The 72089-nt window shown below is 39.5% G+C and overlaps 1 protein-coding gene across 2 annotated transcripts; it reads right to left on the minus strand.

Moving 5' to 3' along the window:
- Positions 1 to 8671: 8671 nt before the first annotated feature.
- LOC139463400 (neuropeptide S receptor-like) lies at positions 8672 to 44213 on the minus strand. 2 transcript variants are annotated; one of them, XM_071244658.1, is made up of 2 exons: positions 44148 to 44213; positions 8672 to 10614 (listed from the first exon to the last, which is right to left on the minus strand). In XM_071244658.1, exon 2 carries the CDS (start codon positions 10339 to 10341, stop codon positions 8899 to 8901), a length of 1443 nt encoding a protein of 480 aa, XP_071100759.1. In that variant the 5' UTR covers positions 10342 to 10614; positions 44148 to 44213; the 3' UTR covers positions 8672 to 8898. The 2 variants fall into 2 exon arrangements, with proteins under 2 accessions (XP_071100759.1, XP_071100758.1); XM_071244657.1 differs by lacking the exon at positions 44148 to 44213 and adding an exon at positions 26497 to 27076.
- Positions 44214 to 72089: the final 27876 nt, after the last annotated feature.

Here is a 72089-nt window from a genome sequence, read left to right on the forward strand (position 1 = left end):
TCAGTCACGATATTGATGTCATATTCTTCTTGAATCTTGGTAGTTAAGAGCGATCCCAGTTGTGTTATCATAGCTATCAGGTGTCTGATCTATACATGTGCATGCGATACCAACTAGCTATTGATTATTGTAAGGTAAAAGCAAAAAGAATATGATGACATTTTTATAAAACTTTCAAATGGATCGAAATTAGATGGTCACAGTATGACAATTGTCATTTTTTAAAGGTCATTCTCATGATATTCAGTAATGCTTAAAGGGGATGATTCTTCAAAAGTACAGATGCTACCTGTTACCATTGGTTTGGTTTGATCGAGTACAAGTAAATCGGCAATGATCCCAAGGGTGAGGGTAACGATTGGGTTTGTTGCTCCTAATGAGTTACTATTAGCAATGAAGCAGGTTTGCAGATGCAGCTGCATTTGGAGCAGAATTCATTTGTATGACAGATAACCAATAGAAAGCTTTAAGAACTGCTGAGCTATATTTGAACTGTTTGTACATTTACAACTCATGATATATAGCAGGAGACTTCTGAGATGTTTTCAACAGGTCTAAATATGTGTAAAGTCTTTTCTAGAAACTCAATGTAAACCCGTATGTCGAGATCAATTATTCCAATTTTATCAGAAAAGACAGTGCTAATCCCGAGGAAGTCAGAATATTGTCCTTGTGACTCTCTGTACCGCCAACGATGTGGCTTAAAGCACCTGGAGCATGACAGGACCAATTAGACGATGGAACCAAATACAAATGCACATTAATAACCCCGTACATGTTCCTCACTTCAAGCGCAGACTGCTGCTGTCATCGTGTGTTATTTGTACCTCACTTTTCACCAGTGCCTCCTTACCGTTTGGGCAATCTCACGCGGTACTCCCTGTCTATAAGGCAGCTGTCGATTTGAATGGTCATAACTGACGCCAACTGGAGGTATTTGCAATATCCCTTGTGAGTTTGTAGTGTTTGCTTGTACCAATAACGGTTAATTAGGTTCGCTAAGCTTTGTCATTTCCGACACCACCGAAAAAGGCTTCTAGCAATAAAGTGGGTTATCACCTATACCCAACAATATTAAACTTTTCCTCTAAATTGACAGTAACATAGTGAGATGTTTGATAAATTACGAGTACCAAATTACAAACTCTCTGGCGTTCATGTAATGCCTTATCTGAGCCATTGTACATTCGATTCATGTTTTCTGTCTAAACTACATTGCCACAGTACCTACAGTAAATTATCGAAGTATTTGAAACTTCTTACCTACATTCCACAGAGTCATTTAGAACTAAAAACAAGAACCAACCTAAACGTTTCACTTAAAAGTCCAAAGTCTGTTTTCAGGTAAATGCATAAACCAGTTCGAGTTGACAAATTCAGTATTTCGAAAACATTCATGCAGATCTGGATGCTAACTTTGTGTGTGTGTATGTGATAATGCCTAATTCCCAACTGAGTTTGAAGTAGAAGAAGTCAGAGATACAGCCTCGTCGTCTTCATATTTAGATCCATGCAAAAAGATTCGTAGTGAGAAATAATTATCCTCAAGACTTTATAAAAAGAGGTGTGACTTCAACATTTCAATAGTCAACTTTTCCTTTATGTTGAGCAATATTTCAGCAGTTCCAACTCTGGTGACTACATTTCGTATCTTTTGAGTACAATCGAGCATGCTCTTTATGTTCAAGTAAACAGTTGACTTGACGCTGCGTTGTGGGCGACAATGTGTATCAGCGTGTGGTGATGTGTGGTGATGTATGGTGATGAAGGGCTATGCCAATTCATTTCCCTGTACATGTATGCAATTACACTGTGCATCATTAACATGCACATCACAGTCAGCGTTAAAGAGGTTTGTTAAACATAGATGCAGAAGGATCCACATGTCTTATAACGAATGTAACATGGTGGCATGTTAGAGTTTTTAGAGGCATTTATTCGAAAGTTTTAGAAGAGAGATTTACGCAACAACAAACTGCTGAAAGAGTATCTTAGGTCATCATTGTGTCTGCCGTGGAGAATGTGTCAGGTATAAGCGCTGTGTCACCTGTTGTGCCCTAATGTAGCCACTGTAGCGAACCCCTGGTGTCACAACTATTTTATAGTGATTCATAAACGCATGTATGCACACTGGTAGCAACGAAGGAAGCCTCCCAATACAGGTGTTAATGCTGTTAGTATATATCACTGGTTATAATGTCGTTGTTCTGACACCATTGGTTATAATCATGGCATTATCCTTACACCATTGGTGGTAATGTTGACCTATCAACGCTGGTAATGTTGTTGTTTGCCGAACAGCAATTGTAATAAAGCTATTGTATGATTGGGGCTGCATTTTGATTTTGCTGGGTTGTGGTTCCTGCTGATGGGGCAGGGTATGCGTGCACCTGGTGTCATCGGTGGTGATCCGTTTGTGTCTTTTTCGCCAAAGTTACGCATTTTGCACCAGTCTGTTTCGTCGGATGATTGAAGATGGTTGTTCTCTGGCGTTGACATTTTTGGAATCCACTGTAATAACCAAAGCATTTTTAAAACAGCAGGATGAAAAAAACGTTAATGAACCGTGTTTCGAACGTGCTACAAGGTGACGCTTTTCAAGCTGATTTATGTACACAGAGAGTGAGCAACACACACAGCACACGGGAAACAGAGCCTTCAGTTCATACCCGTTACATGTGGCTTCTCGTCAGCTATGTTCCTGCATGTAGCGGCGGGCGTTCAATTGTTCCTGCAGTGTTTCAAGGCAGCATTAAACGTTAAAAACATGGCTACAATCAGAGTCTGGCGGGTTCTTTCTACTTGCAGATTTCCTTCGTAAACTGCTTATGACTGTTTTATTCAATCCATAATTGAATCCCGTTTCAATTTTTTCAGTGTAGACTTTGTAAATGTGGCAAACACCAAAGCTCATGTCCACCACCACACGAAAAGCCTACTTTCCATATTGGACAAAAGCACAACCGAAACCCGTTATGTAGAAATTTTCTACAACTTTTACAACCATCAGATTTTTGTATTGTTTGTAGATGTAGACGCTGTAATTGATGAACCATGTTAGACATGCCTATTTGTTGGAAATACCCGCCAGATTGATATACATCATAAAGTTTGGATTAGTAGAGAAATAAAGTGTTTTTTGAACGATTTGATCAGAAATGCTAGGACTGCCAAATTTCCAGAATCTAGCGTCCCTTAAAAGGCTCAAAGGCAATTGAGCCATGACACAATGTAGAATTCAGAAGTCAATACTTATTATAAATACGGAAAGCATGAGAGGTGGCTGAAAGGTCTGAGCTTAACTACGCAGTATGTATAGTACATCCTCAACAGTCCGCATGTATTGCATTGTTTTCCATGATAACTCGCCTCCAGCTCATAAAACCGGGACTCATAAAACCCCATGTACCCCCATGGTGGGTCCCGTCACACAAGCAAAAAGTTAAGTCAAGTGTTCACAATACACAGGAACACTTGATTCAAGGTGAGCATATCCTGCGCCATCGGTGATTATTGACATATGGATTTACAAGCTGTTGCATTACCATAGTAACGGGCCAAACATTGAAGCCTTGCCTCATGTCTTTCAAATAAAAGAGACAAAAACAGTTCAATAATCATAAGAAATCTCCGCCCAAAGCAAAATCTATTGTACGATTTCGACTACATCATGTAAATAGCATCCAAATCACTGCCATAAAACGTTTCGAAAGCTTGACAAGGTCTTGAATGACATTATCCTGATCAAAAACGTTTTGTGCAAGAGTCCATTGATGCTCTTGAAAGTCTTCGCAGATAGAGCATGCTCGATTAAACCTAAAAAGTTGTGCTATTTGGACACCAAAGGCTGGAACTACTTAAATAATACAATTGTATAGGCAACAACAACTGTGTAACCGTTATGCGTAAGTAATTGTAGCGGTGATATAAAAAAACGTTGTTGTCAATATATTTGTAGTTATCGTCCGTGGCAGCAAATAATTGAAACGATCGTAAAAGTAGCAGGTGCTATCCGCAGCAACATTTAACAGCAGCTTTCTAGAAAGTTTTTACTCCAGAATTAGAGTTATCTGCGTCTGGAGTTCAAATTGGAAATGACCTCGTAACAATAACACCATAATACATATTGCCGAAGAAAGGCTGACATACATTGTTTTAGTATTTTAACTGATTAAAATCATTTCGATAATTAATTTCATGATACTGGATAAACATTAATGTTTTTTCTGGAGATCGGATAATTTCTGTAAAACAACATGCAAAATAATGTTCCTATACATAATGTGGGTTTATTTGAACATTCTTAAGTACGTGTACATGTATACTAGATATGATAGCATATGCGTGACATGACACCCGTTCATTTGACGTTATTAAGCAATGGAAATCTGACATTGAAAGATTAAAATTTGAAACTGAACTTCTATACACATCATGTGCTTAATACACACACTATCCAGCTCTGCACGATCGTAAAATCAAGTGACTGCCTCCGTGGTCCAGTAGTAGAGCGTCTGCTCGGAGAGTGGAAGGTCGCTATATAAGTGAAGTATCTTGAACGCGACGTTATATCCAATTTCACCTCACCTCACCCTTAAATGAAGTAAGCGCCATTTTTTCTTCTTCGCCAGAGCTACTTTGAACATATATATGACAACTGTGTCACACTGATCTGTATCACACTAGCCGATAACATGATTGATATAAACATACCACTGAAGACAAACGATTTCAGGGATGAAATTCATTTCTCATAACGCTTTCACAAGACTAAAACAGAACATAATCCAAGAGAAACGCGCCAAATACAGTACCCATTATAAAGATACACAGTAATTGTGATGGAGGTGTTCGAGAAGCGGATGAGCACGCCCCTATCTATCGGTAATTCCTGTCGTAAGTGAAAGTCTATAAGTCAAAGAGATAGTTTTTTTATTTGGATCATTGTGGTAGTATATAGGCAATAATCTTTCATTTTGGCTTTCGTGCTGAAGCTGATAACGTTTTCATTTATGCTCAGTGCCAAAGAAGATTACGTTTCGTTTGATGTTGGATGACATTACAGGTGATAATGTTTCATTTACTGTTGGATGATTGAGGTGATAATGTTAAATTAACCGTTTCAATATTTTACTGTTGTTTGATAAACGCGATGCTTCATTATCTGTTGGTTAATTTTACATGTGATATTTCATTTACTGTTGGATGATATGGATGATAATGTTTTATTTGCTGTTGGATGAATGAGGTGATAAAGTTCCATTTGCTGTTGGGTGATATAGGTGATAATGTGTCATATATTGTTGGATAATGTAGGTGATACTCTTCAATTTACTGTTTCTTTATTTTACTGTTTAGGTTTCATTTACTGTTGGGTGACATAGGGTATAATGTACCATTTACAGTTAGATGACATCATATGTAATTATGTTTCATTTACTTTTAGACAATGTAGGTGATAATGATAAATTTACTGTTTCATTATTTTACTGTTGTCTTTTGAACCGGTTATTGTTTCATTTACTGTTGGATAATATAGAAATGCATGTGCTGTTACATTTACTGTTGGATTATATAGATGAAAACGTTTCATTTATTGTTGGGTGATATAGATGTGCATGCATCAATGAGCGATGGAAGGGTCATTTGCATTTGAGACATGTTTGGTATGTTTCCTAATATATTCATACTTGGGACGTTCGTGAATGAGAAAAGATATTATCACATTCGAGCAACGTTACCATAAAGTCATAACATTTAATTTCTGTAATGTGTTTTGGAAATTTGGAAATATATGACTTTATTCATTGTTTAAATAGATTACATCACTGATTTTGCAGAGTGATTAATCCGATACCAACATACTAGACCAGTACATACATTGTACATACATACATCTCCACATAGACAAAACTGATTTAACTTGCAGATTAGCCAGCCTCAACGCGAAATAGATTTTACGTATGTATATCTGTCATCCCTAATGTCCTTTTATACAAACCTATTGTGAAATATCTCTGCACATAAAAAGTTACTACCTGGTTTGTCTGCTTTTCATGTTTGAAATTTGTCTTTGATTTAATTAAGCCTACATATACAGTATTCTTAATGGCATTTTAACTACAATATTCACACTACGTACATAATGTCCGCAAAACAAAGCTTACATTCGTTCGTAAAAGGTGAAAACAAATATGTATGATGTTGACAGTGAACCATTTTAGATAATACCTTCAAATTTCGTTATACACATCCAATTAACAATTTCTAGCAGTGCGAAGAGGCAACAGGCGTTGGTTCTGATGAGGACGAACATTGTTACAGACAAGTACAGTCTGGGAGTGTAGCTGGGCGATGGCGGTTCAGGACACCAGGGTAATTGATTAAAGGAGATGCCGTGTTGGGTCTGATGGCAGTGTGAGTGCCTCCTTCACCCCCTCCACATCCTCCCCTGAGCTCGAGTGACCAACCCCAGACCCTTCCCTCGGCTTCTATTAGTGTTTCTAAAGATGGTCAGCGTACACAAGACTCTTCTTATAACAGATTTACATTGACTGCTTGTCCAACACGTGTGCCAAAATCGTCAACCTATCTAGTAATTCCAACCTCAACAGCCCTTCAAAAAATTAAATCTTACCGAAAGGATCAAATCTCTAACTATTTCTGGCATTAATTTAGATTTAACTGAAGTCAAAGTTAATTAAAACCTGTGACTTGGAGCTATGCATTGCGGCCTTTCCAGAAGCAAACGAAATCTCAGTGTTGTACGATAACGACAATATCATATTCATGTGTTTATAAATCACTATCAAATAGTGATGATGCCAGGTCTTCGCAAAAAGGTGAACATATCCTGACCCACCAACGCGTGCAAAGAAAAGTCAATTGTTTACCTGAACAATAAACGACAACATATAGGGAATGGAATAGGACATCAGTTTGGTCGCTGATCGTGATAGGTCAAATCTGTGGATATATGTGGGAAATGGCAGGTAAAAGGATGCTTCTATTAACCTACTGGCCTACTTTGAAGACATTATTGAATCTGTTAACTCTGTAGACGGGCCGAAAAACACATTATGCCACATCTGTCACTATAGCAGCGGTGCAATAAGCAAGAGTTGAATACCTGTGTCATATAATTAACTCCAATTATAGTAACAGTTTGAATACTACATTGTAAATCTTATGATTCGGCGCTCTGTCATATTTGTATGCCATCATACTCTGCACGTGTATAATGGGCCGGTGGCCTCATTACCTGAATAAAAGCATTAAATAAGCAATAGGGACTCTACGGAAGTAAGTCGATTAATGCATGTATCGCTATCTGCAGTCAAATACGTTATCAGTGTGTAACATTGTCTATAGCCGAATACATCACCACTAGGTTCTATAGTCCACAGTAAAATACGTCAGCAATGTCTACCGTTGTCTTTAATCGAACTTGTCACCAGTGCCTACTGCCGTCTTCAGTCGAATAAACCACCAGCGTCTACAGCTGTCTACAGTCGAAGACGTCACCACAGTGTTCCTCAGTCCGCAGTCGAATATTTCCAGCAGAGTGTGTAATGCTCAGATATTCACAGGGATGTGTGCTTACATGATTTTAAAGTTTATTAAATATTGTATTCCTTGGAATAAAGTTCATTCATAGAGTTTTGAAAAACAGGGTCAGGGGAGATTCACGATAATTGATATGGATGAACATGGCGAATTACGACAAGAAGCGAGTGAGACTGAAGTAAAGAAGAAATGTTTTGGGTTAATGTAACAAGATACAATATTATGTTTACGTTTGATATAAGTTCAAGACCTAACCTGCTGGGGAATGGAAAGTTCCATACGGGCACCATTATTGTGTTTATTTGGACCTTAGGTTTGTAGTGTTTCGGCGACTGTTTTCAGCCTAGTATCGTTTGGATATTAACATTTGCAATATTTTGGTCAAATCCAGTTTTCGTACGTTTGAGTACGTTCATTTGCCGAGCAGTTTATATCCGTATCCCGGCGATAAGAATTAAAGCCATGAAAAGGTTTGAAGTAACAGTGAAGCCTTGCACACGACGCCAGGCCAGATGTTGTTTTGGCAGTCATGAAGTAGCATATTATTGTTATATCATTACAGACATATTATGGCCTCATTCAGATAATATTCATCGATGTTTTGCATTTTACGGCCTGTGAAATCTGTTTCGGCAGATATTGGATATTGATCATTCTCCGGTGTTGACGTTTATACCAACAGCTGTGCAAATACGAGACATCACCGACGACTGAGGTGACTTTCGAAGACAATCATTGCCTTTCAAATGATCAGCTGTGACATATAATTTGTATTAAGAAAATCACGAACGTGGTTTCTTTAAAAATTAATGTCTGCACATCACAATTAATTATATAAAAACACAAACAGTGTCAAATAACGAATTTCTGTACCCGTACTATTATGTAAAATATGCGAGGTGGGTGTTGGAAAATCTAGGTTGGCTGTTACTGACTGTTTAGGGTCTCACAACCATCTTGGATTTAAATTGACGGCCAGTAGTTCGGCTCTTTGTTTTGTCAGTCACACATTGAGGCATAATATACACTAATATCACCATAAATAAACAAATCCGTATCACGATATTGTAATGAGTAATTTAATCCTTGTAGTTTCACAGAACCGATTAAAATTTTATAACAATAGAAGAGAGGCTAAATGTTAAATATGGAATGAAGAACATACACTTAATAACGCTGAACTCATTCCTGATATTTGCATATGGTCTGTTGAAAGTCCAGATGATGTAGTATGTATGTGTATGTCCGACATAATGGCACGACACAACTAGTGGTGCAGTATGAAATCTTTCCCAAGAGGGATGCCATTAGCAGCAAGTCAGCCTCTTGTAATTATACTGCACTAAGGCATTCATCATTGTTAATCTTGCGACTCGCCATCCACTGTTCCTGAGGACCATACTTCCGGTAACTTTCACTGCACAGAGCTCTTTTGGCGTCAATGGATCTCTCATATCCGTCACTCACGCTCGTTGTCGTATTTCCTTTATCCAGCAACATGAGCGCATGCGTATTTTCAGCGACTAAGTCGTTGGTTACATCCGGAGAAGGAAGGGGAATTCGCTTCGCTTTGGTCTTGAAGGTAACTTCAGATGCTTGACACTTTCGATGCGTACCTCCATTTATAAGTCTATTTTTTTCGCTCGATTTCCGTGTGTTTCTACTGCTACAGCACAGACATCGGCCTATTCTCTTCAAATGTTTGGGTCGTAATGTAAAGAGGCCATAGAGAACTGGATTCAGAGCACTGTGGGTCATGAAAATGTTCTCAGATACGACTAAGGCATCTTTTAGTTTTAGCTTATAATTGGAATATATCCTCATCAACGTGACGATAAAATATGGCGTGAGGCACACGAGAAAACCGATGATCACGGTCAAGGTCATCACAATTGCTCTTCGTTTGGATGCTGTGACTAAGCCCCGACGAACGGATATCCTTGGGTAATCCTGACCTGTGGTAGCAGGTGTCGGAGTAGGTCGTTTTTTACCGTAAAGAGAGTGTGATTTACTACTCGGATGCTCGTTTGTGGAAGCGCGAGCCCACACAACTGTAATGATATTAGTATAACAGAATAACATGACACATGCTGGAACCAGTAAAATGTATGTTGTCATGAATGTAAAATAGAATTTGCGCTGCCATTCCTCTGTGTAGCCTCGACTGAGGCAGAGGCGTTTTGGCGTCCCGTCATACTTAACACCTTTGTTCACCTGTACGAATATAGCTAACTGAGGCAGCGCGAACACAAAGGCCATCGTCCAGGCAACTGTCACCTTCAACCATATCCTAGGTCGATTGGCTAAAGTCTGCATAGGTTTCACGATCACTTGGTATCTATCAATACTCATGGCTGTTAGCAGAAAGGTCGCACTAGCTAGTGTCACTATTTGTAAATAAACAGAGAGCTTGCATAAAACAGGCCCCAAAGCCCAATCTCCAAAGGCAAGAAAGAGAATCTCAGTTGTGTTGGTAATGAGAGCTACAGCTATATCTCCAATGGCTAAGTTGACAAGAAACACATTCACCCTTTTAATCCTTCTCGACTGCTTACACAACAGCAGCAACATCAACACAGAATTGCCAACAATCGTACATACCATTATTATAGCAACGACAGTGATACGTTCCTTAACCTCCGGGGTCCACACATATTCCTTAGAGGTTCTGGGAGTGGTCATTGACCATTCACCGGTGATGTGGTCATCCAAAGGAAGGTAATCCGTAAAGTTGGGGTTCCTGGTTTCAATGAGTAGTACTTCCTCTTCCCCCATCTCGGCTCCTCACAACAGGTGTTTGGTACAGAGGCAGGTGTGAATACATTCCTCCGCTCATCAAGGGAGGTCCAATGCGAATGTGGGTCTCAGGTTTCTTTAAGAGCCCCTTTACCAGAGAACATCTAGCCTGGGATGTCAGCACTAACGAACCGTGATTAGTTTCCCTGAGTTCCTCAAAAGATCTTTATCATAATCCCTTGCTGTAGGGCATCTACGTCAGAAGTTTTCCCATCAGGTAGGTAAATGTTGACCAAAGGATCTGCAGCATTGCTGAAACAGAAACAATAAGTCCACATAATTAAAACGTTTTAAATTTGTATATGATAACAGCACATGATCCAGGCAGTTAACAATATAATGTTAATGGTATTTATTATACTGTGCACGAAGAATAGCTGAAATGTAATGAATGTTTTGGAACTTATTCAAGTTGCGGGTGACAATTTGGAATTGACGGAATTTGGAATTGGGTATGTTTACTTCCATTTCAATCAATATTATCACGATAAGATGCATGAGTTGTCATAAAGTAATGATACGAGTAATCTGGTATATATTGTCTTTGGTCTCATGACAAATGAGAGATGGATATATCGGTACTTCTGTGTACTTTTGACTCACATCTGCATGGCTTACCCTAGCTTTGATCTGGGAAAGAGTTATAATTTTCTGGTTTAACGAAGCGTTTCTCTTTGCAGTCAGTGCCAGTGACTTAACTTGGAATTCTTCTCTCGAGATGTATGCATATAGCTTGTGATTTGTGCCCCAGGCTGCATTGATCCTCACTTGAACTGTCTCGCGGGTTGTTGTGCTCGGATTGTGTTTTATATTTGACTTTATAATGTGGGAGATACTTACTATGTTTTTTTTCAGTTTAGAGCTAGATTATCTGCAGATATAACCGCGCACAATTATTTCCATTCTACCATGACAAAATTAAATTATACGCGAACTCTTTGGGGCAAGGAACGGCAAGGATTTTGTTCATTATTTTGAATGAGCTGTCGAGTTCCATTCAGGAAATACCGACAATACACTTAAAACAAACGTTTGCACTTTATATGCCTGAAGATTTCTTTTGTAGTATGCCTACTCGCATATATGGCAAGCATCGAAAATGTGTAGCTCAGCTTCTTCGTTAGTAGCGTGAAGTCGGTACCCTTAAAGAATGTAAGCGAGCCTTTCAAGGCTCTGTTCTACACTGTACGTCACTATTATGATGTCACACAGGTCATTGTGACACAAATGATGGCGTCACAGTCGGCTACAGCAAAGTGCCAAATATCAAGCTTTTTGATGTCCCACAAACATTAAATATACTCTCTCGGCCGATTGCTATTGCATTTCAACACAAATGTATTGCCACACGTAGTTTGGATATTGTAATTACCGCAAATATGCATTTAACCTATAATTGTACACATAATTATTTTAGAATGCCTACCCACAATGACTTAGATAGAAGACTTGTTAATTCATATTGTCGTCCGCGGTCATACGGTCGTCAAATGAGCTGTTCAATCAAAGGTTTTCAATGTGTTTTTAACCTCTGACTGACCAAGCAGAATCAAGTATTTTCCAAATTCAAGGTAGAATTGTAGGTAGTGCGTACCCATAACACTTCTGATTTAACTCCCGAGAAAGTGGGTTTCACCAAAGTGGTAAACTTCTGAGACCTGCATCACTCCTTCCTCCCACGATAAGCTGACACGCCGTTGATATAACAGGAATAATGTTCAAAGCGACGTAAAACAAATAAATCACTCTTATATATTTCAAAACGATACAGAAATTGCAGTTCCAATATAACATATTCTTGTTATTTACGAATATTCACTTCTGTCCACTGTTTCTGTTGTATATTATACAGGTGAGGCTAGATTACCACGTGCATGATGATAAGCAGGTTGATTGATTGGCTTTGTAATTGAGATACGTTCTTAACATGGCTGACTTTTGGTGACATTCTTATTATTGCAATACAGCATTATGTTGCAATACTCTGATGAATATTCTACGCTTTGAGGTTATCAAGACCATCACATTTAGCCCGACCGTGTACAAAAATGATATAGTCTTGCCAATATTTGTTTGATGAAAAATGTTCCTTATTTTGCCTTGTTCTTTCAATTTATATCTAGCAGAGTCGGAGGTAAACAATTTAGGACTCACAATCCACCACTTGCAGAACAAAAAAAACATGTCGAGAGAACGAATGTTTTTGTAATCCCTGAGGACAATTGCTTTACCGGAAACATATTACTGTTTTCACAACCCCCTAAACCGCCACCACGCCACCACTAAATATTAAAAAGATCGGTCCTTGTACATGTATGTTTCAGAAAGCTGATAAAAATATAATGTATAAGTACTATTTAGATCCCACTTGATCCTTTATAGGACTATTAATGGGTGTAACATAACTTACTCTTTATAGTGAGTGAGTATGGTTTTACGCCGCTTTTAGCAATATTCCAGCAATATCACGGCGGGGGACACCAGAAATGGGCTTCACACATTGTACCCATATCGGGAATCGAACCCGGGTCTTCAGCGTGACGAGCGAACGCTTAAACCACTAGGCTACCCGACCGCCCCCTTACTCTTTATAACAAACTCTCTTTCGCTGAGTAAATTAAGAGTCAAAATATAGTATCGTATTTTATCGGAAAGGAGTTTTAGCATTTTAATTATCTCATTCAATTAGCGTTCAGCAACAATTTTCATTATGGCATCATTTGGCTTCAAAAGACGTAGTAGGTTGAATAAGTGCATATGTGTTTGGTTTGGTGAGAGTCAGTTGAGCTTCATGTTGGATTACACAAACAGCAATAAGCTCTCTGTGTTATGTTCAGCCAAATAAGCTTATTTGGTCTTGATAGCGACGCAAGCGAGCATCAGAACAGCCGTAAACGCTAATGTGGTTTTTGTTAAGAACTGGTGCGTGTAGACACATTGATTTTCAATTAAGATCGCGTGAGGGTATGATGCATGAACTCCGTGTATGGACAATACCCTGCCTTTGATGAGTGAACTCATTTGAGTTTCACATCAAAACAACCACTGTATCCTTATCATTACTACTCTGCGCATTTAAACTGATATAGCGTAAAAAGCTTGCCCTATTATACAGAGTCATCCACGTCAGTGACACAAAACCTTACACACTCGTAAATAGCACTGATGTCTTCTAGTTAGCACGTTAGAATTGCACGGCGGTGCGTTTCAGGCGTTGCGAGATAATTTACTGTAGGGTTGTAAGGGAACTTATGTCAGGGTGGAAACATCATTCTTCATAGGGGACCATATGGTGTTGTCCTAGAACAGTGCAATATTATTGGAGATCAACTTGGCAATGTTGGAGAACAGTGCTTGAATACTGGAGAGACACTAAGTCTTGTCAAATTTATAGAACAGCGCATTATTATAAATATTTGAGACACACTTGCCAAATGTATAGAACAGTGCATGACTATTGGGTATAAACTTGGCAATGTTTGAGAATAATGCTTGAATATTTGAGACACACTTGTCAAATGTATAGAACAGTGTATGAATATTGGAAACACACTTGTCAAATGTATAGAACAGTGTATGAATATTGGAGACATTTGTCAAATGTATAGAACAGTGCATGAATATTGGAGACAAACGTGGCAGGTTTTTTTGGAACAGTGTGTGAATATTGGGGACACACTAAGTCTTGTCAAATTTATAGAACAGCGCGTTATTATAAATATTTGAGACACGCTTGCCAAATGTGTAGAACAGTGCGTGAATATTGGGGATAACCTTGGCAATGTTTGAGAACAGTGCATGGATGTTGAATGCGAACACGTGTAAAGAAGTGCGTAATAGAACATTGCAAAAAGAACAGACTTATAGAGGGATGCATTTGCATCATGCAGGTATAGATGGCAAATTGATAAAACAGTGCTTTGTGAATGTTTGATACACATGACAAGGAATAGTCGCTGAATGCTGGCGACAAACAGGGCAGTGGCACCGTACGAACATATGATCTAGGCTATGGAAATAATCCATGAAAACTAGGGACGCGCTATTATCGTAATAGTTCACAGATTGTTTGTACCACACAACGCAATGAAATAAACAATAGTTATTATACTTCAAAGCCTTAAGTATATGGGACTTAGTTATGGTACGGTCATCGTCCATACAATATTATCAATCACACATAGGCAGTATCACGGCAGCTGCGACTTTATTATATTCCTTTATTGATTGTCAGGGAACAGGTTGCAGATATAGGTATTCCACGTACCTGATTACGCATGAGGGCATAGTGCTTTTGCAGTTTTGAATTTCGTTTAATATTACATTGGGCGATATACTATTTTGAATTTAACCTACATAGTACAGCGTGAATATAATTTTAAGGGAGCACACATGTGTAACCATACTGAGCCGTAAAGATAATAACCTTTATAATACTTAACCATTGCTCCTTGTTCATTAACATGTCAATACATGTATGTACGGATGCAACTCCTGTGCTTTTCTGAAATACAGAACAATGTCCCTTGTTCGGATACATATAGCTTCAATTTAGTTCTCGTTGAGGTTACTATTTGTCATTTCTGGGTGTGTGAGCATTGCTAACGCCAGATCAGCCATCTTTGTCTTTTGTTCTGGAACTAAACTGCCGGGGCAAATAAAGTAAACACTTGAAAATTGGATTTGATAAAAAAAAATACGAACGTTATCAGAACGATACCAGGCTGAAAACACCAAAACAGAGCAAACTTAAGGTCCAAAACACTATGAGACCTGTATCAAATAATTCACCATCGAATACCCATTTCCTGTTTTGTTTCATTTCAGTCATGAGTGTATACTTTCTTTCACTATGTACAAACTTGTACAAACCATGCCCCAAACCATGGTCGCTAACACATACAATATGTCCCTTGCGAGTAATTATGTAAACCAGGCACCTTGTTAATTAACCCATACAATACATCCCTTGTGAGCACTTATATAAACCATGACCCTTGTTCGTGACGTATGCCAATTGCCACTTGTGCGTTGACATACAAAATAAGCTCGCATGAAAGTAGTTCACATATGAATACACTTATTGCTTTTTTAAGTCGTATTTTTGTATAGATGATGACGTCCCCTAGAGGAAAAGTCGATGTGCAATGGATTTCCTAGGTATGAGAACACACGAAGAAGCACTGAAGAGAACATTAACGACCGTATACTAAAGTACGTTTATCAGTAGGGTTGGCTAGCTTCGTGTTGTCTCTCTGTGTCTGGTGTGGACCATACAGGATGGACTATCAGTTGAGATAATTGGCAGAGGCCATAGCATGGCAAATTTTAACTTGCCCTCCTTACTGCCGCTTCCACTAACGTATTCTGACAACTAATTACATGCATGGACGTCCTGGTTTACACTGAGGATAAATCTCTGCGCTTAGACATTATTTCACGAAAGCCTCAAAGTGTTCAGGTATTTCTGACAAAACAACCAGGCTATATACGTACTTTATCGTGATTGTTCTCGTACATCATGATCAGACTACATAATACAACCATACAAACAAAATGATACAGAGTACATGACATTGTACATGCATTGACCGAAGATACATAATTTCAAGAGGAAACAGGTTGCGTTCCTATCAGGTATTCGACCACTTATCAAATAGTAAAAATCTGCTAAGGTTCCCTAAACTGTTACCAGTTTCTGTATATCGATATGTAGCTATTGTAAAAGTGAGTCACTCCAGCAAGGGTCAGATGAACTCAACATCTCATGCTGCTATCCGCCCGTGGGCGTACGATTATGTTACAGTATACTTAATTGGAACATTGAATTAAGTTAATATATCATTTGTATTTCAAACCTTAAAAGGGCTAGCATTTATAAAACAAGGACAAGTTGTGCATGCGATATTTGCATAAACATGTAATTGTAGGGAAGGTTGCTAGACAATGGAGATCTATACCAATAGTGATTATTGCCTTTATTATGACGTACAGTTTATCAATACATTCGCATTTAACCTGGACATCTTGTGGAGGTCAAAAGCTACAACGGAATTGCCTTTCGCAGCAGCATATTGGAAATATATATTTCTGATCCACAGCATGGCCTCGCAATGTGATTTGGCTCGCTGTGGATTTATTCACCGGCATGGCTTCAGGTTGCATGATAATTCAATAGGTTGAGACTAGTAAGATGTTGTAAATCACAACAGGTGCCAGCAATGCTGTCATTACAACAAGTAGTAATGCGGTTTGGAGGATAATAATATATTTTCATAATTGGCTTATGTGACAATTTTATGACGATACAATTTGGTACTGGGATCACTAGAACAACGTCGGTCTGTCATAAAAGTCTTATTTTTCAGTAATTAAAGCAATAAAAGAATGTAAATCACAATAGGTAGCAGCACTACTGACAAGAAGTAGATATTGCAACAAGAAACGCAGCGGTATAGAGGTAGACACTATCAATGCGGCGGCTAGCGGTCCAACATAACAGAGTGAGTGAGTGTGGTTTCGCGCCGCTTAGCACAATGTAACCTTGGGTGGAATCGAACCCGGTTCTTTGGCTTGACGAGTAAACGCTTCAAGCAGTCGGGAGGAAGAGAATGTCAATACGGTGACTAGCGGCCCTACGATCTGTACACAAACACGTCATTACATAAGGCTGTGACACTCTGGAATTGAACGTCCATTACAGCAGGTTGCGCTACGGTCGAGATGTAGACAAGGTCATTAAAGCAGTTAGTAGCCTTACAAACTGGATGGACAAGATGGATGTAACTGCGTCACAAGGTGGACACAGTCATAACGAGCAGGCTGTGACACTACGTACTAGACGAAGACACGGACATTGCACCAGGTTGTGACATTCCGGACTAGAGGTAGACAAAGGCATTGCAGCAGGTTGTGTCACTACGGACTAGAGGTAGACATGGTCATTGCAGCAGGTTGTGACGTTCCGGACTAGAGGTAGACAAAGGCATTGCAGCAGGTTGTGACACTACGGACTAGAGGTAGACACGGGCATTGCAGCAGGTTGTGACACTACGAACTGGAGGTAGACACGGGCATTGCAGCAGGTTGTGTCACTACGGACTAGAGGTAGACACGGGCATTGCAGCAGGTTGTGACACTACGGACTAGAGGTAGACAAAGGCATTGCAGCAGGTTGTGACACTACGGACTAGAGGTAGACACGGGCATTGCAGCAGGTTGTGACACTACGGACTAGAGGTAGACACGGGCATTGCAGCAGGTTGTGTCACTACGGACTAGAGGTAGACATGGTCATTGCAGCAGGTTGTGACACTACGAACTGGAGGTAGACACGGGCATTGCAGCAGGTTTTGACACTACGGACTAGAGGTAGACACGGGCATTGCAGCAGGTTGTGACACTACGGACTAGAGGTAGACACGGGCATTGCAGCAGGTTGTGTCACTACGGACAAGAGGTAGACACGGGTATTGCAGCAGGTTGTGACACAACGGACTAGAGGTAGACACGGGCATTGCAGCAGGTTGTGTCACTACGGACTAGAGGTAGACACGGACATTGCAGCAGGTTGTGACACTACGGACTAGAGGTAGACACGGGCATTGCAGCAGGTTGTGACATTCCGGACTAGAGGTAGACACGGGCATTGCAGCAGGTTGTGACACTACGGACTAGAGGTAGACATGGGCATTGCAGCAGGTTGTGACACTGCGGACAAGAGGTAGACAAAGGCATTGCAGCAGGTTGTGACACTACGAACTGGAGGTAGACACGGGCATTGTAGCAGGTTGTGACACTATGGACTAGAGGTAGACACGGGCATTGCAGCAGGTTGTGTCACTACGGACTAGAGGTAGACAAAGGCATTGCAGCAGGTTGTGACACTACGGACTAGAGGTAGACATGGGCATTGTAGCAGGTTGTGACACTGCGGACAAGAGGTAGACACGGGCATTGCAGCAGGTTGTGACACTACGAACTGGAGGTAGACATGGGCATTGTAGCAGGTTGTGACACTATGGACTAGAGGTAGACACGGGCATTGCAGCAGGTTGTGTCACTACGGACTAGAGGTAGACACGGGCATTGCAGCAGGTTGTGACACTACGGACTAGAGGTAGACATGGGAAATGCAGCAGGTTGTGACACTACGGACTAGAGGTAGACACGGGCATTGCAGCATGTTGTGACACTACGAACTGGAGGTAGACACGGGCATTGTAGCAGGTTGTGACACTATGGACTAGAGGTAGACACGGGCATTGCAGCAGGTTGTGTCACTACGGACTAGAGGTAGACACGGGCATTGCAGCAGGTTGTGACACTACGGACTAGAGGTAGACATGGGCATTGCAGCAGGTTGTGACACTATGGACAAGAGGTAGACACGGGCATTGCAGCAGGTTGTGACACTACGAACTGGAGGTAGACACGGGCATTGCAGCAGGTTGTGACACTATGGACTAGAGGTAGACACGGGCATTGCAGCAGGTTGTGTCACTACGGACTAGAGGTAGACACGGGCATTGCAGCAGGTTGTGACACTACGGACTAGAGGTAGACACGGGCATTGTAGCAGGTTGTGACACTACGGACTAGAGGTAGACACGGGCATTGCAGCAGGTTGTGACACTACGGACAAGAGGTACACAAAGGCATTGCAGCAGGTTGTGACACTACGGACAAGAGGTAGACACGGGCATTGCAGCAGGTTGTGACACTACGGACAAGAGGTAGACACGGGCATTGCACCAGGTTGTGACATTCCGGACTGGAGGTAGACAAATGCATTGCCGCAGTTATCTGGTTTATAATTGGCTGAGATACAAATCTTATAATACACAAATACATGTTGATATTTGGATGACTAAAACAATATCTGTCAGTCAGACAAGTCTTATCTTTCTGTAATTAAAAACGTAGTAGCAATACAACTGAAGGCAATGTGATTCAACGCTCTAATGAAAGAAACACTGCCCCGTAAAATCAGATATAAATAGGTTAAATGTCACTGCGTCCGGCTGTTTATCGATGAAGTCGTTATGTTCTCATTGACAACAACAAGTACCTTTTGTGTGAAGAACTGAGTTTTGTCACTGCGTCCAGCTGTTTATCAGTGAAGTCGTTATGTTCTATTTGACAACAAGTACCTCTTGTGTGAAGACCTGATTGTTGTCACTGTGTCCAGCTGTTTATCGATGAAGTCGTTATGTTATCATTGACAACAGCAAGTACCTCATGAGTGAAGACCTGAGTGTTGTCACTGCGTCCAGCTGTTTATCAGTGAAGTCCTTATGTTCTCACTGACAACAACAAGTACCTCTTGTGTGAAGACCTGAGACTTGTCACTGCGTCCAGCTGTTTATCGATGAAGTCCTTATGTTCTCATTGACAACAGCAAGTACCTCATGTGTGAAGACCTGAGACTTGTCACTGCGTCCAGCTGTTTATCGATGAAGTCGTTATGTTCTCATTGACAACAGCAAGTACCTCTTGTGTGAAGACCTGATTGTTGTCACTGTGTCCAGCTGTTTATCGATGAAGTCCTTATGTTCTCATTGACAACAGCAAGTACCTCTTGTGTGAAGACTTGAGACTTGTCACTGCGTCCAGCTATTTATCAGTGAAGTCCTTATGTTCTCATTGACAACAGCAAGTACCTCTTGTGTGAAGACCTGATTGTTGTCACTGTGTCCAGCTGTTTATCGATGAAGTCCTTATGTTCTCATTGACAACAGCAAGTACCTCTTGTGTGAAGACTTGAGACTTGTCACTGCGTCTAGCTGTTTATCAGTGAAGTCCTTATGTTCTCATTGACAACAGCAAGTACCTCTTGTGTGAAGACCTGATTGTTGTCACTGTGTCCAGCTGTTTATCGATGAAGTCCTTATGTTCTCATTGACAACAGCAAGTACCTCTTGTGTGAAGACCTGAGACTTGTCACTGTGTCCAGCTGTTTATCAGTGAAGTCCTTATGTTCTCATTGACAACAACAAGTACCTCTTGTGTGAAGACCTGAGACTTGTCACTGCGTCCAGCTGTTTATCAGTGAAGTCCTTATGTTCTCATTGACAACAACAAGTACCTCTTGTGTGAAGACCTGAGACTTGTCACTGCGTCCAGCTGTTTATCAGTGAAGTCCTTATGTTCTCAATGACAACAACAAGTACCTCTTGTGTGAAGACCTGAGACTTGTCACTGCGTCCAGCTGTTTATCAGTGAAGTAATTATGTTCTCATTGACAACTGCAAGTACCTCATGAGTGGAGACCTGAGTGTTGTCACTGTGTCCAGTTGTGTATCAGCGAAGTCATTATGTTCCAATTGACAACAGGAAGTACCTCTAATGTTGTCAGTCTTCGCAGCTCACAGTTGGTTGTCTTCTTGTCAATGAGAAATCGCCCTTAATGTTAAGTCATTAGAAAATCAGTTTGATCCGATTCATTTTATTTCGTAGACACATCTCGTTACCTCCCTGTAGGTTCTTTAAGGAACTGGCAATGTGTAATCAATACGGAATAGCATACTCAAAACAAGGAATGACAAATCACCAGTGTCATGTGAATAAATCATGCAACAGTCCCACGCTCAGGACATATAAACAGTATCCTCCCAGCCCTCCAGTTGCTCTCTAAATCACAACTATTGAGGCAAGAAAATAAAAAAAAGGTTCTCATCAAGGAACTGCATGTTATATTGGTATGGTTTTATTGCACGGAATTACCCCGCTGTGCCCCTTCTGGTTTCAGTGGTGAATATGTATGGCTCTGTCAATCTACGCTGCCCCTTTAAACCACCATGTGTTCCAGCTTCTGTCCCATTTGATGTTTATGCTTATAATTAAGTCTGGTTCGCTGACCTTGGTCGGAGAAGATGGATGGTACCCTGTCAAAATTGTCGAAAATCTGTTGCCATTATCTGAAGGCATATGAGATTCGAGAAAGAGGGGCTTAACTGGGAGGTTTCTTGTGATGCTATTGTAGCTACTTTATAATGATTGCGTATTTTTTTAATTTAAGTATCTCTTTTGGTTTTGACTGATGTCACATAATAAGCATAAATATTCACATTGTCATGTGTAAAACAGGGCATTGACATTTATGGTTTGGTCCAATTAATGCAACGATTAGTTGGATGTAGCCTTTTGACCCCATGCGTTACATCATCTCTGTAATTGTGTACAACTGCATAAATCGATATGTTATGATTTTAGGACACCGGGATTTTCTGTGTGTGGCTTAGATAACCCACTACAAAGACACAGAAATACTTAGTGCGTCTGAGTGATCATGAGTTCATAGGCACTGGCGGCCTTGACACGCTACATCTGTGGTTGAAGTATACTCACCGCCAAAAGAAACATATAGAGAAACGTTTACGTTAGGAAGAGATGTTTCCATTGTGTACCGATTAACAACAAAACTAACAATCAGCCACGTGTTACCACTGAGTGAGTTCATTCTTATCACAATATGCTATACGTGATTTCTAAACTTTACATGCTTATCCTGCACGGGACAGATGGTGCATCTCGAGTAATGGATCTGTGGGGTCACATGCGATGTACTAGTATGTCCGTTTGAAAATCGAACCAATCTAATATCTCTTGAATATGAGTAAGTCTTCATGTATTAACCAAAATGTACAGTATTCGCGTTTCTTCTGGTGGTGAGTATACATGAAACAGGATCCGTTTCACAATGTTCTTTGACTAAAGTGTCATCTCAAGTTTGCCTTCTGGAACCATTCTCTGGAGTCATGTCATCCCATCACAACTGCGTAGATCGATTTTCAATATGCCAATCATTGGATTGTCTGGTTCAGACTTAATTATTAACAGACCGCCGTCATACAGATGGAGTTTTGTGAGAGCGGCGTTAAACGATACACAAACACAACAAAACCTATTTGACATGAAATAAACTTTAGTTTATGCTACTGGCAGATAAACAAACATAAACAACAGTTCTGTGTGTCGAGTGGGCTGCTATTTTATGATGCAGGATAAATAACAGTTATTGAAAAGGTAATCCGACACTGTATACACTATCAAGATCGTGAAAAAAACAGTACTTGGCAACTGACGCCATATAGCGTTAACAATGACGTCGTAACGTTACCAAGGTTAACCATAAGTACTGTCAAAGTGACCTGGGCATGATAACTTTTGTCTGAATGAACACCTAATTACAAAGGTCATTTACCATTTAGTCATGCCACTTATGTGTTCAACAAAATCACTCAGCTGCCATGCTAACCCCATTTGTTAATCGTCACTGTACATGCTCTTTCACCCACCCTGACGGAACAGTGCTACTATGTTTTTTACAATTATTGTTTATGACTTAACCCGTGTCAGATGACCTTGGCAATATACGCCATCAGATTGAGTCAGTAAACAAAGAGAGACAAAAAGGTAGTCTCACCTTTGGCCTAGCCAGGATCGGTGTGTATGGATTTACTTCGCTTTTAGCAATATTCTAGCAATATCAAGGCGGGGAACCGGAGTGAGTGAGTGAGTTGGGTTTTAACGCCGCTATTAACAGTATTCCAGTCATATCACGGCGTGTTAGCTTAATGTGGGAGGAAAGCCCGAGGTGATGCAGGTATCAGACGTTTACCACTTTGGTGAAACCCACCAGCACGGGTATGGTGCTGACAAACCTAGAAACATAATCGGGGGGAACCGGGATTCGAACCCACAATCATAGATTTCTGGCGTGCCCAAGGAACGCAACTCCGCGGGGAACCAGAAATGGGCGGGACACATTGTACCCCAGTGGGGATCGAACCCGAGTCTTCGGCGTGACGGGTGAACGCTTTAACCACTCGACTACCTCACCGTCCCTAGCTAGGACTAGGCTAGGTGTTCAGGGGAACCAACACCACCACTACTAGCAGAATGTGCTGTCCTGGCACATGGTGCTTCTTACATGTATTTACTTGTATACAGTCAGTACTTGTATCTACGGAAAGCTATCGACTTGAAGTTGTCACTTCCCACTGAGAACGTACATCGCTCCCACCCCCAACCCCCTACCCATCCCCAATCATTTTCGCAATCGTCTCATGCACCAACTCGTTGTAAGAACGTTGTGACGAGACGAAATGTATTTCAGGATATCTAAACAAATAGAAAGCTTCAACACGTGCAGTAATCAATCAAATGCAAGTAGAAACGGTACAAACCACGATACATCCATCCCAACTAAAAACAGCTGTTTTCTACCTGGATTCTCCTTGGTGATGATACAGCAGAATGTAAGATTCAACACAGCGCTAAACATCTCACTCACTCACTCACGACTGAAACCTGTAACGTCTGATGTGATTATATCGACAGCACTATTTCCGTAGAGCAGGGCACGCGGACATCTGGCGTCATCACTGATGTCAGTGATCTATTCTTATAATTTTCCCCCCATTTTTGCCTTTTACGCCCCATGGTGGTGAGGTGAGGTGAAATGGGGTTTAACGTCGCGTCCAAGATTATTGCACTTATATAGCGACGTGCATGTACGTGTATGTGTTTGTGTGGCTGCTTGTACTAGTCCGGACTGATGCCGATTTATAGTGCTAGCTCACTGAGATACATGCCGCAGTTTAACATGAATATCCCAGTCAGACACAGTATACTGACTCCGAGCCGACCAGCCCTTGGTTTGGTCCCTTAATGCCGAGCGCCAGACAGGGTAACAACAAGTACCATCTTTTAACGTCTTTTGGTATGACGCGGCTGGGGATCGAACCCCGGACCTTCCGCTCTCCGGGCGGACGCTCTACCACTAGACCACGGAGGCGGTCTACGCCCCATGGAGTCTGTTTCTGAGGATAATCTTGAGCGATTATTCTCTGGTGTTTACGCTTTATATTAAGAACTTCAAAAGGTTGTAATTTAGTCAGAACTTCAGTTAGCAATGAAGTATGGCTTATACTAAGCATCATGACAACCCGACGAACGTTAGAACTTCAAACAGCCGGACGTATGTCCGAACTTCATACAGCATGGCGTGCGACATATGTTCTTTGCCAAGAATGTTAATTTCTTTTATTTATTGTTTTCAGAGAACCATATTTTTCTTCTCCCATTATTCAGATAATAATAACGTACTGGTATTACATTTATGCATAAAAACACGATTTCCACGAACGCCTGAATAAATCCTAATCTGAACGAGCAAAACAACAATACATAATGTAAAAACAGTGCGTGTATAAATCGATTTATGAATATAAAGTTATATATTTTCATTTCCATTTTAACAAACATAACGATAATGCATATGCAGACATGTGTGTATATCTATCAATCATGGACCATGATTCGCTCAAAATGTATTGTTCTAACATCTGCTGATACAGAATTTGAAACCTTGTTGTAATAATCGGAACAAGCATTCACCTGTGTTAATACATAAGTTAAAAAATGAAAACAAAAATGACACATACATTTTAAAACCATGTGGTCTGAGCTGACTCCGCTGCGACGCATGGTTGTAAACACGTATAATCACTGATCCTATTGATAGTACTAAATGAACTAGTCTTGTAATGAGTTGTCGGTAAACCATGCGTGACATACCACAACGCTAACATGAGAATCAATAGAGTGGGGTCAATGTAAATCTCTACCTGTCTTTATTCAGTTGACAAATTTCAGATAATTGGGTTTCGGCGAATATAGTAATTAGGGACAGCTCAATTTACTGTAGACACATTATCTGCTGGTCAAAATAATGTACACACCCATGTTTGATGGTGGCTAAAAATGAACAAACAAGAAATTGTTATTCGATGGTGATGTATTTAATACGGGTATCACAGCTGTTTTCGACCTTTCGTTTCGGCGACTGTTTTCAGCCTTGTAAAGTTTTGATGACGTTCGTAATGTTAGGTCAAATCAAATTTTCAAGTGTGTACTTTCCTTTGCCCGGCAGTGTACATGCAAACGGAGACATGCATGTCAACCAAGGTGGGTATAGCTGCATTTTCGTAGAGAAGTTATGCTGCTTTGCACCCCAGTGAGTGAGTGTTGTGTAACGCCGCAGTCAGTACTATCGCGATGAGCCGTACATGATAAGTGTTGTGTACTGGGAGCCTTTTCTGAACCGGAATGCTCAGCGATGTGAAACAGCCATAAACTTTTTCAAACATTTCTGGGGCGGTCGGGTAGCCTAGTGGTTAAAGCGTTCGCTCATCACGCCGAAGGCCCGGGTTCGATAACCGACATGGGTTCAATGTGAGAAGTCCATTTCCGGTGTACCCCGCCGTGATATTGCTGGAATATTGCTAAAAGCGGCGTAAAATCAAACTCACTCACTCACTCACTCAAATATTTCTCTTCATTAACTTTGTATACAAAAATATAATCATTGAAAGGATGGTTTGTAATTTTATTGTGGTGAATATGTAGTGCCATCTGACTGGTGTAAAATAAGTTATGACAGGAATTGGTTCCCGGATATCTTGTAGACGTTTCACTGCATATAAATATTTTTCCTGTGAATCTATTGTTTCTCAATCCAAAAACTTGAGAAACATGCTTTTCGATATGTAAAATCGCATTGATTAATAGTTTTCCGAACTTCAACTTAGTTTTTGCCTCCATATTCTGCCAACAAGAGGTGATCATACATGTGACGTAATACATTGTATCATGACGTCATAACATCCAGAGTGACGTCATGGCTGTCAGTGAGGTATAGAGAGGGTCTGGAAACTTACTGATGATATTTGTATTTCACAATTATTATGTGTTTTCAGGTTTGTGGTAATCATTGATTGAACATTCGATTACCGGAATTTTTAACGTTTTCCGTGTATTGAATACTCAGTTACGCAAACCTATAAAAAACCATAATGTTTTATATCCTTCGTGTTTATACCAACGGTTATATAAGACTGACATAGGGCATCATTTATGACATACTATGATTACAACATCGGTACATCATCCTCGCATTTACATTTGTCTGAAATATATTTCACATTGAAACAAATAACGAAGGTCACTTTTTGCAAAATCAAAATAATGAAAATATAGTTTCGCATGGATATAAAACGGCAGGGGAATCATCAGTCACAATTGGAACTAGGACAACAACTGCTGTAGTCACCGCAACGACTTACTCACCGTATTGCTGGAGTGGCAGGCTGTAATGAGAGTATTACAAGCGCTAAATCCCTCTTCGACAGGTGTCCAGATTTTCTTGACCGGACGTCCTTCTTTATCTGTCAGTTGTCCTCGCCGACGCACACTGACCACCAAAAGGTATTGTCAACATGGCTAGAATAACATCCATGCAGCGTCCGAAACAATACTAAAGCTTCCAAAAACAATCATAGAAGTCGCACCAACTCCCACTCACTGCGTATCGTATTCGGGTACCTCCTCCAGATTGAGTGTTGAGATTACGGGGCATCAACAGACACGTCTCGCGTCTTAATGAACAGCAATTATTTCCTCTTAGAATCTCATTACATACACAAGCCAAACCGTCAGCTGTGTGTTCTTTCAATAAATGTTCCAGTGTAAATGTTATCCGTTCTGGTGTTCCTTGTTAAAAGACTTATAAAGACTTTGCGGTTGCCCTACACCTTCAGGAGCCTGGTCTTATACATTCTCCTGATTACGGTGTTCGTGAAACTCTGCAAAGTAGAGGCCGAACACTTCGCCAGCAGTTACAATGAGGGATGTATGTGCCGTGCGCGTAATGTGCCGCCACTGACGTCGTCACGAGATCAATGCTAGTGGTTACTATAAGCGACGTTGTGGTAGAGTGGAGGCAGCAGCCAGTCAGTCAACAGCACGACAAGCTCCAGTACAGGGACTGGCTGATAGCTGGTGGAGAGCGGGGCATATAGTCGCTCCTACACACTACAGGGCTGCTAGATATAGCACTGTTGGTGGGCTGTGCAGGTAGAAGTTGTATCCATCAACACTTCAGCCTCTCTGGTGAAATCGTTGCATGTCCAACTGTATGGAAATATGGAGTTTGGTTTTGTTGTGTTTGTAATAATCACGTCATTGATTGGAAATCGGTTACATCTTCGTGCACCGAAGTGCATGTAATTACTACCAGAGTAGAACCGATAGGCCATGTTGGAAACCTGTAACGCTCGGAGGTGGAAATAAAGGTGAAAATAGGTGCCTATAGGAACGTGATGGTTTTGGATTCGTGCAAATCAGTTGTCTGGCGTATTAATTAGCGAAACTCGTGCAAGTCGCTGGGCCCTGTAGGTTGTTTGGTTGGGAGGTTTGATTCCCCAGTTGTCAGACCTGAAGCAGGTGATATGTGTTAGTTATGTCTGCAGGCCAACGTGCAATCTTCAAAAGTGTGCACATTCAAACATACTTAAAGGCAACCTTGTAATCTATCATGAGGTGGACACACATAACAATATCCTTATTTTTTTCTTTAACGTGTGAACTTGTGTTTGATTTACACAAGGAGTCATTGGTGTCTAATGTTAAAAGAATTAAACAAATTCTTTAACAGATAATTACTTGTTATTTTCACGCCAATATATATACAGCAGTTTGAAAGGGAAATGAACATATTGATGTGGCTTTCTGCATGCAACCCTACAGTGTCTTGACGGAGGGTTTATTGTATAAAACGTTAAATGACTGACCAGTTTTTATAATTATTATTGTACTACAGTAAACTACGGTTATAACGAACACGCTTATAACGAACTGACGGATATAACGAACTTACTTTTTTGGTCCCGATAATTAGCTGTATTAAGCTGTATATATGCTTATAACGAACTACGGTTATAACGAACTAAAATTAATAGTCCCTTTGAGTTCGTTATAGCCGTACTTTACTGTAATTCAGTTATCAATAAATTAGGATTGTTTTTCATAGTTAAATACCATAGTGTATCGTTCCTGTTGCCTTTGAGTATGTCAATGTGTATACTTATTTTCACAGAGTTTCCGTTTTCAAACAAGTTTTGAATGCGTTTATTAATACCTCTTCGCATTAACAAATATCGCCTTACACATTTTCCTCCAAAAAAAACCCCCAGCGTACGTAAACAACTTGAAGCTTTATTCTGAGAGGGCGGCCAGAAAAGGAACGGTTCTTGTGTGTTCTGTTGTTTGTGTGATTTAGAGAAGAGTGGGCCCGTAGTGTTTGAGTGTGTGGATGATGGTGTGGGGGCTAGTTGGGGATGGGGAGGCAGGGAGATATATAAGAGTGAGTGAGTGAGTATGGTTTTACGCCGCTTTTAGCAATATTCCAGCAATATCACGGCGGGGGACACCACAAATGGGCTTCACACGTTTTACCCATGTCGGGAATCGAACCATGGTCTTCAGCGTGACGAGCGAACGCTTTAACCACTAGGCTACCCGACCGCCCAGATATATAAGAGAAAGGGAAGTGCTGTGTATGTGTGTGTGCGTGCGCGTGTGTGCGTGTTGTTTGTAAGAATTCGGGAAGGAGTGGGGATGTAATGTGCGTGCGTACGTACGTACGTGCGTGCGTGCGTGCGTGCGTGCGCGTGCGTGCGTGCGTGCGTGCGTGCGTGCGTGCGTGCGTGCGTGCGTGTGTGTGTGTGTGTGTGTGTGTGAAAGTCCGGACTATTGATGATTTCGTAGTGCTACCCATTGAGATACCATGCCGCAGTTTGACACTGAGGCACAGTGCACTGACTCAGAACCAACTAGTCTTTGTTTATACCCTTAATCATCTTCTTTTAACGTCTTTTGCTACCTTCGGCTGTTCCGACAGACGTTCTACCATTGGAGTTCTCGGCTCCCTTTCATGTACAATAATATATTTGTATGATGAATCATAGTGTTTTTTCACGAACCGACTTGAATATATGTCACACTTGTGCTCGAGAATATATGAACTGTACAGAGAAAAACAAACATTAGCAGAGAATAACCAGTCTCGTTATCCAACGATAGAGATTCCATTGGCCGTAATAGGAAAAATTGAGTTGAAAATTATGTAAATGTGAACAATGAGTGATGACACCAGGTGTTCGCGAAAAGGCACCGCCTCTAACACAATTTGCACAAAAATGTATGTGACACCGCACAAAAGTTCTCCTGTCATGGGACACAAATTTCAAGCTACATATGTCGCCGTGTTTACCGCTGGGCGCAGGGGTCAGTCAACGGCCATCGAATACAGTGTTACTGATTTCGTCGATTGCATCTATCGAGTTTGCGTCTCACTGCAGACGGAACCACGACAACGGCATCCATTGATGTGCGTAGGTCTCACGCCAAGGATTGTCACTAATAAGATGGCGCACACATTTAAATGCAATTATTAGAATGTAAGGTAATTTTTGAAAGCCAATCCAAGTGTCTCCAGAGGTGAGGTGAAATGGGGTTTGACATCGGGTTCAAGGTTATTTCACCTACATAGCTACGCGCATACACGTATGTAGTGTGTATTAACAACAGTTAATTTGGAAAGATATTGCCATAAATACTTGTTCAGAAGCTCATTTACCTGTCTGGAAATACAAAATATCAGAATTGGTCTCTGTTGTAGTGAACATAACGATGCAAATTGTTCATTCGGTCATGTCATTGAAGACGAAAAACATAATATGTTTCATTGTCCATTATATGAACAACGAACTCCTGACATATTTACATATTTGCAGTCATTAACAAAAACCTCTGATAGATTATTCATCTTAGGGAAATATTTATATAATATTGTATACCTTTGTGGTGATATCAGATGTAAATGCGTATTTTCTACAAAAAAAAGAACCATAATGATTGTTCGGATAATTGGGCAACAAGTTGAATCTTCAATCTGAGAGAGCGGCCAGAAAGGTAACGGTCCACGTGTGTGTGTGTGTGTGTGTTGTTTGTGTGTGTGTTGTTTGTGTGTGTGTGTTGTTTGTGTGTGTGTTGTTTGTGTGTGTGTGTGTGTGTTTTTTGTGTGTGTGTTTGTGTTTGTGTGTTGTTTGTGTTTGTGTGTTGTTTGTTTGTGTGTTTGTGTGTGTGTTGTTTGTGTGTGTGTTGTTTGTGTGTGTGTGTGTGTGTGTTGTTTGTGTGTTGTTTGTGTGTGTGTTGTTTGTGTGTGTGTGTTGTTTGTGTGTGTGTTGTTTGTGTGTGTGTGTGTGTGTTGTTTGTGTGTGTGTGTTGTTTGTGTGTGTGTTGTTTGTGTGTGTGTGTGTGTGTGTTGTTTGTGTGTGTGTGTGTGTGTGTGTGTTGTTTGTGTGTGTGTGTTGTTTGTGTTGTTTGTGTGTGTGTTGTTTGTGTGTGTGTTGTTTGTGTGTGTGTTGTTTGTGTGTGTGTGTGTGTGTGTGTTGTTTGTGTGTGTGTGGTGTGTGGTGTATGGTGTGTGTGTTGTTTGTGTGTGTGTTGTTTGTGTGTGTGTGTGTGTGTGTGTGTGTGTGTGTGTGTGTGTGTGTGTGTGTGTGTGTGTGTGTGTGTGTGTGTGTGTGTGTGTGTTGGGGAAAGTTAGGGATGTGGGGATGTAATGTCTGTGTGTTTGTATGTGGTTGTTGGGGAAAGTTAGGGATGGGGAGGCAAAGAGATATATAAGAGAAAGGGAAGGGCTACATGTACATGTAGGTGAGGTGAAATGGGGTTTATTGTACTTATATACCGACGTACATGCCTTTTGTGTGGAGTTAATCATTGATACCACAGACAGAAACATTATACTGACTCCGAGCCTACCTGTCCATCTTTCATCCCCTTAATGTAGAGCGACAGGCAGAATAACAACCTCCACCTTTTAATATCTTTTGATAGACGTGGCCAGGGGTTCGAACCCCAAACTTCCGCTCTTCGGGCTGATGCTCTATCCAGTACACCATGTAGAAGGTCGAAGTGTCAACAGAACTCGTTAGGTGATAGATTTTGTTATTTATCACATTTACTTCATACATAAAATGCCTTATCAAAGGTTCTTTTCCTTAATCATGTAATAATAAATTATTTTTATCACAAGATTATACGTGTTCTAAGATTAGAAAATAATAACGGAATTAAACCGGGATTTATGTAATTAGACAAAGGACATTGTATCTACTTAAAGTGTGCGTTAATCTGTGAAGGAGGAGAGCCAGACGCCATGCCTTTCATGAGCACATCCTTGTCAAATCTCTTGTAATGAATCTTTTTATCTGCGAGGAGTACACGCCAGAACTAGGGATGCGCTTATTCACATTTCATTAGTTCTTTGCACCCATCAATGTTGTCCACGTACATTATAGAATACAGACACGAACCTGGCTCGTCTGTCTTGAGTGACGACAGTGGAAATGCATGACGACCGATGGATGCTTCAAAACAGCGGTGGTACTTTAGCCTTGCAAATGTATAAAAAATGTTACTCTGAAAGGGATGCATATAATTGCAGATCAGCGATTAGTGTTTGCATTAAAGCAGTTAGCGATCTATATATTTTTTCGTATTCGAAAATCGTAAAAGGATTGTCGTATATTATTGCAATGTGCATTATCTATCTGGAGAGTGAATGCAATTTGCATGTTCTATCTGCACAATGATTGCAATTTTCATTATGTATCTGCACAATTAAACATTACTTAAAACTGAATGGGGATTATCGTTCGTTGAATGCATTCATCGTTTATTCGTTCAGGCTTGAATAGTATGGAAAATGTGGCCACAATCCCCACAAAGGTGATGTTTTCAGCAACAGCTTTGACCATCATTCGTACCATGTTGAAATTCTGTCGTTTCTTTCTGTTTGTAGCATGGCATTCATGCGACCTCCCACTGAAATCTATGGATACAATTATCTCATGAAGTCCAAAGTGTAGCCACAATGTATGCTAGAATTGTCGTGGATCGCAGGGTTATATGAGTTACAGTACTCGCTCGCATCAAGGTGTAATCAAATGACGTTCAATGTTCGTATCATCTTCTCTCAGTTTGTCTTGTATAGATTTGATATGGGACACGGTAGAACTTCAGCTTAATGAATCGCTGTGCTGCGTGTCTTCCTTTAGCCGAAACAAGATCCCTTGTTCTTGGATTAGAACCACAGATTTAGTCAAGTATGTCCCTTGGTCTGTCAACAACATTCTGCATTTTGGTTTAATTATACTATACATCTACGGTGTCCCTTTCTATGGGCTTTCTTCCCATATTGAGCTGACACACCGTGAAATTACTGAATTACTGCTGCTCAGAGCGGCGTTTAAACCAACTTACACGTATTTCATGCTCACTGCACACACATCGGTGTGATAGTGAAAGATGATCTATTTATTAAAAAAAACCCTACAATCCATGCAATGAGATTACTGGGCATAATTACAAAAGAAAGCAATCATTCTTATGCAAGTTTTATACTTTTTCAGAATAAAGATGACTTAAGTCATGCTTTAAAGTATCGCCGGGACGACAAAATGTTTTTAGAATATGGTCGGTCATCCTGATGTAAAAATAACTTGGAATGGTCATGAATATCTTCCCTCAAATAAAATTAAAACGATAACCAGCTGGCAATGTTTTCAGCAGCGATATGACAGTAACGCGACCCTCTCATCTGTCGCTTCTGTGGAAGGTTTAATGAAGTGCATGCTTCAGATATAAACATTAGTGGTCGCTTTGGACAGACTCGTATCTATAACCTATCTCATACATTAGAATCATAAGCTTCATTTATTCCATTACCATCAGCTATTTTATCGTGTGTGTGTGTGTGTGTGTGTGTGTGTGTGTGTGTGTGTGTGTGTGTGTGTGTGTGTGTGTGTGTTAACGAAATGGTCACTCTTGTGTGGACACTGACTATGTATGGTCATATAGTTGACCTAGTAGCGCAGTTAATTACATTCCAAAATACAAGATATTTTAGTTTCTATATATATTAAAAAAAGACGGAAACCGTGAAGATCCTGTTTAGTATTGGTCTTCAGCAACCCATGCTTTCCATGAGAGGCGACTATGCTTGTCGCAAGAGGCGTCTAACGGGTTCGTGTAGTCAGATTCGCTAATGCAGTCATCGTATCCCAATTGCGGTAATCGATGCTCATTATGTCAATCACAGGGTTGTCTGGTAAAGACTCGATTATTTACAGACCTCAGTTATGCAGATGGAATATTGTTGAGTACGGCGTTATGCAACAAACAAACAAACAAACAAAACAGAAATTGAAGTTTAAGCTAAACGGATAAAACCATAAAGATACAACAGCGTTACAGTTGACTAAAGTGAATGTAGGTCAACGCTGTGGTTAGCAATGTCCATAATGGTCACATATGGAGCAAGCAAGATTCGGCCAATGTTTTCCGAGTAATTTAACCCCGTGACAGCCACACCATCTTCTCATGGGGTCACCATCACAGTTGTTTGATCAGAGCACTCGGAATGCAGAGGTGGCATTGTTATTCTTCTAAACCTTTCGCTAATACGTTTCTATCCCAGGTAGTGCCCTTAAGTGCCCCTCTACGCTGAGCGGCCATTAGTACTGTTTTTATGATCAACAATATGAGTGTTCTTTCAGTTACTCTCCTCTCAAAAGCCAGGATGACGAATGGCCAACACGGCGTCAACGTTTTTCTTGTAAACAATGATTGAAAACCGCGTCACAGAGCTTCATTATATGATATAGCAAAAAGTCAGAGCTTCTGTCCAGAATAAGGCCATCACCATCTCTCTCAAGGTAATTTCATTGTTTGGATGCAAATATTTATGCAATGGTACGTATTTACTGTGGTCGTCACGCAGTTGAAGGACATTGCTTGGAACCTTGGACTTTGATTAATAGAATTCTATAATAAAGCTTTACTGGTGGCTCAAAGAGAAACATGCAACGCCTGAGGGAAGTATTGTAGGATTCGTGAGTACGATAAATGTCATGCTAGCATTCAGATGCGCCAATAATTAACAGATTGCATTCACTGAGATCTCAAGAAATCCGGGCCATATAGCAATTATAAAATATGCATTTGTCAATAGTTTCTGTTTTCAATGCATATAGTTTGAGAAAAGGAGTCGTTTCATTTGTTAAATGTGAACGATGACTTTAGGCAAGACGCACCCATAAACTTAAAAAACCCAATTAATACACGTATCACCTATCCTAAAATGGTTTTAAGGCACAATGAAAGTTTTTTTTATTTGATTTGTGTGTCGTACCAATTTGTGAGTCCTCATTATTTTTCCATTTGAAACATAGCTCACATGAATATTGGTATTTTATATGACAATTTGGTTAATCAATATGTTCATATTGGTATGTCATACGACAATTTGGATATACAATAGAAAAGAAATTTATAAACAATATATATATATATATATATATATATATATATATATATATATATATATATATATATATATATATATATATTGCGCTGGACTCCATACATTTGGTGCATGCGCAAACGGCTAACATTATCACACTGGTCAGTGAATCAGTGAGCTCTCGATTTTCATTCCCAACTCCCCGGAAATGACAATTGTGGTATAACATTATTGGTATGTTATATGACAATATCATGTTAGGATCCACATTGATGAACGAAGTTCATCTAAGTGAGAATACGCTGAAGTTTTTCATATTACATTTCTAAATGTATCCTTTGAAAATAATAGAAGAACTGATTGAATGCATATAAACACAAAAATATGGTAAACCAAATCCAGGCAACCTATTACAATTTTGATATTCTTAATAAGACAACAGTAGTATGCTATATGACAACATTATTTTGGGAACGATACTGATGAACAAATTCACCTGAGTGAGAATACCGCGAAGTACTTAGTTTTTCATGCCTTTCTGAATCGATCCTTTGAAAAGAATAGAGGAACTGACTGAATGCATACAAAAGTGTGGTAAAACTACCTCAGGCAAATATTCTATATTGGCTGCTTAATTTGAATATCTCTTTGACTGTTTTTTCCAATGTGGTCGGTGGTTGTTTTTTGTTTGAAACTCTGACGATAGAGTTTTAAACAGTAGTATTAATATTAAATGATATCCAAAAACCTGCTTCAGTCGAGTGTATATTGTGTCACACATCTGTTACAATGAGAATAGAACATAAGATTTAAATCTGCACGGGACCTTATCAAAGGCAACTAATTAAATCTAACCTTAAACTGCTTACTAATCAATTACTTGTTGTTTAAAACCCCGGCATAACCCTTCAGTAGTTCTATACAACTGCACATAAACAATACATTCACGCTGCATCCAGTAAGGGTAATTCAGGGTTTACCATCCTGCTTATGTTTCTATTGACCAGAGGAAGCAGTCTTTGTAGTCCATGACGTAACACACGTCCCTTCTTGTGAGACATCCGACCCTTGCTTCCTTCTTGGGGGCGGTACAATTGAAGCGTATTGGTAATCAATGATGCTTATTACCAGAGGTCAATACCATGGGTACATATCGTGCCAGGTGTCATCAGCAGCAGGAATGGTGTCGTATATTGATTGAGGAAGTGTCCAGATGTCGTTACTGTCGTCCCCATTGCATACCTCACCAGGCTAACTGTGGTGCGATGTTGTGGCAACTTCACTTCGCAACTGTTTGTTTTGGTGTATGCATATGCTCTTAGCTCGGTGTTGTTCTTTCATCTTATAAGACGCATACCAACCTGTCAACTTAAGTCTGTTGGCAAATGCACTTGATATGTTTATGGATTGATCTTTACTCTTAAAGGGGATATTATCAGCTAAGCTATATACACATCTCTATGTTGAAAGTACACATTTTCTTTGCGGGCAATATCCTGGCATTTCTATTGTCAATTTACTAATTAGCTGAGTACTCCATGAACGAAAGTACAGGGATGGTCGAAAAACTTTTGTATCACAAACAGTACTTCTATTTTGTGTTGTTGTGATACAGTCTACGGCGTGTGTACATTGTTTTAAATGTAACACGTACGACATTAGTATGCTGTGTTCTGAGTCTTGCCATGAAAGGTTATATACATAAAACCATGAAAAAGGTTATATACATGAAACCATGATCACTCACGACAACTCTTTTCATAAATTGCATTAATTATATTTCAAAACTGTACAGTAACCTACAGCAAATTATGACTTCTTTCTCGGGAAAGGATTTGACAGTTCCAAGAATATTGATATTCGAATACACTTGAACTTGTGTTTATAGTTCCATATAACGATCCTAGTACTATGTACAACCATCGAAAGTCTTAAAGTGTGGGAATAATATCAAGTTCACCGCTTTCAAGTATAGTACTATAAAGTCTCATATCAAAAACAAAACAGAAATGCTGTACAAAGTATATGTTCACGACTTGCGCGTTAGTACATATGCACCAATATTTGACGTCACCCTGACTGACACGTTGAGCGTAAGCGTGTAGTCACTACGACTGAGCCCCTACCTGACATCCTTTATCAACACAGGGGCTTAGAACAATTTAGTTGTAGTAACAGTTAATACACGAGGTCAAGGTACCCTGTCTTGGCGACGCAGCCAGGCTCAAGGATAAGCCTGGGATAAAAGCTCACAGCTGAAGCTACAGCCAGGCTTGTCTCAAGATTGGACAATGTCTGCGACATAAACGACCCCAAGCTTTCTTAATGGCTGACTAAAAGTCAAGTTATTCTCTCTCTCTCTCTCTCTCTCTCTCTCTCTCTCTCTCTCTCTCTCTCTCTCTCTCTCTCTCTCTCTCTCTCTCTCTCTCTCTCCTCTTTCTTTCTCAGCGTTAATATTTAGCTCTTGAAGTTGCTTTTTAAAAACAGTCTATGTTAAACACGTTCTTAATACCATAGCTTCCTGATGCTTTTTAAAGAGTTTGGTTCACCTTGTACTTCATTCAAGACAATCGTGTTGTACACAGACCTTCAACTTCCGTCATCTCGTCTGTCGCCCTGTTACCAACACACTATTTTCGTTATCACTAGGACGACATAATCCCCACTGTAATTCCCAGTGGCGTAAGGCTATATCGGGACAGCGTACTCATCAACGTACCGACACTTCAACTCAGCGATCGATGTCATGATACAACCAGTCGGTGTCAGGTTTGATACACATGTACCCCTTAATATATCTGTGAAAAAGATCTAATCAAAGTATAAGAAAAAATATGATAATTGTTTAAACCCTTCTTATCTAAAATTATATGTTTTTTTATTGTATATGATGAACAAATACTCCTCATAGTTTCATAAAGATGTACAGTTCACATAAATATAGCGACAAAACCCTTTACTTTCCATATCCAATATAAATCTCTGCATAAAGCAGAGTCGATTGTAGGATTCTATGTCCGTTCGTGGGCGGTGTCTCATACGTGTGTGTATCAGTATACCCAAGGATACCTAATAGATCTCATATCTTGTAATGGCTTGTGCGATGAAATGATTAGATTCGTATTCCTTTTCCAACGAAACCATCAACTACATATGTCTGCACAATACATGCACAGACCAATATATGGTAAATGCATTCACACATAAATGTCTGGTAAAGTATCAGCCATGCATGCGCAAACAAATGTCTCCCCCATTGCTGCTACAATGTTCATATTTTTTAAAGTAACTGTTCAAGATGAACAAGCCTTTTGTCCAAAGTAAAGTGATACTCGTATATTCAACTTTGATCACGAAGTTGCTTAAAGTTATAAATTCTCCAAAAGATCTCAAAGTCGTTCATTCTTTTCAGTAAATCAAACGTCAACGCATCAGAGTAGGGCACAATAGTGATGGAACTACAATGAACTGATCACTGAAAGCAGTAATGGCACCAGGCGTTCGCGTAAAGAATAAGCATGACTGTCCTGTTCAAACGGTAACACCGGACTCTCCCACAATTCTAGCAGATTTCATAATAAATTCACATTCCATTGTAGTCAAAAGCGTTTAATTGATTGTAATACTTAGGACTAGTTGCATGTCATGTCTAATGTCTTGTTCTCTTTAATAAGTTGCATCATTTGTATGGTATATCTACTTGCCAAACTTGCCATATGACAGCCAAATTATTAATACAGCGGTTACCTCGCATAATTAGGGCTCCAAGCCGAAAGGCTGTAGAGCCCTATTGTAATCGTTCGATTTATTATTATTATTATTATTATTATTATTTATTATTATTATTATTTATTATTCCGCCGATTTTTGTACCTGCCCTAGCAAAATAACCACTAGCTCGATTTTGTTCAAATTTTGTGTGTGTTTGTAGACCATTGGGTACTAGTGCCCGCCAAAAAGCCAAGGCCGTAGGCCCAAAGGCCAAGGGCAGATAACTGAAAAACAAGTATTTTTTGACGATATATTTTACCCTGTTGCTCCACAACCGTTTGTCCGTTTACTTTCAAACCTTGCATGTATCTACTGCTTCAGTTGCTTGACAATTTTTGTTCTTTGACTTTGGTCATTGATCACGTGGTTTGGCAGCCATATTGGATTCAAGGTTTTGCCAGGGTTTTTTGGGCACCTGTCTTCAAATACTATCTCCTCTGAATCCACTGCATGAAATGATTTCAAACTTTCTGAGAATTGTCTCCATACAGAACACAACAAATTAGCATAGCCATTTTTCGATATCTTTTGTAGTTGCGGCCATATTGGATTTTGATTTTGATCATTTTTCTCACCGAAATTTTACTTTTAAGATCATAGCTTGTACGGTTCTTGACAGAAACTATTGAAAGTTTGCATGAAACTTTGAGACTATATGCAGCTCATTTTGTCCTTGGTTGCATACTGAAAGCACCACTGCTTGGTGTGGTATTATTCGATTTAAGTAAAAAAATCAGACTTGAGTACAAATACTGAAGGAAGCGCCTCATAAATCTACTATAAATCCCCATTCACTGGCTTTGCAGATACCCTCGCGTTCTCCACAGCCTTGTTCAATATTATGTGTACTACCCTTGACGACCAGAGTTAGAATTGGCCTTTTTCAACCTATGCTTGTCTCAAGAGGCAACTATGCTTGTCACAGGAGGCGACTAATCGGATCAGGTGGTCATACTCGCTTGATTGTTCATTTCTCAATTGCCAATTGCTAGGGTACCTTATTTTTGACGGCGTTGTTTAAAGCAAACCATTTGCGGATTAGCATATGGTCGAGGTCGGAAATTGGTTTAGTACACTCTTGGAAACTGTGGCACACGTAAATTTGGTAGCGGTAATGTCCTGCAAACCGTGACAATCTTTTGACGGAGTTGGTACAAGCAAACTATATGTGGATTCGAACATGGTCGAAGTCAAACATGGGTTAAGAACACACTGGGACACATGTGGTGATGTCTCACAAGTGGTTCATTACATTTGACGGCGTTGGTACAACCAAACCATTTTGGGATTCGAACATGGTCGAAGTCAAACATGGGTTAAGAACACACTGGGACACGTGTGGTGATGTTTCACAAGCGGTTTATTACATTTGATGGCGTTGGTACAAGCAAACCATTTTGGGATTCGAACATGGTCGAAGTCAAACATGGGTTAAGATCACACTGGGACACGTGTGGTGATGTCTCACAAACGGTTCATTACATTTGATGGCGTTGGTACAAGCAAACCATATGCGGATTCGAACATGGTCGAAGTCAAACATGGGTTAAGAACACACTGGGACACATGTGGCGATGTCATGCAAGTGGTTCCTTACATTTGATGGCATTGGTACAAACAAACCATTTGAGGATTCGAACATGGTCGAAGTTGGAAATTGGTTAAAACATCCTGGGACACCCAGGTCAATTTAGTAGTGGTGATGTCTCACAAGAGGTTCTTTACATTTGACGTCGCTGGTACAGGTAAACCCTTTGAGGATTCGAATATATGAACGAGGTGGGGAACAGGTTTAGCACTTTATCTCAGCAATGCGACAGGAACCCGGGGCCCGGACGAACGCAGAACGCTAATCCGTTTGACTGGAGCCCAACTGACAAAGAAGTTACGGCCTGTTAAAGTGTCACCAAGCCGAAAGGCTGAAGAGTCCCAGTGTTAGCGTTTGATTTAATATTATTATTATTCCGCTGATTTTTGTACCAGAGCTAGAAAAATAACCTCTTGCTCGATTTTGTTCACATTTTGTGTGTGTATGTGGACCTTTGGGTACTAGTGCCCGCCAAAAACCCAAGGCCGTAGGCCCAAAAGCCAAGGGCAGATAACTAAAAGAACAGAATATTTTGAAGATATGTTTCGCCCTATTGCTCAGCAACCGCTTATCCGATTACTTTGAAACCTTGCATGTATCTGCTGCTTGAGCTGCTTGACATTTTTTGTTCTTTGACTTTGGTCATTGGTCACGTGGTTTGGCAGCCATTATGGATTCAAGGTTTCCGCAGTGTTTTTTTGGGTACCTGTCTTTAAACGCAAAGAACTCCGAGTCCACTGCATGAAATGCTTTCAAACTTTTTGATAATTATCTCCATACATAACACATCAAACTTTAGTAGCCGATTTTGGAATTCTTTTTAGTTACGGCCGTATTGAATTTTGATTTTGATAATTCTTTTTCAACGAAATTTTGCTTTAAAGATCATATCTTGTAAGGTTCTCCATAGAAACTATTGCAAGTTTACATGAAGTTAGTGTGCCATATGCATCTCATTTATTGTTATTGGTTGTATGCTAAAAGTAACACCGCTTGGTGGTAATATTTGATTTATATTTGGGACACCCCTGGAACACGCCAATTTCTTAGCGGCCATTTCTGGTGACTATCTTTTGACAGAGTTGGCACAAGCCAACCTTTTATGGATTCGAACATGTTCGAGGTCGGAAATGGTTTTAGAACAGACCTGGACACCCTGGAACACGCCATTTTCCTTGCGACGATACCCTGCAAGTGGTGCCTACATTTGATGGATTTGGTTCAAGGAAACCCTTTGAGGATTCGAACATGGACGTTTGGGCACAGTGTTTCTTGGAGCCCGCCATTGCTGCTTGCAGCTTTAATTTCACATTGGTTTTGACAATATCACGAACTACATAGTCTGAAATATCTTAACATAGAATTGCTATATGAATTAAGAAACAATTATAACAGACTAGATCCGTGAGGGTCCGGGGTAGAATAGGCCTTCAGCAATCTATGCTTGCCGTAAAAGGCGAATATGCTTGTCGTAAGAGGCGACTAAAGGGATCGGGTGGTCAGGCTCGCTGACTTGGTTGATACATTTCATCGATCCCAATTGCGTGGACCGATGCTCATGTTGTCAATCACTGGATTGTCTGGTCCAGACTCGATTATTTACAGACCTCCTTCATAAAGCTGTAATATTGCTGAGTGCGGCGTTAAACAACAAACAAACAATCAAACAAACAAACTACAACTTCCCATTTGCTACCACAGAAAATGCCAGGACTAAATAAAATAAATGCCATGTTAAATATCAAATAATAAAATTGATAAAAAAACAATAGAAAAAACGTATATATAGAGGTTATCACGCGAGTGTGTTTGGGGATGGTAAATATCCTGCATTGGAAATCAACATTGTATTTGGCGAGCCTTGGCGAGCTAAATACATAGTGTTTATTCCTAATACAGGATATTTACCATCCCTACAGTTTTCGCTAGTTTTCCTAGAATGCGCGCATTAATATTTATTACGTCACAGGCTAAGTGATGTGTCAGTCGGACAGTGACAGTAGCCAATATAGTTCCAACTGAAATCTGCTTCTTATACAGTGGCGAAGCAACATATAGCAAAACAACAATTGTTTTTATTTGCCTTTCGCGGCAATCCATCGGTCTGTCCAGTAGAGTAACTGCCCTTTGTCAAAGGGAAGCTACTCTAACCCTAGTCCCTGAGACGTCACGGCCACGGTCAGGCGTTGTTGACAGTCAGTCTGTCCAGTCATAACGTTAAGAAGTGTAGTCAGATGTACACACAGCGACAAAACGAAACAAGGTAACAATTCAAAGATATTTTGGGCCAGATCCAACTAGTTTAATTTGTGGAGAAGGTTCCAAGCCGTAGAGATCTACAAGCACAGATATAGCTACTGATCCCGCTTGGCTAGGCCTCGTGCCCTCGCAATATTGTTTCGAAACATATATCTCTAAAGTTGCCAAAACTTATAAAATACGTCACAGTTAGACACTGATTATCAGTATATTAGACTGTTCTTTTGATAATGATAGCAATTATCCCTGTAGTTTATCCAGATTTCCGATGGTTAATTCTGACTCGATCGCCAACTGACGAGGGCGACGCCATGTTATTTATAAACAGTGAAAGTAGTCCCTACTTGACCTTTGATTTTTGCATCTCTATCCGCAAATGACCCCAAAGGATATCGTTTCTATCCGTTGGCTATATCCTGCCGAGAAACCTAACCATTATATGATATATGGTTATATATATATGAGACTCTAACTTAAGGATAAGAAAACTTTAAAGCAAAAGTAATTAAATATATAAGTGACGTCTATTTTAAAAAATAAATTTGATCCGTTCATTTTAAATGGACATCGTGGTATCATGACGAGTAGTAGATGAGCCCACTGACATACTGACATTATAGGAAGGAATAGACTACAAAGGAATCCATATTATCCATCGTGTAATCCTTTTTAAGACGCTCGTGAGTTCGAATCCACATTTCCTAGCATTTATGAGCCGTGGTCCATATGTATCTCAACTTTGGTCATTCATAGCATTACCTAATTAAAGCTGACACACCGTGAAATAAAACAGATATAATTTTAACCCACTCACTCAAAACGAATCATCATGAATACAGACAGCTTCTTACTGATATAAAATGCATGGACTTTTGGAAAGACTGCTGATAGAGTCTAAAGGGGTTTGAATTTCATTTGCCTGAGGCCAAGCACAAACCTATCTTCTAAAAACGTGCCGGCATCTCCGTGTGTGTATATATCCTACCATTACAATCCCAACGGACACTTCGTGCCTATATTTTTTACCAGGTCATGGTTATTTCGCTTTACCTGTAAGAAAATGAATATGGCCGTTCGAAATAAACGTCTTGTGCATCATTAATTCCCACTAAACATGCAAAAAATAACATTCGAAGTAAAACGAGACTCGGCGAAGTGTTTAGATTACCGTTAGTATATTTGCATGATTGTGTGTAAGTTTCGTGTACAAAAAAAGGAGAAACAACATGTTGGTCACACGTTCCTGACGTGTTCCCTGCGGCAAACTGTAACGAATCCTGTAGGATCATGCTTTACATATTACCATGGGACGACTTTGTGCAGAGACACACTGTGCAGACCATGTTGACATGACCCTACATTCGTCACCTCACAATGCCGACTGGTGACCGATAAATATAAATGGAAAAAAAATAATTGGAGTATTTCACTAAATGAGCTCTTTGAAGTGTCGTGTTTATGAACAAGTGCTGATACTAGAACTAAGTATCGCACGGTGAATCACCTCATTATTGTACATCGCCTCTGCGATGCACATTGAATGCTTATTATCGTTAGAAGTCTGACAAAATAAACTTGAATAATTGACGAACATTCGAAAATAGGTTTCTCAGTTTGGATGGGATAAAACCACGAGAGAGTCTCGGGTTTGCTGGAGGTTACAACCTCGAGATTCGTCTTGCAGAGATATCCTCAGGAGGGATCTGTAGCTACTGGTCCTCACACACTTCATCGTCTTGTTGATTTGAAACTGTCTCAATGACTTTATGAGTTTTCTTCAGTTTGCATACTATGTTGCCGTGCAAACTTTCGCAAGGCGTTTTATGGGGATGATAATGGTAGTGATTCATAAACATATGCTCATGATATAGTCGGAATCTTACGGAAGAGATGTCCTATGAATATGTTTTGTTGCTTTTATCAGTATCACATAAAAATATAAACACATACCTTACTGTTCAGAACGGGAAGTAACACACATTTGCTGCACATCTGATGAGGGTTGGACTATTGCAAACATCATTGGACATCAGTGGTAAGACATCACATGCACATGGTCATTGGAACTCAATATCTCGTGTGTCCACCACTAGTGTGAAGTACTGCCCGGTACCCTCTGTCAATTGACGAAACGAGAGTACGAATCACACGTTGTTGAATGAAGCGAGCTCGGTCCGTAGTATTCATGTAACGTCAGTAATTCGGGACATGACGCACGGGTAGGACTAGAGGTGTTCACGCAATAGTAGACACCGGGTGTCAGGACAATGGGAAGCCATACTGTTTCCCATCACCACCTTCCGCCTTGTGAGATCAGGTTATCCCTGAAGGTGTATTTTGACGCAGAAAGCATCTACTTACGTCAATGTCAAAGAAGCTGCATTGGATTAGATCGGGAATGAAAACATTGGCATGCGCAGAAGTTGGCGTATTTCAACAGGCACCAATTTTAGAAATAGCCTAACCGGCATCGCTGCGTTGATTTCATTAATGAATAACTTTGTCAGGGCAAAAAATATTCTTATTTGTACATTTGAGTTCTTTTAAAGTATCAGGCTTTTGAAACAACGCTGCCTGACTGATGATATGAGAAAAAAAGAAGAAAACACTGTGGTAAACAACCTTTAGTTCTGATAATCTCGGGATTGCCAACAACCATTCAGCACCGCCGCCATTATGTGCAAACTGCATTTTGCTCTTGTTAGTCGGTTGCAGTGGAAGCCGTCATCCTATTATGCCTCAAAAACGACCTTCTCCTCGCCTTCATCTCAGTGTGTTCCATGCCAACTCGTAAACTAAATCAAGTAAAGACGTTTTTTTGCAATAAGGCTTCCAATCTCTTAACATGCTTAAATTGCCTGTGGCAGAGAGGCGGATTACCCACTAGGCATTAATGTTGCTGTTGTCTCTGTGGTGAACAGACAGAACTATATTCCGTAGTTGAAATGGGTAATTTGTTTAAATGAGTTATGTAATAACAGCGCATTTCTGAAATGTAAGATATTCGCACTAGGCGTTTATGGAATGCACTTTGAGTGCAAAGCGGATGTATTACAGCCATATGTCTTCGGGAAGCACTGATTATACCACGAACGCATGGCTTTTACTTAGGGTACAAAGAGTCATAAAGTTTACGCTTTTGGAACCGGAGCGACTAAAAACTGTAAGAGAGAGGCAAGAGTTTGATGTAAAATGAAATGGGTCGAACTTGTATGAGTGAGTGAGTAAACGTTTTGTATATTGATATTGGGGTATATATTCTCTGTGGTATTATTCCTGATTCCACGCGGATTTATGATGCCATTATTAATAATCCGTACCCACCTGCATTGGCAGCAGATGGGCGTAGGAAATGGCTAGTAGTAAATGGGTGGTTGCAGATGGGCGAAGCAAACTGGTAGTAGTAAATGGGTGGTTGCAGATGGACGAAGCAAATGGGTAGTAGTAAATGGGTGGTATCAGATGGTCGTAGCAAATGGGTGGTAGCAGATGTGTGGTAGTGAATGGGTAGTTATAGTGTCACCTGGTCGTAAACCAGTCTAGTCACGGTCTAGGGACCGCACCGCTTCCCTCACTCTGAATTGTCCGGCTTCCGTCCCCTTTACATTCGTTAGAGAATTGGAGATCCGTAAATATTTTTTATCTAGCGGTTTAATCTACCTTATTCATTTATGGAAATTGTTAGTTACTTTCATTTCCACGCATTAGCGCCATTATCTTGCACTTGTAGATATCTCTCATGTATTCATGATCATTTTTGCCACCTCAATAATTGTACATATCTGGTTGTAAATATGGCACCGTTGAATCATAAATAGTTGGTAGTAAATAGGTGGTAGTAAATGGGTGTTAGCAGGCGGGTGGAACTAAATGGGTGGTTACAGATGGATGTTGGTAAATGGGTGGTTACAGATGGATGTTGGTAAATGGGTGGTTACAGATGGATGTTGGTAAATGGGTGGTTATAGATGGATGTTGGTAAATGGGTGGTTACAGATGGATGTTGGTAAATGGGTGGTTACAGATGGATGTTGGTAAATGGGTGGTTATAGATGGATGTTGGTAAATGGGTGGTTACAGAACGATGTTGGTAAATGGGTGGTTACAGATGGATGTTGGTAAATGGGTGGTTACAGAACGATGTTGGTAAATGGGTGGTTATAGATGGATGTTGGTAAATGGGTGGTTACAGATGGATGTTGGTAAATGGGTGGTTATAGATGGATGTTGGTAAATGGGTGGTTACAGATGGATGTTGGTAAATGAGTGGTTACAGATGGATGTTGGTAAATGGGTGGTTACAGATGGATGTTGGTAAATGGGTGGTTACAGATGGATGTTGGTAAATGGGTGGTTACAGATGGATGTTGGTAAATGGGTGGTTATAGATGGATGTTGGTAAATGGGTGGTTACAGATGGATGTTGGTAAATGGGTGGTTACAGATGGATGTTGGTAAATGGGTGGTTATAGATTGGTGGTATTAAATGGGTGGTTATAGATTGGTGGTAGTAAATTGGTGGTTATAGATTGGTGGTAGTAAATTGGTGGTTATAGATTGGTGGTAGTAAATTGTTGGTTATAGATGGATGTTGGTAAATGGGTGGCTTTAGATTGGTGGTAGTAAATGGGTGGTTACAGATTGGTGGTAGTAAATGGGTGGTTATAGATTGGTGGTAGTAAATGGGTGGTTATAGATTGGTGGTAGTAAATTGGTGGTTATAGATTGGTGGTAGTAGTAAATTGGTGGTTATAGATTGGTGGTAGTAAATTGGTGGTTATAGATTGGTGGTAGTAAATTGTTGGTTATAGATGGATGTTGGTAAATGGGTGGCTTTAGATTGGTGGTAGTAAATGGGTGGTTACAGATTGGTGGTAGTAAATGGGTGGTTACAGATTGGTGGTAGTAAATGGGTGGTTATAGATTGGTGGTAGTAAATGGGTAGTTATAGATTGGTGGTAGTAAATGGGTGGCTTTAGATTGGTGGTAGTAAATGGGTGGCTTTAGATTGGTGGTAGTAAATGGGTGGTTACAGATTGGTGTTAGTAAATGGGTGGTTACAGATTGGTGGTAGTAAATGGGTGGCTTTAGATTGGTGGTAGTAAATGGGTGGCTTTAGATTGGTGGTAGTAAATGGGTGGTTACAGATTGGTGGTAGTAAATGGGTGGCTTTAGATTGGTGGTAGTAAATGGGTGGTTATAGATTGGTGGTAGTAAATTGGTGGTTACAGATTGGTGGTAGTAAATGGGTGGCTTTAGATTGGTGGTAGTAAATTGTTGGTTATAGATTGGTGGTAGTAAATGGGTGGCTTTAGATTGGTGGTAGTAGATGGGTGGCTTTAGATTGGTGGAAGTAAATGGGTGGTTATAGATTGGTGGTAGTAAATGGTCGGCTTTAGATTGGTGGTAGTAAATGGGTGGCTTTAGATTGGTGGTAGTAAATGAGTGGTTACAGATTGGTGGTAGTAAATGGTTGGTTATAGATTGGTGGTAGTAAATGGTTGGTCATAGATTGGTGGAAGTAAATGGGTGGTTACAGATTGGTGGTAGTAAATGGGTGGTTATAGATCGGTGGTAGTAAATGGGTGGTTATAGATTGGTGGTAGTTAATGGTTAGTCACAGATTGGTGGTAGTAAATGGGTGGTCATAGATTGGTGATACTAAAGTGGTGGTCATAGATTGGTGGTAGTAAATGGGTGGTCATAGATTGGTGGTAGTAAATGGGTGGTCATAGATTGGTGGTAGTAAATGGGTAGTCATAGATTAGTGGTAGTAAATGGTTGGTCATAGATAGGTGGTAGTAAATGGTTGGTTATATAGATTGGTGGTAATATATGGGTGGTTACAGATTGGTGGTAGCAGACGGATGTAACAGATGGATTGCAGTATACCGTTGATAGTAGACGTGTGGTAGTAGATGGATGGTAGTAAATGTATGGTTCCATATGTTCCCGTGTATTTTTCATTTGGAACAATTGACTTGCCTTTGCCAGTGTTTGTGACGGGTGCTACCGGTTGGGTAGATAACGCCTACCTTTTCGCGAACACCGGGAATCATGACTATTAATCACAGCAAAAAAAGTGTAGGTTTCCGTCTTCCGGAAACCTTCCGGAAACCTTCCGGATACCTTCCCATTTTGGATCCGGCCCGGATACCTTCCGGAAACCTTCCGGAAACCTTCCAAAAAAAATGTCAAAATTTGGGGGGTGCATTTTGTTCACTTAAGTGTGAAACACATAAAAAAAATAACTTGAAAATACCAAGCAATTTGAAGGTTGTTGAAGGCATCTGGAAGGTTTCCGGAAGGTTTCCGGAAGGTATCCGGAAGGTATCCGGATGCAAATTTTCTTCATGACTTGCTTCTGGTAAATAATGTTAGCCTGTGCATTACAGGTACCTGTTGTAATATTCTGTGTTATTTTAATGGTAAATATCCTCCTAAAACATTTTTGGAGAAGAAAATTGTTCAATTTCATATTTTGTCCTTTTCGGATGTTAATGGTATTTAATGAACAAACATCAGTTCTTGTATAATGATATCCTTAAATTTCATGTCCAGACTTCCAGTTTGTACTGAGAAAAAGAAAAAGTTACAGGTACCTGTTGTAATATTCTGTGTTATTTTAATGGTAAATATCCTCCTCAAACTGAGATATGTGGACATGCATTGTTCACAAGTTGTTTTGCGACATGGGTCCAATGTGTGAAGCTTATTGCTGGTGTCCGCCACCATGATATTGTGGCAATATTGCTAAAAGTGGCAAAACAGCATTCTCACTCAGAAAAAAATGGCTATGTGATTTGGCATTTGGCCCTGGTGAGATTAACAGATTAGTTTGGAACGGTATCAGTACTTGTTATATCGGGACAGTGTAGTTTCATGGGAATATAAAACAGAATACAATTGTCCCAAATTGGTGCATAAGACTAATGGCATCCATAGAAAACACCTAAATAAAGTACAGAAAAAATATCAATGTCATTTGTCTACTATGGTGGAACTACAACTTTTGTTAAGTATTTATAGTAGGAAAACATACAGGGCATTAGTACATTTCATATTTGTTCAGCACCTATGTTATGGCTGATCAGTATTATATATCTTTATGCTAATGAAGCAAAACAAATCATGTTTTTGGAAAAAAATCTTATTTATTGATTATATGGCATTTCATTGGTACATATCACAAATTGAAATTTGATCAAGCAAGAAGAGGAACTAGCATAAAGTAACCAGTGGTGTTTGCAAGGCCTTACAGAACAGACGCTTCAATGCCATTTTCTAAATAAACAAATTAGTCAAATCTCAGAAGAATTTTATTGAAGAAGAATATCTAAAGTCAATTATGTTTCTGCAGTAAACCACAAAGGTCATTCAGATTTGTATGGTCAGCATCGGTGTACACAACCTGGACATAGTCACAGTGCTTTGGCATAAATTCATTCAGACTTCATTAGTGTCATAATAAAACCACTTACAGTCACATTAGTGGCATTATTCATTCAGAATCATCACTTTCTGAGGTGAATCTGTTGGTTGTTATCAGGAGTACTGTTCATCTTCCGGCGAGTCCCTTGTCTGAATTGTGTGAGCAAGATCTTCTTAAATGTAGCTGGTGTCAGATTGTGAAATCCAGGTACCTGAAACATTTCATAACATCTTTAGAAACTTGTTAGTCAAAAGTTATGAAACACACACATATAAATTTACAAATGTTTAAAGTTGTTTTCTCAAACAGTGAGGTATTGACAATTTATCTTGCAACTGATATTTAACCAATCTTTGAACATGTAAATAAGCCATTGCAAACAGAAAAGTGTTCAGAAAATACAAAAATGTATGCGGTCTTCGAAAACAATACCACAAGGTTCACCTGAATTTTGCTTGAGTGTTTGCATTACATCAAAATGTAAGGAAGGGTAAACAAGACTATGCAAAACTAAGTTACATAGGTTCTTATACATAAATACATAAATGCAACTATTCATAATTATCAAAACACATGTCATGTAAGTGATCTCAAAATACAACATAATGAGCGAGTGAGTTGGTATAGTTTCATGCAGCTTGTTAGCAATATTCCAGCTATGGGCTTCACACATTGTACCCATGTGGTGAATTGAACCCGGGTTTCAGAGACTGTTTCACCCACTAGGCTACCCTTGCACACCAAATACAAAAGAAAGTATATTAGGAATTCAGAAAATAGATATTCTCACCAAATCCATTAATTCATTAATGGAAGCTATATTGAAATTCAAATTTTGACAAATTAGGATGAGACTGTAGAAGCATTTATCTAAGTTATTATGGATATTAAATATCTACCGTTAATTGGTAGTCCATCATAGACAGTGATAAGAAATTCAACTGAAAAGTACAATCTGAACCATCAACTAAAAACTATGTATATTACATTAAAGGGGCCGGTCATGTATTACCGGTATGTTCTCATTCATTTTTGACACAACCCTCACTGAAAGAAAATGCAAAGCACTTTATATTTTATTGTCCGTTTTGTCAAAAGTCTCCCCTAGAGACTCTCACATTTTGGGGTGACCCTCCCTGTTTGTTCTGATCTGAATTCAAATATTCATGACTCATTATCATATTTTATCATTCATCCTATCTTTTTTTTAAATTAACTAAATGAAGATTAACAATAACATGCAAATCTGCCAAAATATTGGCCTGGCAAAGTTTAAATTAATCATAATTACTGTTATAAAGTTTTGGATCCATCGTCTGTTTCTAAATACAGTGAAACCCAACTTTGACTTGTGTGGCATTGTTGAATCATCTACCCAATGTTCTTTATGCATTGATATGCATCTGCACAGAGTGGTCAAAGTCTGTGTCTGACACATAGTGTGCTATGAGGGAGACATCAGTTTGTGTCTAGCCAAACTGTCTGATAATCTCAAGGGCTGCCTTGGTAGCATCAAGGGATGTAGCTAATCCTAAATAAACATAAAACAAGTGACATCATCTCTTCTACAGAACACATGATCAAAGCCTGCCCCACCTTTGATGTTTATTACCTTGCTACTCTAAAAACAGCTAATTAGCAAAATGAACTCAATGTCAACTCATTGTGGACTAGGGATTAACAGGGCAATTAGTGTCGGGTGGGTATTAGTACTTGCAATTGTCTGTTAATTACTTAATTGAGTAGTGACGGCTTAGTCAGTTGTGCCTTTACAACTGCTATTCAGTTATCGAGTCAGTTTACTATGTAACATGCTTCTTGGGACCAAGGAAATGTATCTTGCTGGATAACAGTTTTTTTCTAATTTATCAGAGATCAGAAATAATAATAATGACGTTTTTGATGTGCATTTCTTTGTTGTGTTCACTAGGATGATGGTGATGGTGTTTGAATTATTAGACACTATTTATTCCAAAAGAGGAATTGGGTTGGTGAAGAGGCAAAGCTTATTTGAACAAAATATATATTGAATAAACAGAAACTGTACAAAAAACAAATTAACTGTATCTACAGTTGAAACTATCATGATGCAAATTTTCACTGAATCAAAGTCATATCTTTTCAAGACTCAGATCAGGTTGTAGTGATTGAAGGTCACATTAAACTTGCTAATTTCAAATCATTTATTACACACTTATGATTTGGTTTGCTGTTTTATGCCGCACTCAAGCAATATTCTGGCTATATGTAAATAATCGAGTCTGGACCAGACAGTCCAGTGATTGACATCATGAGCATCGACCCACACAATTGGGATCAATGACATGCATCAACCAAGTCACCGAGCCTGATCGCCACCTGATGGCGTTAGTCAACTCTTTAGACGAGCATTGTCGCCCGTTACGGAAAGTATTGGGTTACAAATATCCCTTGTAAAACCTTTCAACATGTTCAAATGACACATCGAAAGGCCATTGTGAAAAATTGCACCATGTTAGGATTCTTAAATACAGTTTCAGCTTGACATTGAGTACTTTAAACTTTAAAGTGAAAAATACATTCACAACAAGTGAGCTGTGTCTGCCAATCAGAGTCGGTGAGTAAATTGGAGTAGGGGACTAATTTCGAAGGTAAACTTGTTTCAACGTTTAACAACTACATGCATTTGTGTTTGTATGAGACGATGTGTGTTTAATTCCATATATTTTACTTCAAAGCATGTTATCACAATAAATTGAGTCGGGTATAGGATAAGTTGGAGTAGAGGCTAATTTCTATTGTAAACTTGTTTTAACATTTCACAATTATTGGTCTTTGCAAGTTATCAATCCTAGTTTAATTTCATTTATTTTACCAAGGTAAAAAACAAAATAAGGTGTCATTTCGTCAAGTAATAATCGCCATTATCGCTTTCGGCGAGTATTTCGCCAGTCAGTGCTGTTTTGCTAAGGTGTCGTTTCAGCTATAACCCGCTTATTGCACATTATTAGTTTCAATTTATATTTATAATCATTTTAACCACTGTAATAAGTAAAAAATGAAATAAAAGTATATAGAAAATAAACAAGCACTTGTTATAAAATGTGCATTCGCAGGAAATATTTATAAGATAATCCTGCATGTAGCTGTGGCCATCACACTGAAGATGCACTTCACTTCTTTCTCATATGTCCAAATTACAATGATTTAAGACAGAAGAGAGACATGTTGATTCCTGGCCGAAATGTATATAAATGAAATTTCTATAAAATTACTATTTATTTCCTACTTACTAAAATAAATATGACATATATAGTATACCTGTTGTCCAGTTTCTTGACATTTTTGCCAGACTCAGGTTCAGCTTGACATTGAGCTAATCTGAGTAAAGCTACTTAAAACTTCAAAGCATGTGATCTTTCAATGATAAGTTTAGTTGCACCTCCCAATCAGAATCATGAGTAAATTTGAGCAGAGGCTAATTTCTAATGTAAACTATTTTTAGGTGACTAACATTTAACAATTATTTGTGTTTGCAAGTTTAATTGCATTTATTTTACTTCAAAGAAATCAAAGCATATTATATTTTCACAATAAGTTTAGTTGCATCTCCAAATCAGAGTCGGCAAGTAGATGCTAGTTTTTAATGTAAACCTTTTTGAACATTTCTCAGTTATTTGTGTTTACAAGTGACCATGCAAGTTTAATTTCATGTATTCGGGCATATTCAGACCCAAGGTAAAAAAAATAACAAGGTGCTGTTTTCACCAGGCAATAGTAGGCGAGGTATTATTTCCCTTTATAGTATAACCCTCTCTTACAACTAGCATAGGTTGATGGGGACCAATTCCAACCCGGAATCCCCAAATGAGTGGGTATGGTTTTAGGCTGTTTTTAGCAATACCACAGCAAGGGACACCTGACATAGACTTCACACATTGTACCCATGACAAGAATCAAACCTTGGTCTTCAGCACTTCAACCACTAGGCTACCCCACCGCCAAAATTCCCAACATGATAAAGTTGTCATCACGGTATTCTTCAACAAGTTCAAGTGAAAATATCCATACCTTTCAAATGTCTTATCTTCCACTTCACAATGTTCACTGTTGCCAAACTCCTGTCATTTAATTTGTTCTTGATTATTCACACCTGCAAAAGTAAGTTTAGTCAGTACGGTTTGAACTAAAAAAATGAGTCACTATAGAGTATCTAGATAAAGGAATATAAATAAGCAAACATATTTCTACATCATATACATTAGCAAGGTTTAACATAAGTTAGGTAGATTGCTTATCCTACAAAAATTAAATCACACATTTACTAACATATATAAAACAGAATAAGTGGCTTACAGAAGATAAATAACTTTAATACGTGATCAATATTATTAACATATTCCTTACCTGAATCAGAGACCATATAACAGTCTATGTATTATGGTCTCTGTCTGAATATGTCACATCTTCAGCTCCCTGCAATCGAGGTTGTGAAACATTTCTGCCGTAGGAATATTACATCCGCTGGGATATCCCTTGTCACACTGCCTGGCATGGTAGGCAAACGCATATTCCATACACCACATAGGTATACTTCCTAATACACACTGTCGAAATCCCCGCGGCTCCCAATATGGCCTGTATGAACTGTAATCGGCCAACCTCGTCTCTTTCCGTAACTGCTGCAGAAATGACCGCTCGTCATTCGTGACCAACTCGTGTTATTCCGGGACAAGCAAGTCTACCCATAATTCCCTGTATGGCCGAGGGCGCCATTTTGGAACACAAATGTAAACAAACACTCAAACCTCGTGTAATCGATGTACACCGTGATCCTTGATTGCGATATGCTTACCTCGTGTATCGATACATTGTTCTCAATCACCTCTAACTCGAAAATCCCGGTCGAAATCCACCTGAGCCATCCACAACAAGGACGTCAAGTATTTCGAAAACTCGATTGACAGCCGAAGGAAGGAAGAGCAGCTTGCAGATGCCAGGTACGTAGCAGGGCTTCGAGACATAATGTTCCATGATTTCTATACAGAGATCTTATGGAATGGATTGATTTAGATATTTTCCTGATCTCCATGTTACTACTGTAAACGTCAAGGGCCCTTTTAGTTTTGTTGTTTTCGGAAACCCTTTGTTATTATTATGATCAAGTGTTTGTTGTGACATGATATTTCTATTTGGGATTGCATAAGAGCTACAGGTGCAGGACTTTTAAGGGTCGTGTCCTTATTCTCAACATAACGCTGGGATTTGATGATGAGGGTTAGTTACCAAGGGTATAAATCTGGCAAAGTGCATGTCAAACAAAACGTGGCATTCAATTCCAATCATGTGTTGCCACCTGAACCACCTGAAAGTGAGATATGGATTACAATGACAGATTATCAATCTTTAACAAATTCACACTGAAACATTGAAAGGATAAAGACAAGTTAGTTGTTTTCTGTTTCAGCATGTTCAGGGTTTGTGGGGAGGTTCACAGACATCCTCAGGGAGGATACCAAGTATTGAGTGAGTATTTTTGTTTGTGATAAATACAAACTACATGTATTCATCATGGTATATTTCAATGTAATGTGAAACATCACACTCACAATAGTCCAGCTCTGTGATGGCAGCCTGTAAATAATTGAACATGGACCTGGACCAGGCAATCTAGTGATTGTTATTTTCAGCAAAGATCCATGCCCTCAGAGTATGATGACAACCTAGTCTGACCACTCAATTCATTAGTTGATTAGTGTTTGCAGCGGTAGAAACTAACATTTTCAGTCCACTAGTCCTAAAATGATAGCATATAGCAAAACCTTTAAAATGTCAAAATGATTAGTGCCAATTTCTAACCCTGGTGTTTGGATGTTGTGTTTGTGTGTGTATGTATGAGTGTATTTAGGTTGGTTTGTTGTTTAACGCCGCACTCAGCTATATGACGGCGGTCTGTAAATAATTGAGTCTGGACCAGACAACCCAGTGATTCATATCATGAGCATCGAGCCACGGAATTTAGATCAATGACATGCATCAACCAAGTCAGAGAGTCTGACCACCCGATCCCGTTAGTCGCCTTTTACGACAATCATAATGGCCTTTTACGGCAAGCATGGGTTGCTGAAGACCTAGTCTACCCCGGAATCTTCACGGGTCGAGTGTATTTAACTTTAATCATGAATCTTATACTTGTTTCTCTGTGCTTTTACTATGTAACCCAGATTTTCTCTGGAATAATAAAGTATTCTCTTATTTATATCATTTCTGAACAAAGTGTCATATCAAGGTTAGATCTCTGTCAAAACAGTGCCATGGAAAAGCCAAACAAATAGCCTAGAAATAAAAGTAAATACTGCATTGCATTAATCTGCATTTCAAGAAAATGTGGCAATAATTCATGGAATGATATTCACCTCGGTGAGGATCTCTCTGCATTGTCGAACAAGTTATTTCCTATGTAATGTATGTGTTGAATGACCCTGACTTTGTTGTCAAAATATTGTTTTAACATTTGTTAAATATGGGGATAAATGTCATCTCTGAATGTTTGACATGAATTATTATGATTAGGGTAGTTCTAAGTCGGAATCACAACCGGGGTTTTTTCATTTGAATCAAATGTACAACATGTACAGTTTGGACATTTCTGTGATGTGAATGCTACTTATGTTTGTAGAATGTCCGGATGAATAAAAGAGACAGTCATCCGTGCAGCATCAATGCAAAGAAAGACCATAGAAGAGCAACAGTGAGTGGTAAATATTTTGAAATTATTCTGTTTGGTTCATATGGTTATTTTGCAAATATGTCTTCAGTTTGTTCCTTATCGCTGTAGGCACGGATGTCCTATTATCTAAGGCACTACAATTTTCTGTGCAGAGTTGCATCTCTTGGGCTTAGCAGAAACCTATAGTCATGGGTTCAAATCCTGGTTCTCCCCGATTATGTTGCTAGGTTTGTCAGCATTATACACATACTCGTGGGATTCATCAAAGACCTGCATCACTTAGGACTTTCTTCCCACATCAAACTAACATGCGGTGATATATCTGGAATACTGTTCAAAGCAGTGTTAAAGCCAAATCATTTATTTAACACTGCATCCAGCAATAGTTTGGCTATATGACAAGGATTGTGAATATATATTTTCCCATGTTGATGAGTTGAAACAATCACTAAATGACATCTCTTTAAAAGATTCCCAGCATTCCAAGCCTCATTAATAGATAAGGTTGCGATTGAGTAGGCTCATTGATCACATGTAATCATACCACAGTGATGTGGGATATTGTCCATAATAGTTATCATCGGTTTGTCTGGACCGAGTTCATAACATTAGTCACTGGTTTGTCTGGTTGAGATTTGAGATGTGATTATCTTAAATGTTTAGCATATAACAAGACTCACATATGACAACTTAAGTGATTTTGCTGCCTTCTATCTGTAAGTACATGTGGCAACAATTCTTTTTGATTGCTAAAATCATTTTACATAATGCTGCAGAAACTGAAGTCCTGCTTGAGATCCCTGGATGAGTACTCCAGGTTGACAGTCTGGAAGGACCAGACAAGGGAGTCCTAAACAGAGGCTGCACCCCTTCAGATATCAGAGGTGATTTGCAGACAGCGATGATGAGGGTCCTGTTATTTCAATGGAGGCCGACCGAGAAATTGTATACCAAATGGTACTGGGACACACAAAGGCTGGTCTGGCTAATGTGAGAAGACCAACCAATGCCAAGCTGGAGTGTAATTCTTCCAGGACATTCAGGAAATTCTTGTAAACACTTGAAAGGAATGATAAATGGGACTTATTGTCTTTAAATGTGGACCCAAACACCAAATGGAAAGTTCACAATTCTACTAACACAATGCAGCAGAGATAGAGTCTAACTGTTATCCCCTCATCCTGGTTCCTGTTCATCCATGGCAATATAGAAAGAAAAGGAGGATTGAGGGAAAGTAAGTTATCTGAACTGGTGAACATAATCCATAGGTACTGTCAAGCGAACAGTTATCACACTCTGTTATGAGTATTGAAGAATAGGATGAAATTGCATACTGCATCAGGAACCATCATGTGAACACTGTTCAATGTGCGATATACTATAGGCATATGAATAAAAGAAATTGATAATTTGATTGTTGCTTATGTTTCATTTACCAGCTGTGTAATTGGGGATGTTTCATGATTTTGCCTCAGTTTAATAGCCACACTTATCAGTATGAAACCATGCATTGCTTGGGCATCTCAAGATAAATAACACATGTTTCCTTTGCTCTGAAAACGTCTGATGACACATTGATCTGTTATGTCAAAGGTTAAAGTCACAACCAGACAAAAAGTTTGTTTGTGGTCTAACTCTTCCTTTGGGCAGGGGTCGAAGTTGGAAAAAGGTCGTGTGTGATCTATATATACTACATTTTCCCTTAAATTGCCTTTTCTACAGAAGTCTTAGTAACTCTTATACATATACTGGTTACATTACTTCCATATTTTGGTCAATGATATGTTGAATTCTACCAAAGGACTGCATATTTGGTTTATGTGCTGGATAGCTCTTTGAAATGTTTTTGAAATATTTATCACTGATATTGAAGGTCAAATTCACACTCAAAAGTGATAACTCATGAGGGGTTGAAGTGTAAGATCAAGGCAACAGTGAAGGGGTCATTCATAAAGTATTTCTGCAATTATAACTAAAATGCCTATTTCTGGAGATATTTGTGAAGTATTAAGCACATCGTTGTTATATTATTTGAATACACATATATGTGCAGTGGTTACAACTCCAGTGTCAAATTAACTGTCAATCCCTTTTAATAAAATAATTCACAGTAACTGAGGAAGAGCTTACTGTAGTACCATAAAACAAGGGTGAGGCAAATGTCAATGAAGTTAGTATTTTGGATATAACAAGTACATGTACATGTACCGTTACAAATAGTCGTATTATCATCTCACTAGGACCAAAGGCCCAAGTGAGCACATTGTCAATGACTTTTTCTTTTTCTCAGTACAAACTGGAAGTCTGGACATGAAATTTAAGGATATCATTATACAAGAACTGATGTTTGTTCATTAAATACCATTAACATCCAAAAAGGACAAAATATGAAATTGAACAATTTTCTTCTCCAAAAATGTTTTAGGAGGATATTTACCATTAAAATAACACAGAATATTACAACAGGTATCTGTAATGCACAGGCTAACATTATTTACCAGAAGCAAGTCATGAAGAAAATTTGCATCCGGATACCTTCCGGAAACCTTCCGGAAACCTTCCAGAAACCTTCCAGATGCCTTCAACAACCTTCAAATTGCTTGGTATTTTCAAGTTAATTTTTTTATGTGTTTCACACTTAAGTGAACAAAATGCACCCCCCAAATTTTGACATTTTTTTTGGAAGGTTTCCGGAAGGTATCCGGGCCGGATCCAAAATGGGAAGGTATCCGGAAGGTTTCCGGAAGGTTTCCGGAAGACGGAAACCTACACTTTTTTTGCTGTGATTTGACAGTGATTCATAAACTTATGCCCATGAGATAGTCTGATTCGTACAATCGAGTTTTGGCAAAGACTTCTTATGAATATGGAAAGGTTTTTGCAGCAGATGGCTGTTGCAGATATGTGGTAATAGATGGATGGTTAGAGATGGGTGGTAGTAAAATCCCCTCACTTTCTGCAATACCCAGCTAGCGGGAGCTGTGAAACGTATTCCCTGAAAGGAGACGGAAAGCAAATAGGGGAACCACGTACGCCACGTTTTTTCAGGACATCCTGTTTTTGCCCATGCATTTCTCCTTTTTCCTCTTGTATTGGAATATTTGTAAATTCAATTATAAGGACAAAAACTGTGCCAGTTAAAGGCGACAATTAAGAAGTAGGTGCACTTGTTTAGCAATATTGCGCTGTTTCATCGGTATCTTCTCCCGCTGCTTGCAGGTTCAAGAGAGGCAAGACAATGCGCAGCCAAGCTAAATCCAGAGCAATTAAAGCTAGGTCGATGTAAGGAGAATGTCTGCTCAACTCAAGTGCTACTTCGTCCTATACAACAGGTCAATCACGCTACAGGACGCTGTCCGGAGCTCACGCTGCCAACAACACGCTTCACGTTACCTCTCCTATTGCGCTGGTTGATTTTTTTCGTGATGTATTTGCAAGGTACATCAGAATGTACTTTTGTAGTCATTTAGGAAAGAGGACATATGACCATACCATATGTTAGACAGACAAAAACATCGAAACGTTGCATAAAACCTGCGACTCGGTGTGATCTTCGAGCTTTCAACTATATAGTTTATATATTCGTTGTCATTCAGAAACAATGTTCACTTTTCACTCAACACTCATATAAACAAGAGTAAAGATGTTTACAAACTTATGTAGTTATTTTTTTAACTCGAAAGAGAATTTTGTAATACTACAGAAAATAGAATAATGGGGATACATTAACATTGCAATAGAGTCGATAGAATAATGCTTGCAGCAATGAAGATGGAATAACGCTTGAAGTAATGAAGATGGAGTAACGCTTGAAGTAATGAAGATGGATTAACGCTTGAAGTATTGAAGATATAATAACGCTTGAAGTATTGAAGATGTAATAACGCTTGAAGTAGTTAAGATGTAATAACGCTTGAAGTAATGAAGATGGAATAAAATTTGTAATAGTGCGAATGGAATAGTCTTGAAACAATTAAGATAGACCAACGCTTGTAATTGTGTTGATAGAATGACGTTTGTAGAAATGGCGGAGTAATGAACGCAATGGTGGTCCAACCCCTTTAGTGGTACGGATAAAACAACGTTAATTTGATTACTATGGATATAGTAATTATTTCATTGTCAAAAGAAAAAGTATAATTTTGAAAGCTCGGATAAAAAAATACTTGTAATAGTGATGAAAATAATCGGCAAAAAAACTTTCAGTAGCGTAATGTCTTATGAACTACATATAGATATGTCATGGTTATATAACCATGAACAACAATCTGGCTTTTAAATATAATGGAACATTCATACTGTTATTGCGATGTAAATATTCCACATGTTTTAGCTCTGAAAATATTAACAGTTCATTTTGCTTGTAAAGAAAAAAATAGAATTAGGATTTTTCCAAGCACAACAACATTGCCACCTATACGAGATGTGACAGGAATTCGACTGGAATTGTATTACATGTATATAGTATGTATACAGCACAACAACAGATGAAATCATATGACCCATTTGATAATGTTCCTCACGGAAACGCTAGCATCGGCTGAGCGATGTCACAGTGTGCAGTGATGTCTTCTTTGAAGGAATTAGTGCGCGCCACCTGAGGTCATGTAGAAATGATGTAATATTCTAATGTAGGATGCCACTGAATTGAATTGTCCAGTTCCCAGCGTTAACGTCGCCAGCCGTCTGTCTCATGGGTCACACATACAGCCAGAATTTGAAAGCTCATATAAATAAATCATGGCTGATCAGATAGATCGTCTATGTATTCATCAAAGGCAAATCTGGAGTAAAACAATGACTTTTGTCTGAGTTCTTCGGAAACGTGTTGGGAATAATACATAACATATGGTTTCCACTGTGAAGGGTTTTTGCCGGGAATTTGCCTGCTCAGTAGCATAGGGTGATTGAAGTGTCAAACTCATACATATATCTGCTGCATTACACGGCCGATATTCTTGTCAAATCACAACCTTATATATAAACCAGACATGAATATGGCATGAAAATTGATCATCGGTCATAAATGGACGAAATAAGAGAAAGTTATCACAATGAAAAAATCGTATTAACAATTGGCAAATTAAACGATTTTCACGAACGAGTGAAATGATTTATGGGGCGATCAACATGAACAACAATGGAATGTTTTCGTTAGTTCATCAGCATAACATGGTTAAGACGTGTATATAGACGTCATACACCTAAAGCAAAGACAAGGAACATAATTAATACTTAAGGATTAATTTCATTTCAGATCCTAGAGAGATACTCCCGTGTTCATGTTTCAAACTTCCCGTACTTAAGGCTAGGAAATGCTGTGTTTATCAAAGAAATCAGGAAAGTGACACTTTTAATCTCACGACGTCCTAGCTCATATTTTGGCCTTGAGGATAATTTTAATCATGCTAGTAAATACTGCGGTTTGAGTTTGCTCCGAGCGGTATTTAAATCGTATCGTGATGTGTCTGATTGATATTGGAGAAAGGTTTTAGACGTTTACCACTTTGCTGAAACCCACAAGGGCATGGTCCTGACAAACCTTGAAACACAATCAGGGTGAAGGAAGGATCCGAACCATGGTCATAGGTTGTTGACACGTCTAAGAGACGCAACCCCACACAGCGAAGGGCATAATGTGAAATTATTTATTTGTGTAGAAGGTTACCTCGAATGAGTATTAAGGAATAATATAACACGTCAACGCCAGAGAATAATGATTAACCGCCGAAATAGATTCCATTGGGCGTAAAGAGAAAAGTTATATGGATGGATCTGGAAATGAGGGATGACGCTAGGTGTTAACGAAAAGGGTAAGCATGTCCTGTGCTCTACCAGTAGGACCCACCACTTTATGTGTATGAAGCAGTGTTTGTTTGTGGCCTGAAACGACGGCGGCTGAAATCTAAGCAGAAAATCAAGTGATCGACGAGATATTCCAGTAACACTATAGCGCATTTAGCGATTGTGTTGAAACTAAAACTATGTTAGGTTTGAATTATGTCCGCTGTGTACAAGTGCATAGCTTCTGATCATGTAGATCTATAAGCAATGTCAACAGGCTGTTATGTTGGTCACAATCAAGGCAATAAATATTCATACATTTCTTGGTTTGCAGTTTCCAGACGTTGTGGGGTTTGTGCTGATGTAGATGTTGACGTCGTAGTCGCCCACGCCTAGTTGATAGCTCAGGTGTTCTATGTAGCCTCATATTTACACTTGTTATATCGTGGCCACCAACCAGTCATGCGAACGTAGCTACTTTGTAACAATAAACATCCATGTCATCCTCACTGTACACAATATGCCACACACAGTTATTTATACGCCAGTGGAACTGCCAAGAATGCTATAGGGTGGTGACATATATAGCTCCATCAGCAAGTAACGTAACGATCCCTCCGCACCGTCAGCTACATCACGTGCAATTAATATCTACAAATAGACCTTCAAGTCACCAGGAGAGGAAACTGGATTACCGGGGTCGATCCTGTGGAGATGGAGAAGATGGCAACATGCTTTTGTTTGTGTCTCGGGAAAGATGGTGACTATTTTCCCTTCATACAAAATTACGACCTTCGTGTCAAATGCTTGATTCACCTTCACCGTTCCTGACAGATAATTCCCATGCGAGATTAAGTGATGCGACGAAGATTCTATTTAGATAGCTTAGGACAACTATCAAATCAGTCTTAGATAGGATCTGATTACTTGAACGTCAGTGACACAAGCTTCAATTAAATTGACCTGTGTCAATAAATCTCAAGATTCAATAAGGCATATTATGACCAGATGAATCCATAAATGTCCAGAGTATCAAAAGGTGTACCAGGACTTGCTAACGCACTACCGCACTAATCAACGCCATTAAGAACGCGTAGAAGTATTACAGCTGGCCCCCAATCTACACAGAACTCTAGATCTAGGAGCTCCAGAAAACATATAATCTAACACGGTTCGTTTAGTGTTTTGTCAAGTGAACAATTGACTTGCCTTTGCAAGTGTTTGTGACGTGTGCCACCGATGGGGAAGGATACACTCACCTTTTCGCGAACACCTGCTATCATAACTATTTGATAATGGTCCATAAACACATGCTCAAGGTGTTTTGAATTAAGACCATGCTTTGACATTGGCAATAATTTTGTCAACCATGATACACATTCACTGACATGAACAGGAAGTATTCAGGCGTTCATTTCCAGTTATAACATTGGGTTATTGTGCCACTATTGTGATAACCACCTTATTTATACTTCCTTGCTGTACGTTATCTCAGAAATAGTAACACCTGCAGCTGATTGACATAATATAACATAAGTACTCCATGTTCCTCAAAGCGGTTAGATCTGACAATTTCCTCCAATTCTTTTCTCGAGGTTCGTTAGTCTAACCAGAAAGGAATGAGGCTGTTGTTGAGGTATAGGCATCTGTTTGACTGCAATCAGCAAAGGAAGTGAGCTGTTTGTGATTCGGGATTTATTGAGTCATCAATCAGTGACAGTTCCAGTAAAGGGCAGAGGGGATAATCACAACTGTGATAAGGTTGACAGCATACACGGGGATGTAGTTCATCTTCCCTCTTAAGTTCACATATCTGCCGATGATACTGATATGTAAACCAACTGATGATATGAGGTGCTTAGCCCACATACCTACATAGGTAATCAATTCAGTGATTCCCACTGAAACGCAAATGTTGGCCCAGGAATCGCTACTTACAGAACTAAAGTATGAAATCTGTAAACCATACAAGATCAATGACTATATTATATTGCAACACACAGTTTTAGTTTTAAAAACAAAAACGGTTTCATAGTGCCAAATACGTGGCAGTAGCCATAGGTAACAGGCCACATAATAAATATCAGTGCACTCACGAATGTCAAGAATTTGTCGCTATCGAATGGCTTGAAAGGGTCGCGTGCTCCATTCTTGAATCGGAAACACGGTAAGAAGTTGGCAGGAAGTCGGTGTTTCCAGGTAGGCATTCCATCCGCATTGGGCATGGACGCATCGACACAAGTCAGGCCGCAGAAGAAGAATCCTCTCGCTCGTATATAGATACAGCCAACCTTCTAGAAACTGTTACCTCACGAAACTTCTCGAACAACCAAGTTACGTTTGGCAACAAAAACCGAAAGGAGGTATCTCTTCAGCTGCCGTGGGGATGTCAGAAACCCGTGAAGACCCGTGGTAGAATAGGTCTTCAGCAACCCATGCTTGCCGTAAAAGGCGACTATGCTAGTCGTAAGAGGCGACTAACGGGATCGGGTGGTCAGGCTCGCTGACTTGGTTGATACATGTCATGGATCCCAAATGCGTAGTTCGATGCTTAAGCAAACAAGCAAGCAATCATCAGAAATGAACGTGTACTGTCTACTGCCACACCACAGTAATGTTATTCAAATCACTTGGACCTGTTGTGCCAACAGGTTGCATTTATTAGACCATAATGTTATCATCCCGTATTTTATAAACTATCCATCGCCTAAACAATGTCAACATCAATAATATATAATCTCATACAATTGAATTATTAATAACAACAGCTCATGGTGTCAAAAAGTACGAACGTTTAGTCGTCAGATGTTCCGGTGTTCTCTTGTTTACATGGATATTGAAGAATGTAGATGTAGCTTAGAAATATCACTGTGTATAGAGCATATGAAACTTCTCTCATGAAATTTTATCGTGTATAACGGCGACAAAAATACTGTCCGCAACCATAATAACTCCTACATTTGAATGTCCATTGTATGAATCCGACAATATCATAAGCATGTGTTTATGAGTCACTGTCCAACATTGATGATATCAGGTGTTTGCGGGAAGATGAGTGTAGCATGCTCTACCGGTGACAGCCGTCACAAACATAGAAAACGGCAAGTCAAGTGTTCTGAACAAACTCTGGAATTGCATCTGACATCAATTTGGTCACTGATGCGCCAAATGTGACATGTCCTCAAGATGTCAGTTATTAACATCTTAAAAGCTTTACTAAGTCCTTGAATAATGTAACCCTGATCAAACAACTTTTGAGCAAGAGTCGTATCACGTATTAGAGAATATTTTTGCCACTAGTATAGCTTCAACCTCAGACTCTGTGTACTTGGTGCACAATTAACAAGTATATTTTTCTGTCGCTATCTTTATTTTTTATGAATAATGTCCACCCTTCAGGTCTACACCGTCTTCCGGATAAGACACACGTGTAACCTTGATGTCTACACCGTCTTACCGATAAGACACACGTGTGTAACCTTTATGTCTACACAGTCTTACTGATAAGACACACGTGTAACCTTGATGTCTACACCGTCTTACCGACACACGAGTAAAATCAACATCGCCGATAAGACACACGTATAACCTTGATGTCTACATCGTCTTACTGATAAGACACACGTGTAACCTTTATGTCTACACTGTCTCACCGATCAGACACACGAGTAAAATCAACATCGCCTTACCGATAAGATGCACGTGTAACTTTCATATCTACACCGTCTTACCGATAACATACACGTGTAACCTTCATGTCTATACAGTCTTACCAATATAGTTCAGGCAAAAAAAGGTTTCACTCGGAACAAATTGTAACAGAATTATTTTACTGCAATGCATTTCTACAAGGTCCAAAGAACAACATACTAAAAGTCCCAAGCAATCCTAGTTTGGGAAATAATTTATGTCTAATTTGCATAATCCAATATAGCCATTATTATCAATATATCTTCCATATTTCAGATGAGGCTCAATCTTTCGATGAAGGAAGCATGTGTTCTGTTACGAAATAGCTACATTGTATTTCTAAAAATATATTCACAAGTGCTGAACCATTTCGACTATTGATAAATCTACCAAAATTCAAGATGACCGCCAATTTCAAGATGGCCGACACATTTCCTAAATGTGTGTTTAGACGGTGGAATCTTTTAACTCTAAACAGTGTGCTGGGACTTCTGTGCATAGGTATTACTTGGCACACTAACTCACTGAAGTATAGTTTACATTTTTGTGAAAAGACGCTCCATCACCAGAATTCCCTGGTGGCCAAACATTCCAAGATGGCCGCCAAGAGATTGCTGGATAGACATGGAATATCAATACACTGTTGGTCTCTGATGTTATATTTGAGTAATTTGAACTTCTACACTGGGGTTAACAGACCCCAGGAGACATGTAGAATACTCAATCATTTGCATTAATCCAATATAACCACTAAATATCAATATGTATCTCTTAAATGACATGTTTTGGAGAGTTTAAATATCAATGTTGATTGCTATTGTCGGTATCTACTTATTACCATGACAGTAAACACTAATACATGTTTTGTTTTCATTCATGTTGGAAACAAGTATGACCAGATGAGATCCTCTCAGCATTTACCGAAACTCCAGTAAATACCAATACTTGAATATAAATCTGAAAACGTTTGATCCAGTGCTCATTCAGTTACATGTGTGTGTGATTTATGAACATTATTATGTGAAGAATAGTGGCAAAGTTGTCATGGTGAATGCTGTCGCTAGATGTTGCAGGATCATTATGCCTCGAAAGTCTCAACAGGTTTGTCATCATCATCATTGCATTCCCTACCCACAACACTGAAATGAGACCATATTTCTGGCAAGAGCTTCTTCTTCTTTTACAGTCTCATTTGCATTTGCAGCAGATGATGTCCAGGAGTGCTCTAGGTGCTGCAGGCTGATCTGTCGGTATTGGTATGGAACATCAATCCAGTGAATTCATATTGAAAGCTTTCCACTCCATCATCTGGTACTGGACACGGGGACTGTTGTATATATCTTGTGGCTACAAAGATTGGCAGAGTTTGTAGCTCTGCATATTGTAGGTTTTCGTCACTTTCTCGCAAGATCACTTGTACCTTAATCTATCCAGTCCTTCCTCCTCACATCCTTCATATAGAGAGACACAAGTTAATGTTTGCCAGTTTTGCATGTGCAGAACTACACCCAGGTCTATCCCGTTTGTAACCCAGATGGGCAATAAAGTGCCGTTTCTTTTTTGCGTTGGTCGGGGACGCATCCTTCTTCGATCGAATGACCATGTCCCCTGTACACTAGTACAGAACAAGATCTATCTACAGGCACTGTACAAGTATGAACTCTGTAGTCACCCACCAGCATTGTTTGAATAATCCTTCCCTGCATTGCAGGCCAGGAAGGCAACCCTTGCTGATATTATCTGGAAAACCCTTGAAGTGAAACAACGAGAACCTGGAAATGCCCTGTAACTCTTGATAGTAGTTCTCTATTTCACCGCCTACCATGACCAAGTGTATCTACGCTATATCACGTATGTGAACTATATACCATCTGTTGTACAGAAATATGCTGCTGCTTACATTGTCTTTAATAGCCACAATGATGATCCATCAACGAAAGATGCCACATAGGGGCCTGTTCTGGTGAGAAATATTATTACACGGGGGAAATGGTCATTCAATCGTAGAAGGAAGAATATTTGAATAAAGAAAAACACAAACAGCTCTGTATTGGGTGTCTGGGTGACAAACTGGGTGCAGCACAATCCATGCACAACAAGAAGCTGTCACAATGTCCTGGTGGAAGATGACAAAGGCTTGCTCATCCTCCTTCTTCATCATGTTAAAATGGAATCCCCTAATTTGATCCTGCCACCAGAACCCAAGAAAGATTAAAAAAGGAACAGAATTTGGTGCATGAAGCAATAAAGCAGCTGTTGTGTAGTGATGTATGTGAGCAAGTGCCTTTTTTGTACGTGCAATTCTTGACTGTCACACCACTCCTCGCCTGTTTGGTTTTGGAGAGGGTCTAGGGGATGCAAAAGTCATCACCGAAGCAGGTAACATGCAAGAGTATCTTTATATGGTGGTTGTAAGAAGGAGGACTGGATAGCTTATTAATACAAGGTGACGGAGAATCTATCACAGGTAAAGCCACAAATTCTGCCACCATCCTCTGCAACCGCAAGATACCACAGCCCCTGTGTCTACTTCCAGATAATGGAGTAGAAAGGGTTCAATATCCATTGGATTGGGGATGGCAAATAATAGATGGACGTTGCTTACCAATACAGAGAGATCACCACCTTCACCACTCCCGAACATCATCTTCTGTAATTTTAAAAAAATAGGCTGTAACACACGAAGATACACTTGCCAGAAATATGGTCTCACTTGCAGTGCTGTGTGCGGGGAATACCATGCTACAAGCTGTACCATTGAACAGTTACTAGACTTCTAAAAGGATGACAAACCTGTTGAAACTTTCGAGGTACAATGCATTATGAGCCTGCAAGCTCAAGCTACAGCATTCACTTTTTAAAACATTCCACTGTTCATCACGTACTAATGATCATGAATCACACAATCATGTAACTGAATGAGTTAAAAACAGCCTAACCGATAGGATACACGTGTAACCTTAATATTTACACAATGGAAGTTGTAGTCATTACCTTACAGCCGCTCAATAGAGGATATGCAGGTGAGCTTCAGTATGTGCGGTGTTACGTTCACTGGACAGCCATTCACGTCTACCAGCATGTACAACAATCTCATAGAAAACATGCGCCATTTAGATTCCCCTCATCCTCTTATACTCCAGGTATGATGCGTCACAACAACATTAATACTAGTATACAACGCGCATTCCTCCTCGCAAACCTCCCAAGCCTGATCAGCCTACACTGTGAAATCGTTATATAAACTGCCGAGATGTAAGGAATTACTCGCAATCGCGATGAAGTGTTAACATGGCAGTTGTGTAATACAGCTTTAACAGTACGTTCACAGTTGTGTGTGAATGTCGCATTAGTGTAAGCCTTCACTCGGATGAACCATTTACGCCTCCCCGGCGAGAGTTCTTGTATTGATATAGTCTAACCAACCTGACATGTGTCTCCTGAACGCCACAGTAAATGAATCATTAGTGAGAAGGTCATGTAACGGCCGAATAGTTTTAAGGCGGGGGTTTTCGTTGGAATATATTGGGTAAAAAAATACTGGTACAAGGGAGTGGGGGTATTGGGACACCTTTCTGGGTGAATATCAGAAACCGAAATTTGATTGATGAAAAACCTTTTGATGATGAAAATTTTGTACGTTACACGTGTATCTTCTACAAAAAAACTAAAGTATGTGTTTTGGTACGTTACACGTGTTTTATATCGGAAAGGCAATGTAGCAATGTACGTTACTAAATGTTATATTTGGAATAACACTTTCTTAGTGAAGTACAGATTTTTGTACTTTTGGGGTTGATTCCCACCCGGGATTCGAACCAACACAGCCAGAGTGAGGCACCAAATCGCTAGCACACAAAGTCAGTGATCAAACCCACTCAGCCACCGAGGCTTCCACAAAAATGAAAGCTCCACAACTACATAGTAGTAGTAGTAGGTGATGTAGTATTGTTCGCTTCACGCATATGTTTTCGGGAAGGCAATATGTTATGAAGATAACACGTGTACCGTATCAGGAAGGCAGTGTAGCAATGACCATGACGTGTATATTTAGACAATTTCATGGTCTATGAATATTGTATGACACAATACATTTCTCTCCTCTAAAATTAAAACAAATAATATTCCTGAAATATTTCTCTGCTGCTGATTTCATGTGGAATAGAACTAGTAGCTCAGACTTGCTTTTAAATATAACTAGATTAGTTTTGTTTTCATAAAATGAATATATTCCACATGGCGCAGGACCAGTGTATCTTTTCTGGGAGGGTGTATAGTCACGAAGGTTACATTGCATCTTATCGGGAAGTTGGTGCAGTCACGACAGTTACACGTGTATCTAGTTGAGGTGTGTGTGTGTGTGTGTGTGTGTGTGTGTCTGTGTGTCTGTCTGTCTGTCTGTCTGTCTGCTAGTGGTTAAAGCGTTCGCTCGTCACGCTGAAGACCTGGGTTCGATTCCCGACATGGGTACAATGTGTGAAGCCCATTTCTGGTGTCCCCCGCCGTGATATTGCTGGAATATTGCTAAAAACGGCGTAAAACCAAACTCACTCACTCACTCACTGTCTGTCTGTCTGTGTCGGTGTTTGTGACCGGAAGGCACTTTAGTAAAAAATGCTACACGTGTGTCGTGTCAGGGAGACAGTATAGCAATGAAAGTAACACGTGTAGCTTTTATTGGAGGGGTCAACACTGAATCTTATCGGGAAATTGATGTGGTTGTGGCAGTTGCACACGTATCGTATTGGAGTGTGTTCATTGAGGTTACAGAATCATATCGGTAAATTGATGTAGCCGTGACAGTTCACGTATATTGTATGGATGTGTGGTGTGTTTGTGAAGTTTACACTTGAATCTTTGCAGAAAGACGCTGCAGCAATGTATGCTACAAGTGTATCTTACAGGGGGCACTCGTTTATATTGTCTTTTCGGAAAAGTAATGTTGTCATGAAGGTAACAGTGTATCAATGGACAATGAACTAATGTCAGCATAGGCAGTCGAATAGCTTATTTCCAATTACCTGAGGGTGCAAGTGCAGCTATATCTGAACTCCACTTAATCGTGTCAATACAGGGACACCTGAGCATTTTGCGTCATTTATGAATAAACAGTTGTCTTTATCGTATGTGAAAGAAAAGCTTGATTAATTCGGATCTGTCCACAGGCGAAGCGCGGATAAGGTGGGTGAAAACTAATCTAGGTCATTATTTTTGGAGCACCGGAAGCAACTGTGCAATTAGGAAACGACAAGGATAGCCAGGAATGCCAATATCCCAGTAACAATAACAGGAAAGCTGTCTGATAACAGATAGTGATTAGCAAAATACCACACACTATTTGGAGACTGCACGTCGATTTGTAACAGTAACATAATAGAAAGATAACCCTGATTGATGTTTTAAAACCTTACAAAAGTAAAACAATGAAGCTAATTATTGCACGCGTGTAAACCTTAAGGCATATATATTCCTATTCAGCTAATGAAAACAAAATAACCAACATGAACAAACAAAAGAACTAAAACTACACATAAAATATATAACGACCTTTTAAGTGTTTTTTGTGTGAAAGATAAAGTGAACAAAGGCTCATCAACTTCCCTGTGTTTGGTAAAAAGACATTCTTCTTTCCACAGGAATTTTTCAAATTAGGACACTCATTATCGACAACGTCACGAGGCCTCATTAATGCACGTATTCCATTAGATCGAGACACAAAGGTACAGTTCATTAAGGCCATTCAAGCCCCATCCTACGAATTTCTTGCTTTGTAATTGAGTAAAATCGGCATTTCCTTTATTTTGATACATAAAGAAGAAATGTATTCTATTCACATAAAACAAAAAAACTGTTCCTTCAATAGGAACAAATTGAGCAAATGTGATTAGGTAGTTACATCAGCAAAGCATGTGGCTGCCAACATGACTGGAATACCTGGAGGTCCTGGGATTGCCAGAAGGAGCAGGGCAAAGCCAACAGTGGGCTCCCGAAAACATCAATACACAGTGAAGCAGCCTGTGTTTTATTGTAACATCGGGCACAAGCACGCCGCATACAGTGACGAAATGGGTGTGTTATTGTAACAACAATCATATAGAGTACACTCAACCCATCTGAATACAAAGAAGAACTATGTGTGTTATTGTAACATCAGGAACACGCAATGCACACAACATCACTTCTGAATACAGTGTAGGAATGTGTGCGTTAATGTAACATCAGAAACACCCAGTGCGCAAAACACCGCCTCTGTATACAATGTGGTTTTAAAATGTTT

This window comes from Haliotis cracherodii, unplaced genomic scaffold, assembly GCF_022045235.1.
Source record: "Haliotis cracherodii isolate W230 unplaced genomic scaffold, xgHalCrac1.p SCAF_16, whole genome shotgun sequence".
NCBI classification, from domain to species: Eukaryota; Metazoa; Mollusca; class Gastropoda; order Lepetellida; family Haliotidae; genus Haliotis; species Haliotis cracherodii.

Coding starts and splice junctions, on each gene's coding strand:
- LOC139463400 (XM_071244658.1), bottom strand. CDS start 10,341: ATGGGGGAAGAGGAAGTACTACTCATTGAAACCAGGAACCCCAACTTT.